At 49.6% G+C, this 61,280-nt stretch overlaps 1 long non-coding RNA gene across 1 annotated transcript; it reads left to right on the top strand.

Moving 5' to 3' along the window:
- The first annotated feature begins 7,585 nt into the window (after window positions 1–7,585).
- On the top strand, window positions 7,586–25,970 carry LOC142927055 (uncharacterized). Its single transcript, XR_012943983.1, has 2 exons — window positions 7,586–15,004; window positions 22,683–25,970. It is a non-coding gene; the product is annotated as an uncharacterized LOC142927055 (long non-coding RNA).
- Window positions 25,971–61,280: the final 35,310 nt, after the last annotated feature.

Here is a 61,280-nt window from a genome sequence, read left to right as displayed (position 1 = left end):
GCCTGCCGGCAGCCAAGCGGGGGCTGAGCAGAGCCTGGTCCGTACGTCGATCTGCGGCTGCCGGGCCCACCCGGGTGTCGTAGGCGTGGAGCTGCGGGGTGACAAGGAGGTGGTGGCGGTGCTGAGGATGGGTCCACCGTTGTTACCGCGTGGTGGGTTTTCGCTGGGTCTCCTCCGGTTTCCTCCCTCGTGGAGCCAAACGCTGATCGCATCGCCCGCCTCAAATATCACAACGCGGGACCCGCTTGAGGAACAGGCAGGACCTGAGAATCGGTGATGTCTTCTGGGCCCATAATGGCATCATTTTGGTTATTATTATTTCTGTTATCGAGTTGGTTTGCCGCTGATCATTGCAGTCGTTGAAGGTGGCCTTTTGTGATATCAAAGTTAGGGCCGAGTAGTGGAAATAAGGTAGGTATGTGTTAAAGGTATCGAATGTCATGAAATTCAAAACTAAATATGCGATCATGCACACAGGTACGCGCACACACGCACTCTTGCATGCACGTACGCACACAACAACAACCGCCATTAGCCACGAAGTGGCGGTGACGTCACCACAACGCTTGGGCCAGGCTATGTGCCCCTTGAGGCCACGTGAAGTATCGAACGCCCGCTGGCAGGAGGCCAAGGGGCAGAACCAGATGCCACAGGTCGACTGACTGAGACGACTGGCTGATGTACCACCTGTGCCCCCTACTGTGCCAACTTGCTCTGCTTTAGCCACCCTACGCTCTGCTCCTTGTTGTGAGCGTCGTTCCTCCGCCCTCCATTGTTGTTGAAGGGCGACTGCCTCCAACTTCCCAGTAGCATCCTTCACGAGCCTCCTCCACAGAGGCCGATGTTGACACCGCTGGTACCAGTCATCGGCAAGTCCACTCAGCTCCACATCCTCCTGTACCACGTCACTCCATCTCTTCTCTAGCCCGTGCCGCGCCCATTTAGCCCCCGCGATCCGGCCGAGCAAAAGCTGTTTAGGCATGCGGTGGCTGGGCACGCGGGCTATATGGCCCAGCCAATGCAGCCTTTCCTGCTGGAGGAGCTCACCGATGGGACTTTGTCCAGATCTTTCAAGGATCTGTGAGCTCCTCACACAATCCAGTCTGGTTAAATGCAGGATGGATCGTAGGCAGGCCAGCCTAAATGTTTCTAACCGGTGAAGATGTTCCATTAGGGGGGGTCCACGTTTCGCAAGTGTAGAGAAGGGAGGGAATGATTGTGGCTGAGAAGACCTGAAGCTTCGTGCGGAGCAACAGACCAGGTAGCTTCCACACAGCGTTATGCAACCGATGAAAAGATAATGTCGCTCGACTGATTCCGAGTGAGACCTCTGCTGTTAAACCAGAGTCGGTCATGAGCACACTACCCGGGTATGGGAAACTCTCCACTCTCTCCACAACAACAAAATATGGCATCCGTGCAGGACAGCCCTTTCCTGAAACTGCATTGGGGCTCCGCAAGCTTCACTTCAGCGTGTCTAGCAAGGCAATGTTGAATAATCCTTGCCATGACCTTTCCCGGCACTGAGAAGTGAGATGCCCCTGTAGTTGTTAGTCTGTGCGGTCCCCCTTCTTAAAGAGGGGGGCCACCAGGGCATCCTTCCAATCCTGCGGAACCTGTCCAGTGATCCAGACTGTTGTTATGATGTCATGTAGGGCAATCTGTGCACAAACGCCACCCTTCCTTCAGCATTTCGCCTGGGAGATCATCTCTGCCCGATGCCTTTCCTGGTCTCAGACTCTGGATCGCCTTCAATACTTCCTCAACAGGTTGCACCTCAGCCAGCCACTCACAGGGGGTGACTTCTTCTTCTTCCAATATTTGAGGCACCGCAGCCTCGGCAGCATCATCCCCACTTTGTCCCAAGTTGAGGGATTTCCCCTCCCCCAGGACCTCACAGAAATGCTCAGCAAATCTGCAAACCTGTTCCTGGGGATCGGAGATTGGATCACCGTTCTTTCCCCTAATGATGGTAATAGGTGTGGCGCTGCAGGTTACTTTTTTATGGAATTAAAGAGCGATTTGTGATCGCGGGCCATTGAGGCAGATTCAATCTCCTCAGCAACCCGCGACCACCACCCATCCTTGCAGCGCCTCACGACTCTCCGAACCTCCGAGCGAAGGTTGCGGTAAGCCTCCTCATTCTCTGACATGGGATGTTGTAGCCGATGAGGGTGGGCCTGTCTCTTTTTTTCAGCCAGCTTGAACACCTCCTCTGTCAGCCAGGGTCTCTGAGGAGGTCTGGACCGTGTACCCAAAGCAGACAATGCAGCTGCATGAGCCACAGTCCTAAATCTCGCCCATTTCCCCTCGACATCAGGAGGAGTGGGGGACGATGCCAACCCCAGCCACAAGCGATGATGAAATTCTCGCTTGCAACTTTCATCAGATAGCTGAGACCATGCCACTAAGGGTTTGAATGGGGTCCTGGGTGCACACACACGCTTGCGCGCACGCACACACACGCTTGCGTGCACAATGAGCCATGCATACAAGCCCCTGTAAATAAAAACAAGCAAGAAGGTTGAACCCTGATGAGGCCTTGATGAGGGATGTTGTTCACACCCGTTATCTCTGTATTATGCCTCTGCACGGACTCTTACCCTCATTCATCGTTGACAACACTGTGTGGGAAAGTTCTGATTAAGAGAGAAAGAAGACGGTCCCTTATCTTCGCCGCTGTTAGACAAAGCACGCTGAAGACAGCGTGTTGGCCGGCGTGCTGGGGGGGTGTCGAGCTTCGTGCTGGCGGTGGTGTTGATAAAATAAAAAATTTTAAATAAATACTTCCAACTGGATTCGAAGCTTTCGTGACTGCAGGAATTACTCTGTGGTTCTTTCGGTAAAGTCACGTAGAAAATCAAATAGTAGAATAGACGTCTCGGTTGCAACACAAGCAACCATCATCAGGTAAGAATGAATGATAAAAACACAGACACGGAAACAACACAGGCAGACCCACATGCAGAGAGAGACACATCTTGGTGTGTGTCACGCTCGGTGTGTCTTTGTGTGTGTGTCTCTTTCTGCACGTGTGTCTGCCTGTGTTGATTCCGTGTCTGTGTTTAAATAATTCATTCTTACCTGATGATGGTTGCTTGTGTCGCAACCGAAACGTCTATTCTATTATTATTTGATTTGATTTTCTACGTGACTTTACCGAAAGAACCAAAGAGTTAATACTTCCAGCCATTTTCAATCCTCCAATGTGGTTTGTTTGTCCATACTCATCGCTGGACACTGCTGGTTGTTAAATTATAAACGGAACTATTTTTATTTTTACCAGGTAAGGCCCACTGAGCCATGTATTTCATTTTCAGAAGCGACCTCGACACAAATGCTCGTGGCCCATCACGTGAAAATTTATAGCAGGCAAATACTCTCAACGCATGTTTCTTTATGTGGAGGGAAAAACCGGAGGATCCAGAGAAAAATACACGTGACCACTTGGAGAACATTCAAGCTCCCGAGTTTACAAGCGACAGGGTCGCGATCGAACTCGGGATTTCCTGCATACCAGGCGAAGGCGATAACATCTCGTCACCACGGTGCCCCACAGTGGAAGGGGAGTGCCCGGGGAAGGAGGGCCCGGTACTAATAACACTCGCCATCGACATTTAGCTTTGGCCGGGAATCGAACTTATGTGTCGCCGGCTTAACCACTTTGCAAGCTACTCCACCCATGTGGCAATGGTGGTGGTGCTGCCCTGACGTTGGAGTGCTCTGGGCACGAGAGTCACACGACGTTCATTTCCCAAATTCACAGACTTGGGCTTGACGACGTTTTGGGGGCAGGTTGACCTTTATTGTTGCAGTTGCCGCTCCTAATTTTGTGTGTGTGCGTGTGTCTTTCTGGCGTAACCCCCGGGGGGGAGGAGGATGTGTGACGATGCTCACACACACACACACACGTGTGTGTTTATGCGTCCGCTTGTAAGCGCTCGTGTTTGCGACCGCTTTATCCAAAGAAAGCCGACACAAATTATTGTGACTAACGCGACACTTCCAAGTGAACGGGCTGACGGGATGTGAAATTGGAGGGGAGGCCGTCTTCTCCTGCAAACCTGCGTCGGTTCGTTGAGAAGCAGACACGTATTAGAGCAGGCCACAGAGGGATGTGTAGGATAGGTCCTGAGGACCGACCCAAAACGCAAAGCGGCCAGCAACAGACGGCACTATTGAAGGTGTGATAGATAAATAGTTAATACGCTTGCTGAACTGAGCGAGGCTGTTGGAACTTAGGACTCCATGGCAGTGCGAGGAAAGAATCTGGAGAGAGAAGGGGTGGCTGAACACGTCCTGGATGAGATGCAACAACCCTTTGTCAATCCACAACTACGCTAATAACTTCCCCACTCTGTCAGTCATGCGATGGTGGGGGAGGGGAGGGGGTGGTTGATTGACCATACTTCACTACGCTGAACAGTGCGGGTCGATGAAGAGGAACGGATCCCAGGACCCGTTCACGTATCACTCGTCACTGATGTCGGCACTGGCCAGGAACGAACTCGGACTCACTCCTGGCCATCCCTTACTCACGAAGGTTCCTGCTTGTGATCAGCCGATCCCTTGCAGTACTGAAACACTCGGATGCTCGGATTGAGATGAGCATGTTGTTTTTGATGCACTGCGAATGATGGACAGAAACAATTAGGGCAATGAAGTGCCAAAATTGCTGACATTTATGCCTGGGCGTGACATTTAACAAAATTCGTTTATAGGTATGAGGGAAACAAAACGTTTTGAAAAGACGGAGCCATTCTCTTCTTCCACTCACCAGACACCCCGATAATTTTTTTTTGTCATGCGCGGGTCAAAAGGACGATCTTGCAAATTGGAAGTGAAGTTTTTCAGAATTCGGGCAGCGGAGGGGGTTCTGCGATATCCACTCCAAGCTTTCGAGCGGTCGTGTTTGAATGCGTGAATTGTTTCCATGCGTAGCTGTGGGTGGGCGGCAGGCCAGCCATCGCGTCTCGCTTGCGCGCACGCACACACACGCACGCACGCACGCGCGCGCGCGCTCTCGCACGCTCTCGCACGCTCACCAAGCAAAGCACGAGCGAACGCCGAGCGAAACCGAGTGACGTTACGCGTTGCACATTTTATGGGCGGCCGCAGGTTTTTTTTTTTCTTTTTCACGGCACGCCGGAGAGCGCCACCGGAGCGCCGTGCCGCGCCGTCGCGTCTTGCCGGGACGGCAAAGTGGCCGGCCGACAACGTAGTGGCGAGTAAGCGGAGACGAATGATCGGCGCGCGTAACGACGACGCGCAGCGACGACGCGCAGCGACGCGTCGGTTCCGATTTCTCACGCTCGCGACATGCGCGTCGAAATTGCTCGTGTGAGAGTCGATTGGTAAAGTCGCGTGCAAGTTGTGCGCTATCTGAGAGTGGAGCCAGCGGTGCTGCGAACCTGGAAACCTGAGTTTGATTTCTACCCATGGTTCACGTCAGTGGTAAGTGAAATCTGAACTATTTGACTATGTATTTGACGAGGTAAGGCCCACTGAGCCCGTACAGCTCTTTTTCAGAAGCGAGTTGGCCGCAAATAAGAGCTCAACGAAATGGCTTATCACGTGTAAATGTTTTGCAGCCGAACACTCTAAACACACGATGATTCTGTGTGTAGAGGAAAAAAAACGGAGGTCCCGGAGAAAAATCCACACAACAACGGGGAGAATATACAAGGCGTCAGGGTCGAGAGCGAACATATCATCTCTTGCATACCAGGCGAGGGAGTTAACATCTCTCCACCGTGGTGCCCGTCTAGGCCTGGGCCCGCTTCCCCTTGACAGTCTGGCCCTGGCCGGTGTGTTGAAGGAAGGGGGAGGCCTTCATCCTGCATTGTATCGACACAGTGCAGTATTTTCAATTCATATCAATATTCTAATGTTATATTTAGGCGAAAAGTGTAAAACAAATGTTAAATGATGCAGAAAAGGTAAAAAGATGACAATTATATGAAAAAAGACAATGTCAATTATTGTTCAATGTATAGGCAGTGAATCATAAGTTCAAGTGTGTTCTGTTTAACTAGGTGAAAACTCAAGAGACCAGGATAGTCTCGTTTGTAGAAATTTCCTTGGGTCACCAAAATAATGAAAGCAAAAAACTCAAATCATAACAAACGACAAAAATAAACTGCATCTATCACGTGATGACGAATTGAAAATATTGCAAACGTAATTCCCTGCTGCACAAATCGGCTCGGGCCAAATTACCTCCAGATTGAACACAGCACAAATAACAAAACCAAAGCTACATGAAACTTCAACTTGAAACAGATATAAGGTGTAGCATTCCTACGGAAACAACCAAGGATGTATGTCAAATGCCAGTTAAAGATGATCATGATTCGTGCTGAGTTGTCACTCAAAACACAGCCAAGATGTGGTCCATTGTCTGCTGTGAGATACCGTATCTGGTGGGGCATTCATTTATTTCACGATTACATCTTGCGAGCAAAGTATATGCTATGTGCCAGCACAGTGTTTTTCCCAATCTTATATCAATTGTGCTGTCATCATCATGTCATAACATTGCAAATATATATAACATTTGTAACCTTCGCAGCGCAGTTCATTACGTTAGTAAACGGCCCGCAGAAATAGACACGGCAGATCTATTTCTGACATCAATTCAAGTGACCTATTTTATCCGCACTTTCCCACACGCTCCACGAGAGAAAAAAAAATGTTCATTGCAAGGCGGTCAAGGCAATATATTTCAATTAATTCTCAGGGATGGAATTTTCCCAAATAGGTGAAATAAAAGAGCAACACGACGGTTATTTTCGTGCAATCATTTGTTGATTGCACCGAGACCATCGACTCATTTCCTTTTCCGCAATGTTCGCATCTAATTATTATTTTTTACAAATCGTTCCTGGGATGAACACAGAAGAAACATTATAACATGTTCATGAGGGATGCGAAGGTGAAACAGAGATGGCAGCAAAATAATGGATTCCTGAATCTAACTGTGCAGTGCTTTTCAGTATATTCGTATTATTCCCTTCATGTGGTTGTGTTTGCCCGGGGCACTCCGGTTTCCTCCCCCATGAAGCCAGACGCTCGTTACCGTGATTGGCCAAACATCCTCAATGTAGGAGGGCCTCGCGCTTCCGAGCGAGAAACACTCCCAAGCAATGCTTCCTTCCGAGGTAGATAAAGAGCAATTTTATTACTACTATCAAATTTTATAGGTTTACCCATATGAGCCTACGCTGCTTTTTTATCCAAATATAACGTTTCACAACCGCGATTATAACTTTGGAACAATTCGCCGTACACACGTATATATATTTTTAAAAGTGATAAATAATAATGCCACACGGCATTATCACATTTGTTACACCCACCACTAGGGCCACATGGCTCGCATATCTCTCCGTGGGCTCCATAGTCTCCTTGCCAGATGGCAGGTCTCGTTTGCAACTGGACGCACAAAGAATTTGGGTTTGGACGCGAGCCTCCGCGATAGGGAATGCGGCGCTCTCACTGCGGCCTTGAAGGCTCCGTTAGGGAATCGTTTTGATAGGTGGGTGGGCGGGGGGTGGTGGGGGTGGGCAGAGATTCACCTGTCGGGAGTGAGCGCCGACTTAAAGTTGTCATGTGTGTTGCACGCTAATGGGTTCTGAGCAGCGTGGAACCTTTTTTTCCCTTCTCTTTAATGTTGTGCCCATCTTAACACACTTCTACGAAATGCATCGAAGGGCAATTGGCGATTTTAACCGTGATGACCCTGTTTTGTGAGCCTCATGACCAGAGGTATACCACAGTCACGGATTTATTTGTAGTTTTGAGACTATACGACCGTATGCTGACGATTAGGCTCCGGGGCGATGCGATGGCGTACTGCTGAGTTACAAACCAGAATCGGATGAAGTTTGATATCAGAGTGAATCACCCATTGAGCTAGGCGGCTCTTTTTCAAGGGTGACTCGGCCAGCAGGCAGCAAGAGTTACAAATGAATAAATGAACACGATATAAAATATTAAAAAACATATAAATGAAGTGATTTAAACCAAATAATCTCGCGAAACAATTATGCACATTCGCGTTTGCATTGTTTCGACCTCAATGTCTGTACAGAGATGGCATAGCAGAGACCCCCGGAGGAGAGACACCAGTTGGTGGCTCCAAAACTTTGGAGCAGCTGTACGAACTTGGCCACCCGAATTGGATTTCAGGCCGCGTGTAACATCGGTGACGAGTGATATCTGAACCGATTCCAGGCCCCACCCCCAGCTTTTCCAACTCGTACTGACCAGTGTGGTGAAATATGGTCAAACGACCTCCGTGACCAACATGGCGTGGGTGAGCCCTTCATTCAGGAGTAATATGACAAAGCTGTACATTTTTATTAGTTTTGTGTTTGATAGATATTCAATATGTTATTAAGCGTGTTTGAAGTCCCGTATCTGAATTTCCCATAATTCTGATGATTATCTGAAGTGTGATGAATTGCAGTCCCTCCCTTATAATTTAATGAAATGTCCGAATTCTCAGGGTATTACATTTTCTTTTTGTACAGTGTGGTCAATGCAGTGACCTCTAGTGGCTGCGGGGATCATGCGAACCAATTACAAATGGTATACACAAATCGAAAAGGAAAAATCCTTGCATGCGCGATTCGCATGCATGATTACACCGCCAGCATTAATACAAACATTGTTACAAGCCTTTGCACCCTCCGTTGTTAATTAACGTATTTTCTTTGCTTTCATGGCATACTGTGTTGAGGCATATATAGCTTGGCAATGCATTGGGCGAGTTGGCTCGGGGTTTACTCCGTTACCAGATGCCCTCACCGAGGCCTTGTAGCGCTGGAATTGATATCCTTCTCCCAGTGTCTCAAACTCTGCCACGTGCTGATCTGTATGACTGCATGCAGGGTCGGGATCGCAGGAGGTCGTGGGTTCGATACCGAACCTGACGCCTGTATATTTGGAGTTTGCGTGTCTCTTTCTCCCCGTGGTAACGTGGATTTTTCTCCTGGTCCTTCGGTTTTTCCCTTCACATTTAGAAACGTGCGTTTAGAGTATTTGGCTGCTATATATGATGAGTCACTTTGTTAAACTATCATTTGTGGCCAGGTTAGCTTTTGAAAAAGAGCTTTGTAGCTCAGTGAGCCTTACCGGCTAAAATTACAAAAAAAAATTGTCTAGTATAGGGTGGTGGCGGTAGTGGTGGTTCGTTTACCCGGCTAAACCACACCGCGCGCGTGCATGAGCAGCGCAGAAGGTTCGAGGCTCGATAATTTGCGAGAGCGATGGCTGATTAATTACCCTAACGAGCTGCTCCCAACCTCACACTTCCAGTTGCCACTCTCAGCCTGCCGCTCAGCAAGCCTCGACGCTTCACTGCCCTTGGACTCACCCCCCCCCACTCCAGCAGTAAATATAAAACAAATACCGTGATAAATACTTGTTTTAACCTCTGACCTTTGACCACTGTTTAAACCTCGTGGGTGTCTGCGTGCGTGCGCTCGCGTGCGCTGTGCGCACATTCGTCCGCGTGTGTTTTGTGTGCCTTCTGTGTGTCCGTGTGATGGTGTGTTTTCTATTTATGTGATTGTGTTTGTGTGATTGTTTGCGTGTTTGTGTCTTTGTGTGATTGTGTGTGTGCGCGTGATTGTGTGTTTATAAATTTACGTGTTTGCCTGTGCCTATTTGTGCGTGCACGTTTTCGCGGTCATTCTCAGTGTTTTTGACACCGTCACCGCAGATTCTCCTGTGATCCCACCTTTTACACACACACACCCATTTGGCTTTAATCTAGTCGTATACGAGACCACGCAGGGAAAAGCATGGCGTCGGACACAGCTGCATTTACTGGGTGCAATCAACGCACAAACTAAATTGAAAAAAAAAGTTTCAAAAAATAAATGACATCTGAAAAGTGCGCGGAGAGATGCGCAGCTGCTAATTGCAATGGGGCACGGAAAGAGGGGCCACGTGGATTAGAGAACGTACGCGGGTTTTCTAACGTCGTATGGACTGCTTCTAAATGTCAGGTGGCCAAGTCTGGAAGGGTTGATTGCCATTGGTTCGGGAACAATGGCAGAGAAGCAGTCAAGTCAGGGAAAAGTGTCCGAGATGGAGCGGTGGAATCGGCTCGTATGGAGGTGCTCGGTGGATCATTACATCCCACAATCGTGAGAGATGATGATATCCAGCAGTGGATTGACAAGGCTGATGGTAATGATTAGTAAATCTATCAATTGGCATTTGATGTTATTGCCGGAGGGAGACTCATATGTTCAAACAATATATGAATCATACACATCAATCATATATACACAACATATATATTAAACTAGCTTTATTACCCGGCTTCGCCCGGGACTTGGATTCTTGTCTTGGATTAATACACGGCCTACGCGGAGGGTTGGGGGGGGGATGCGTGACGTCACCAGGCACACTGCGTGACGTCACCAGGCACACTGCGTGACGTCACCAGGCACACTGCGTGACGCTGCCGCATGCGGGTGACATCACTGATGTGACGTCACCGCTCACTTGCCGTGCAAAATATATCCATTATTGTGCCCCCCCCCCCCAAATACTTTTTGCATTGTGGACAGTCTGGAAACTACCCACATGCCAAATGTCAAGTTTGCTGCATGTTGGGAAGTATGCTATACATTTTGAACAGACACACATTCACAAATTTCCCTTTTATATATATAGATATATTTGATATCATTATATATGAATCATATATACAAATAATATATGAAACATGTATATATATGAACCATATATTAAAGTCATGTACAAATCATCTGCCTCTGCTATGAAGAAGGGCCATTCCCCGAAACGTCACTATCTATTTCCTTCAAGGCGGTGTTATTAACTAATATACTGGGTTATACATATCATGAATGATTGTGCCCAAATAACTGGGATTGACGAATGTACTTTAATGCCAGAGAAGGAGACTGGCACTATTTGGACACGTGTAGGATGGACAACGACAGGAATATGAAAAGTGCGTTGTTCTGGAAAAATGGAAAGAACCGGAAGGAGACGGGAAGACCTCGCAGAGAATGACGACGACACCGCAAGAGACCGGTGCCACAAACACGTGGCCACAAACACGTGGCCACAAACACGTGGCCAAAAATACGTGGCCACAAACACGAGGCCACAAACACGAGGCCACAAACACGTGGCCACAAACACGAGGCCACAAAACCACGAGGCCACAAAAACACGAGGCCACAAACACGAGGCCACAAACACGAGGCCACAAAAACACGAGGCCACAAAAACACGAGGCCACAAACACGAGGCCACAAACACGAGGCCACAAACACGAGGCCACAAACACGAGGCCACAAACACGAGGCCACAAACACGTGGCCACAAACACGAGGCCACAAACACGAGGCCACAAACACGAGGCCACAAAAACACGAGGCCACAAACACGAGGCCACAAACACGAGGCCACAAAAACACGAGGCCACAAACACGAGGCCACAAACACGAGGCCACAAACACGTGGCCACAAACACGTGGCCACAAACACGTGGCCACGACTCGAGCGCACTGGCACAAGACAGAGGAAAGTGTTGACAAATGACGAAATGTGCGGCGGACACCCAACGGGCCACCTGCGCGTGGATCGTGACGATGACCACTGACAATGCGGCAACGGCATCGCCAAATAAATTGTTCCATACATCATGCCTAGACCGCGTGCACTCGGTGACTTGTAGGCCACGATCATCCCGACCACTGTGTGCCGTGAACGCTGTGTGTACGTTGAACTTATTTCTCGCCGTACGTAACCAACTGTGCTAATTGGAGGTGCGGGGGAAGGACAACAAACTAAACGCAACAAGCAGTTGTAAAGAAATTAGTTTTAAGAAATTAGTTGTAAAGAAATTAGTTTGCAATCTAGATTTGAAAGTGCGTAGCCCCAGTGGCACCTGAAAGCGCCACGCGATGCGGTGACCGTCACTGTTCGACGGTCAGCTAAAAGCCGCTGCTGCGAGGATGACCGGAGTTTGCGTGATGGTTCATGCTCCTTGACTAGATCAGCGAGGTATTGTGGTTCATTTGTGGCAAGCACTTTGTGTGTGTAATGAGTACCGCTAATTAAATGTCACGATGTGGGTTAATTTTTCTATTTGACTCCATTGGGTTGGAATGCTTAAACAGATGAATTTACTGAAGTTTTTTTTTATGAACGTAAATAATGTTTGATGGACCTCAGTACCCGGGATCGCTTCTGTTTAGCGTTATCCCCGGAGCCGGACGAGCCTGGCTGTCCGCGATTTTGAACGTTGTGGTGAGATCTCAGAATTATTTTCCATTGAAAAACAAACAGAAACGATTTGTTTGTTGTTTCAGTGCTGCCGAGTGCTGATGAGAAATGTTGAAACGAAATCCACGGTTTCTCCTGTTGGAGGCTGCTTGTTAAAAAAAACTAAACTTTTACCAGGTAAGGCCCCCACTGAACTATATAACTATTTTTTTCAGAAGTGACCTGGCCACAAATGATAGCTCAATGAAGTGGCTTATCGCGGAAATGTCATTCTTTCTAAATGTGGAGGGAAAAACCGGAGGACCCGGAGAAAAATCCACGAGGAGAGAGACACCGCAAACTCCAAATATACAGCAGGCGTCAGGGTCGGGATCGAACCCACGACCTCCTGCATACCAGGTGAGGGAGATAACATCTCGCAGCCACCGTGGCGCCTCTCCCCTGCTGCCCCCCACAGTCTGGAGCTCCCCTCCCCCAGCCATTTGTGCTGTCGACTCCTGCCCCAGTTCAAGTCCAGGCTCAATATGTAAGATTCCTCCTCTGCCTATGACTGACTCTAGTTTACAAAATAAATATGTCCACTGTTGCTGTACTACATCTTGATATGGGTGCTATATTAATACAAATTGGAAAATTATATATATTAAAAAAATTGTGGTGCAATTGCATTAATAATGATGATAACAATATTTTTGAACCATTATACATCTTAATTTTGGGAAAGATTCTGCCAAATTCCCAATATATATTGTTTTGTTTTGAGATATTTGGCAAAGTTGGACCCTGATTATAAGGGCCATGGATCACCATGCACGGTAGGTGGTTAGTTACATCTTCGGCAGAGCACCAACGAGAAGAATCCCGGCAATCGTGCAGGCGGGCAACCTCTAAGTGCCTCCCGAGCGGTGGGTCACACACACACACACGTGTGCACGCACACGCGTAGCCAGCAAAGGTCATCGACGCGCACACGAACTTCCCAGCCTGCGCTTAACGTGCGGTGGAAATACGGTTAGAGTGGGAAACGCGGTGTCGTGCCCGAGTGGCGAGATTAAACCCTGATAAGGGGCAATAACCGCTGCTCCTCCTCCTCCCCCCCCCCCCGTGTGTGTGTGTGTGCGTGGGACCCATGCTGGCCGTGGGGTCCCAGCCAGGTGGTGACCCGCACAGAGACTGCGTCACAAGGGGTCATTGCTTCGTGCCCTGCACTACGAACCTAGCAAGCCAGTTTCGATTCCTGGCCGTGGCAAGTAATTTAAACAGGTCCCTGCAGGGTGGGCTGGTAGGAACATTGGAATTTTGCGCAATTTTATGACATTGTTACGTAAAATTGTGCAAATTGAGAGCGTCTTCCCACCTTTTTGCGCTCAAAATCGTTGAGGGTTCTTCGGACAAATTATACACCCAACAGCACGGGATTTCACTTTGTTAAAGTATTGAAAGTGGACGGACGGACGGACACATTAATCTATTGCAGGTTGGTACACTCAGTTTACAACTTCGTTCCTACCAGTATTATTTCAATATGAGTAGTCAATCCACTGATTCCAATTGTATGTGTTATCAAAGGTAATACCTACCTTGTTATATTCAGATTGTCCGTGCATGGAGATAGCTGCTGACTAAAAAAGTTACGTAATAATTTATACACAACTATAAATCTCAAATTATAATGGGTTGAAAGAACATATTGGTACTCATACATCCAACCACCTTTGTCTTCTTTGATGTTCACGCATGGTACCTGATCCTAATTTTAGGCTGGGTCAACCTACAAGAGACCCAGAGTGAGTTTAGATAACTATATTGCAAATAATTGCACGGCCAATAATTTAACTCGCATCACCTGGGATTGTGGTGGAAAACAGGTCCCTGCAGGGTGGGCTGGTAGGACAAGTCTCTGCGCTGTCTATTGCTGATTTTACACCCAACAGCACGAGATTTCACTTCGTTAAAGTATTGAAAGGGAACGGACGGACGGACACATAAATCTATTGCAGGCTGGTACACTCAGTTTACAACTTCGTTCCTACCAGTATAATTTTTTACTATATATATTTTTTATTTGATCACGTAAGGCCCACTGAGCTATATAATTTTCAGAAGCGACCTGGCTATCACAATAGCTCAACAAAGGGGCTTATCACGTCATAGCAGCCAAATTGGTATCAGCTATAAATCAGTACCTGGTGCAGTAATGGGGAAAGAAAGGTCGCCGGGCGTGGTGCTAACAAAACAACTCATGCATCGTGCCAGCCTTAATTGGGCCATATGAGGGCCCTTGGTTTCTCCGTCTTTCGCTACAGGCATGTGTGAGATGCGCTGCGTCTGCATGGAGTGCTGGTGATGATGGAGGAGGGAGGTGGTGGTGGTGTTGCTGTTTGGTGTGGGGAAGATGCAAGTGGAATACAATGTGGTGGTTGTGCAATCTGTTGTTGGTGCTGTTGTTGGTGGCTGCTGCTGCTGCCGCTGCATGGCGTTGGATGCGGTTGCGAAATCAGTTGCACGCGGCGGCGATCGTTGCGCAAACTGTTGTCTGCTGCCTGAGGCTGTCTGGTCGTGGTTGCACAGCGGCGGCGAAGACGGGAGCGCGGTGGCACGATCGTCGTGCGGCACGGTCGGCGACTTGCGAGCGGCCTGACGGCGATGGCACTGGGCCCCCCCCCCTCTCTCCCTCACCCGAGCCCCCGCCCACCGGGCCACTCGTCGCCCCATCACCTCCAGCACGGTAGTCTTCGCGTGCCTTCCCCTTGCTGCGATCTATTAAAACGTGGGCGGCGGCCAGGCCCGTAACCCAACCACGGGCCGTGTAATTAAAACAACACTGGAAAATTTGCTGCAGCGCCGCTGCCTCCGCCTGTTTGGAATGAGCGGCGAGCACAAGCCAACCGCGAACACAACACACACACACACCGCCGGGCTGCGCACAATTCAGAAAAGGATGGTTCGGTGGGAGGTTGACTTTAGTTTGATGAGAGAATGGAGTTTGGTGGGAGAGTTGAGATTGGTGGGAGACTTGAGTTTGGTGGGAGACTTGAGATTGGTGGGGAACTTGAGATTGCTGGGAGGCTTGAGGTTGATGGGAGACTTGAGATTAATGCCAGACTTGAATTTGGTGAGAGACTTGATTTTGGAAGGAGATTTCATATTGGTGGGAGACTTCAAAGTGGAGGTGGTGGGGCTGGGGGATGGAAAGCAGTGGCAAGGGGAGCCACATGCAGAGCAGCAATGACCCTGGACATACAACATACAGGCATACAAACGCGCGCACGCAAAAACACCCACAAATTCGCGCACGCGCGTGCATGTACGCGTACGTGTGCGTGCATTCTCGGCATGTTTTAATTTTAACAGTGTAATTTCAGCTGCAGAAAAACTGCACAAATAAGACAGGCCGGCACGTGCGCTCTGCGGATGATGCCTCCAGGGTCTGATTTGTGCTCGGTGAGAATGAATCTGCGGGGGACCCCATGTATTTCTTTCATCCGGACTGCCAGGACTATTGTTGGAACAACAACAACAACACGCACGAATTAAAACCCCAAAAAGATGACATGTTTTTTCGGTGCGAGTAGTTGTTACGTGCAAACACTTGTGGTATTTTCGGTTATTCTTCTCGCTATTGTAATTACCGCCACCGAGCAAGCCAGCCGCTGCATGCTTGCGTTCAGTGAATTGAGTTTTATTTGCGTAAATTGTTTTATTTTTATTATTTCGCTCCACATGCTCTTTGCTTTCAAAGATCACTGCTAAAAAAAGGTGGCCTCTCGCCCGAGCGCATCCCCTACCTGATCAAGCGTAAAGTTCGCCACCGAATGATTCCTTTGTATGTTTGCCTGCAGCCGTGATCCGTCCACTGCTGGGTGAAGGCCTCCCCGAACGTTGCCGTTTCTCGCGGAAACGCCCAGCGAACCCCTGCGCGTGAGATTATTTCATCGCTCCTCCTCTGTGGTCCGACGTCGCCCTGGCTTTGCTAACCTCACTTTGGCTGCCAATCCATTGTGAGTCTCGACCCACGGGGCCTCCTTTGGTTCCAGCGAGCTGTCTCTCCCAAGCCAGCTCTCCTCTCTTAACAGTTTTGAGTGACGTCAATAACCCGCGTACGTTCTCCGACCAAATGCCGTTCCTTCTTCTTCTTCCTCTCTCTCTCTCAACGTACTTCCGAGCGTCCATTTCTCCACGCTTCTTTTCTGCACGCGCTTTGCTTTTTTTATTTTATTTGTCCATTCCACTTTTGTTTGTTCGATCGTTGGCCGTGTTCACGAGCCGCCGCGAGGTCGCGGCAGGTCGCACGGAACCGTGTCGGCGCCTCTCACGAAAACCGTTTGCGTCCCACTCCATTTGTTTCTTTTTCCCTTCTCTGCTCCCCCCCCCCCCCGATCGACCCGGTGGTTTTTCGAGGAAGCGAATTGTGAAGGGGGCATATCGGCAGCAGCCTGTTCGTGGCAATTGTCTGCTGTCGGTCCCCCCCCCCCCCCTCACCCTCTTCTCTGAAGCGGGGCCAACAACGCCTGCAGCATTCGCCTATTGAAGGTTCTCCGATTCGTAGGGCACAGGGCCGGTCTTGGGGTCTCTTTGTCCCCAGGACACCAGAGCAGAAGAAACCCTCCCCTCCTTCCCCCCCCCCCTCCTTTCCCCCCCTCTTAAACACACACACAATTCACAACCCTCACGCTGCCAGGATGCTCTCCACTAAAGCTCCTGTTGGTTAGGTGATTCATACTATAACGGCTAACAGGATCAGACGTCTCAACGTTCACGTTGTGCGGTATCTGTTTTAAATGTGTCCTTTCTTCATGGGGATCCTCGGAAGCTTTGGGCCCTGGACATATGTTCTGCTTCCCCCCTCCCCTGTGAATGATGAGATAGGAGTTTATTATTTGTATATTTCTCATGGAAGGTGGCGGTCGGCTGGGCCGACCATTTATCTGTGATTAGTCGAGCCAATGGTGGTTTGTCCTATGGAACAGTTGTCCTGTGCCAGAGGCATCTTGTAAAGATGGAAACCCCTCACTGGCTCATTCCAGTTGTATTCAGGTATGAGCGATTATTTTCTATTTTACCAGGCAAGGCGTGCTATGCAGCTCATTTATATAAGCGACCTGACCACAAATTAAAGCTCAATGAAGTGGCTTATTACGTAGACATTTCTAGAAGCCAAATACTCTTAAACGCGCGTTGATTCTAAATGTAGAGGGACAAACCGTGAGGACCCGGATGAATATCCACGTGACCACGGAGAGAACATGCAAATATACGGGCGTCAGGGTCGGAATCGAACCCACAGCCTCCTGCGTACCGGGCGAAGCAGTTAACATCTTGCCATTATGGCACGCCTCTGTCTCGCCAAGTGGCAAAACACATCCCGTTACCTCACTTGAGACCCCGCCCCCCCTCCTCAAACGCGCCCACGTGCAATCCCATGGGCTCGGTGGAGAGCGACCTGGGACGGATGCCAGTGTCCCCTAACGAGCCACTCACTCGCGGTTCCCACAGAAGAACCGTCTCCTGGTTGAATGTCTTGCCCCCGCAGACAATGGTCCGTGTTGAACCGCATAAAAAAAACATCACAGCTATCGAGCCCCCACACAACGGACAATTGACAGCAAGCGACAGTGCGAGTGCTGTCACCAATCTCAAAACCGCGGACCACGCGGTTGTGCGACCGTGCGAGCATTTGCCGTGAGCATTTCAGACATTCACCAGGCCACTCCTGAAGCTGCCCGCTGGCTTACTCGCCAAGCTTCAACAGCAGCTAAGAAACATCGCCGATCAACTCCCCAACCGTTCGAAATGCTACGAGCCGGGACCCTGCGGTTAGGCTCGATTACAAGCTCGTAAACCCACGGGACAACAGTGGCTTTAAAAATAAATTGCAATATTAATAATCACGGCGTTGGCTTCGAATGCTCGAGATTTTCTCGCCCCCCCCCCCAGCTCCGTTCGCTTTTGTACGAAGCACGCGCGCGCACTCTCGCATTGCCTAATCGCCATTGTCTGCTTGGCGTAATCAAAGCGGTTATTGTTTTGATGAATCGTTTTACAACAGACCGCGCTGAGGAGCGCATTCGCCAAATTCTTTGGGTGCGCACGTAATCTGCTGTGACGACGTGACATGAAGGAGCTGCGTGTTTTGCTCGCGTTTTTTTTCGTTTGCTTAAAGCGATGCCACCACCACTTCCCACAAGGCCCTACGACAATGAGGCGAAATATGCCCCCTCAATAAATTGTTTTTTTAATCGCACTCGCCCTTCCAGCGCCCCTGCAGAAATTCCATTGAGATGCGCTAACCTCTTCAGTACGAGAGACTTCGGCATCTGTTGTTGAGCATTGAGTTATTTTTTTGTTTGGGTTTTTGTTGTTGTAATTGTTACGTGCCCAAATGTCGATTTGGCTATTGTAGGAAGCACGTTGTGGCCCACTCTCGTTAATTAAACACATTCACGATGCTATGTTGTGGAGCAATGTCTCTTCTTTTTATATCAGGTAAGGCCCACTGAGGTACATAGCTTTTTTTCAGAAGTGACCTGTCGATCACATATGATAGCCCTACGAAGTGGCTTATCACGTGGACATTTATAGCAGCCAAATACTCTAAAATCTATTCGGAGAATAATCCATGTGACCACGTGTGAGAGACAAGCAAACTCCAAATATACAGGCGTCAGGGTCAGGATCGAGCCCACGACCTGCATACTAGGCGAGATAGTTAACATCCCGCCGTGAGTAATAACACACCGCATTCTCTAGAGGCTTCGAGGCTGCGGACCGTATATGCACCCTGAACTTTGGGTAATTTTGAAAAAACGTATCTCCTATAATTTGGAGATAATGCTACTATGGCTAGTGGGTTCATCTGCCCTCTGGGTGGTTCCGTATTGCTATGGAGAACCATCTTCCGGAAGGTGATTCTCAACAACCAAACTTAAAACACATCTTCTTGGTTCTTTCGGTGAAGTCACGTAGATAGAAAATAAAAATAATAAAATAAAGATATAAGCAAAACCCCACGACGTTTCGATCACAACTGAAGCGGTCTTTTTTTTTCTCCACCTGATGAAGACCGCTTGTGTTGCGATCTAAACGTCGTGGGTTTTTTGCATTGATTTTTGTTTGATTTTTTCTAGCTACGTGACTTTACCGAAAGAACCAATAATATGAATTCCTGCAATCACGAAAGTTTTAAGTCAAATTTTAAAACGCATCTTCCAGAAGACACATGAATTCCAGACTTTCAGACCCACTCCCACCTTTTCAATTTAAAATGCAGGAGGAATTTAAGGTTACGTAATCCAGAGATTACGGTGTAATCAGACCTCCGTTTGTGGTTCCACGCATGTATATTTAATTATCCACAATGCTCCACAACGCCAAATGAGTTTGTATACAATATTTCTTTTCGTGTTGAACATGGCCCCAACGTTTAGATGGAGTGCTCCTAGCAGTAACAGCAGACAACCCAGTAGCATGGAGTAAACGAGCCAAACTCTTCTGATGAGACCCAGAAGGTTGAAACCGGCCCAGACTTTACTTTTCGAAAACAAATTCTGCTTGAAAATATTGGTCTTCAAAGTCAATAGTCCAATGACCAAGAAATATTTTATTCGTATGCAGAGGCACAGAACGGAGGTCTGTTTAACATGCGTTATTACTTCATATTTAAAGGCTTGCTTGTGCACGTATGCACCAACCACAGGGATCGAACCATTGCCTCTGTGCACACTCGCTCCATGGCAGGTGCATTGGCCGTTATGCGTCCCGGGCGCCTATATTTAATCATGGCAAGTCAGCCATGTAGTTGGCTTCTCTGCACAGTGTCTGTAATCACCAGAGCTCGGTTTTCATTTTTTCTTAGGGGGCCTTAAACACCGCTCTCCCTGCCCAGAAATTCAACGAATTAAGAGTTATCCTCGAAAGGAATCCTGATAACCCACGCACATGTTTTAAGACTACCCATGCTCGCTTCATTGGCACACTTTATAATCCACTTCTGATAGTTGCCATTCCATCATCTCCCCAGAGACGGTCGCACAATGAACTTCATAATTCACTTTAATTTACCCACTCGACAAGAGCCTACGACTTTTTTTCTGGCAAGTGAGATTTGTGGGATATCATGTTTTGATTCCTGGACACTCCTGAATTGCCACAGAGCGGCAGTTGGCCGATTGATTGAGGAATCGACTCCCTTGTCTTGAACGTGTTGGCCAATTGAATGTGGAGGCCGCCACATGCTCGCAGGGGTGGACGTGAACCCGTGACGAGCGACACACGTGCGAGTTGACGAACGTCGACCCCCCCTTTGTGCGCAAGCGCAGGAGACCGACGTCACCCGACGAGGTCATGCGTCGTTACGCCTCCCCCCCCCCCCCCCCCCCGTGTTTCGCACAGCGCGGTAGAATCTTCAGCCGCGATGGTATCGAGCAAACGGGCGCACTTTCCGACGCATTGCCAAAAGCTCGCACGTGTCATTTATCAACGTTATCAAATGCCCCGTCAGGTTCTATTATTTCGGCGTCCGTTATTAAGGTGGGAGTTTTCAGTGCCTGTTACTGCGCGATTCATCACGATTTGCTTGCGCTCGAGAGCGCGATCCATCCTCGCGGCTGACATTTCCATATCTTAGCCACGACGAGTGACTGCTTGAGGTTCAGAGGTTGCAGTCGTAAATCACCGGCGTCTGTTGAGCTTTGCAAAAGAAAAAAAAATTGCAGTAAAATTGTGAAATCCATCATCGTTGCTAAGAGTCTTGAGTTGTCCAGTGATTTGCATTCCATTTTCTTTAATATCTTGTGGATGTGTAATGTTTAAAAAAAAAAACAAGTTTAATTATAACGCGAATTCGGAAATGTTAAAGAATGTGACGTGACATAAAGAATGTGATGTATCTGCACCGACATCAGATGTAAACTTGTGCCGAGGGAAACCCGTCTCGTGCGTGCTCGCGCGTGTCCTGTGCCCTGTTGTGTGACACGATTGCTCCGAATCTGGCTCGGACACGAGCACAAGTGCCGCAAAGCGTGCCCTGGGTTCACATCCACGTGGGTGTTGGAAACGGGCGTGCCTGCAGAGTGTGCGCGCGCGCCCAAGTTGCGTGTTCGTGTTTGCGAGTGGTTCTGAGCACGCTAACCGCGTGCGCGTGTGTGCGTGGGTAGCGCTTGCTCGTGCGTGTGGGCGCGTGTATGTGTTTACGCGTGCGAGGGTAGGCTGTCAGCTTATGGAAAGTTTTGTTTGTTGCAGATGTGTGTGAGAATCGGTATGATGGTGATGCTTCGAGTGTGTGCACGCACGCGCGCGCGCGTGTGTGGGTGTGGAAGGATAATAGCCTCGATTGGGGATGATGTGATTATGAAGTACCGGGCCTTGCTGCCAGGACATGCAGTGCTGTAATTAGTCACAGCAAAACAGGATGGTTGGCAGGGTGGTGAATTGTATGGGTTTGCAACGGGGTGAGGAGAAGGGGCGGGGGGGGTGATGGAGAAAGTGGGGGGGCTGAGGAGTGGAGAAGACTTTGCGAGAAATAGATGTACAGAGAACGCAGCAAGGGCACAATATACAGTTAAATCTTTTGACTTAAAGCTTTCGGGACTGCAGCAATTCATATTCTTGGGTCTTACGGTAAAGTCTCCTATCTACGTGAGTTTACCGAAAGACACAAGAACGCAATATAAGCGTCCGTTTAGTCCAATCTCCCAGGATTCTGGAGGCTCCGCATTTTTTTCTTCTTCTAGCGGCGCTTTCTAAATCCACTGCTGGATGAAGGGCTTAATGGAGATTGTTTGAGCACGTTGGTCAGTCATGAGACCGGTTCGGACATTACTCGCTCACCAATGTTATCGCCGTCGCCATGAATAGAACTCCGGTTCGAAAAATGTGTTACAATGTAAGGATTGTGTGTTTTCTAATGCAAATTCCTGTCTGTTAACAACAAAGACAAAGATCCCCCGTATAGCCTTAACAGACTGTAGGGGCAAGTGCTGTTAGCGAGCATCTATGAAGGCCTGCAACGGCACACGAGGGGGTGGCTGGCCAGCACCACGCCCGACCGCCATTGTCTCCCCAGTGGCGATGTTTACACACCGCACCAAGTACTCATTTGAGGCTGAGTCGACTTAGGGGAGGCCCATGACCGGTTCAGATAATCGTCACTTGGTGTTGGCCGTGAGCGGGAATCGAACCCGGGTCGCCGGGTTCATAGCTTAGCGCTAACCGTTACACCACCGCTCCCCGCTAACAACACACACGTAAAGCGTACAGAACACCGTTCGTTGAGTTGTTGGTTCCTGACGCCGCCTCGTTCTAATGTCGGGTGCACGGAGCGGTTGCCCCGGGCCCCCCCCGGCCCCCCTGCGCCCGAAGTTTGTTATTAATTAATTAATTACACTCACGCGCGATGTGTTTTGAAGGCTCGTGACGATGCGGACAGCGTCTGGACGTCCAGCCGTTGCCAAAGACAACACGGAGAAATGAAAATTGCTCGGCTCGGAAACACCGAAAACACGCCCGCGTGAGAAACAGAAGAAGAATACATTTATTAAAAAACAACCGATGTTTGGAAATCAAGTGGCTTGGTAGTCGCGAAAGCTTTAAGTCAAGATTTAAGTGGGTTTTTTAAATTTGTTTATTATTGATCGTAAATAACAATCAGAATAACAAAAATAACAACAACAATAATAACAATAACATACTCTTGGTTCTTTCGGTAAAGTCACGTAGAAGGGAAACAATAAATAATAAAAATATAAAAATAAAATTCTACGTGACTTTACCGAAAGAACCAAGAATATGAATCCCTGCAGTCACGAAAGCTTTAAATTAAAACAATAATAACAATTATAATAACAATTATAATAACAATAATAAGTCACGACACTTGTCAGTCCACTGCCGGATGAAGGACTCCCCCATCCTGTGTTAGTCGCAGGGTTGTTTCTTTCTTTTCCATACTTCACCACGCTGGTCAGTGCACGTTGGCGAAAAGGAGTGGGAGACCCCGGGACCGGTTCGGATATCCTTCGACACACAAAGATCCCCCGCCCCCCATATAGCCTCAACAGGCTGTTGGGGCAAGTGCTGGTCGCGAGCGCCTATGAAAGCCGGCACGGTACACGAGGGGGTGGGTGGTCGACCGCCTTTGTCTCCCCATCGCTGCGTGCGATACCGATGTGAGGAGGGACGAGTTCAGGTATCGCTCGCCACCAGCGTTGGCCCTGGCTGGCAACGGGATCGAGATCGCCGGGTTCATCGACAACTTTTAAGGCGGCGTCCTCGCTCGCTCGCCCGCAACGTCCACCAAGTAATGGAAGTGTAATTAAAGCTTGTTCTTTGGGTCTTTCGGTAAAGTCACGTAGATAGGTTCAAAACAAACAAAAAAAACTACGACGTTTCGACCGCAACACAAGCGGTCGTCATCAGGAAAAGGGTTTTTCTGGTGACGACCGCTTGTGTTGCGATCGAAACGTCGTAGTTTATTTTTTATTTTTTTAAATTATTTTCTTTGAACCTACCTACGTGACTTTACCGAAAGACCCAAAGAATATGAATTCCTGCAGTCACGAAAGCTTCGAGTCAAGATGTAATTAAGCTGTTGTTGTACAAGCGCGGCGAGAGATAGTTTTGTCCACCTGCGTGGTTGGCCAAAATAAAAAAATAAAATAAAAACAGAGCGCTCGGGTGCGTTATTGGAAAACCGCCCACAGGCAGCGCGATTAGTCGTGAATCGGACACGGGAGGAGTTTAACACGTAGGCTTTCGCGACCAATAGTATTCATAATAAAGGTTTTTGGGTTAGATCGCGTTATTTCTAAATGTGTCGTAACCCTCCACCACCCGACACGGCCAAACAGTAAAAAATGTGTCACGTTTACAAAGGACAAATAGTTCACTACTTTAGCCCACCGGTGTGTTGAAGAGTGAATCAACATCATTTAAAATTTGAGTACGACGTTTCGCTGGTAATTACATCCAGCATCATCGGGCAATTCGCCAGAATGGTAAAGCCCTCACTTGCTCCCGGTCTTAAATAGAGCAGCAGCAGGGTGACGTCATCATTTAACTCATTCAGGTGCAGTGATTTGAGGCGGAGGGGGTATTGTAATTATATAATCGATTGGTAATCAGTCAATGGTTATGATTAGTTTCGAGTTGTAGATTAGTAATTAGTTGTAATGTGTGTTATTGTGATTATATGCCGTGAGAAGCGGCGGACGGTGAACAACGCCGAGCGAGCGCGAGAGGAGAGAGACGCCTCTGCGGATGAACAAACAGGCGGTGCTATCCGTCACCCGCGCCAACAGCACAGTAGTGGCGTAGTCGCGTTCGGAGCGATTTTGAGCGCTTTTGACTCGCAAACCTTGGCCACTGGGTCGTTGCGATGGGCACTCGGTACACAACAGCTGTGCGTGTTTTTATTCAAAAATAAATTAAAACCACCAGCCAGCGGAGTCACGCTGGTGCGCTCGGTGGTTGTCAATGCCTGGAAGCTGGTGGCTGGCCCAGTGAACCCCCCTCCGCAGCTGCCCCCTCCCACCCCCCCCCCCCCCCCCCGTGTTGGCTCCGGCACGGCGGTGTTGCACTGCCCATTATCTTGCGACGGGACATTAAGCCGGCTTGCTCCCGTCTGCTTATTGACATTGTCGACTCCGTGAGATGCTCGCCGAGAATGTGCCGCTGTAAACAAGACTTGCTCGACAAGGAGGGAAGCGAGTGGAGGGGGGGAGGTCTCAGGCGGGCGGGCGGGCGGGCAGAAAAGGTGAGCCCTCCGAACATTGTTCGGAAAATGGACAAATGAACTTAAACTGCAGTTGGATTGACGGGCCAGACAATGCACATTCAAACGCCAGTTAACCTTCGTCCACCGATGGGGGGGGGGGGGGGTGGGCAGCGATCAGCTGGTGCCGTGAGAGTCGCAGACAGGGCGATTATCTCTCGCGATGTTTATGTTATTTTAGATGCCCGCTATGGTTGAGCGTGCCTTGAAATTGTTCTCGGTATTTGTCACCAATCGCAACCCTGGTTGTGCTATCAGTGGCTTGCCGTGAGCCCGCATCCACTCGAATCGTCCGTGGAGCAGCACAGCCGTGCACATTAAGAGAAGTGGCCCACGGAAGCGGACATCGCGAAGCCACCTCTCAGATTCCTTCACGTGACCTCCAAAACCACAGCAATTGCGCGCCCGCTCTGCATGTGTGAGCATTTTAATTGTCAAGAGATGGAATTTCGCCAAAATAAGCGCAAAACCAAATTTTCACCTCTCGGTATTCTTCTGCAGTCGTTGCTAACCGGGCTGAGACCATCAACTCACTCGACTTGAGAACCCCCCCCGCCCCCCCCCCCCCTTGCTTAATCACAGGCAGCCTCCTGCATTCGAATCTAGGATCGCAGCGGTGCCGGCTCGGAAAACTAACCTGTGATCCACCCGGCAAACGATCGGCAATCTCAATGTCCAGCGGATACGTCTCGGAGTGATGCATATTTAAGGAGAGTTTGGAAACGGTAGGATTGTTAACTTTTGCATTTTGCTGTCTGCAGAGAGAGAGGGAGAAGTGATGCCTGTCCCTATTAGCTTCAGGTTTGACGCCGGGCTGTGACCCTCCTTCGCTCGCTCCTGACGCCCGTCTGGCACACGAATCCGCCAAACAGTCTTGTCCGTGCACCGGCGTTTTCGTGGAAATAAATAAATGTTTTGTGCTTCATTGAAACGCGTGGGCTTCTTTCACTCAACATTTTTTGTTCCCTTCCCGTGTTTTTTTGTTGCTGAAAGAGCAATCCTCATTTTTAGCATGGGAGTCGAGTCAAGGTGTGTTTTACTTCGCTGTGGTGGTGTGTGCTGCCTGCTTGTGGTGATGCATGGTGGTCCCTGGCGGTGGTGGTGGTGGTGCAATAAATGTCAACCCGCTGTTGAGAAACACTACGCTATTTTAATTAAAGTGCAAAAATGAAACCACGTCTGAAGATGCCGAAAAAAAAAAAGAATCTGCATTTTGAGAAAATCTGTGGGAGGGGGAAGGTTTATTTGTGACGGAGTAGAGTTAGGGAGGAGTAGGCCTCCTGCACAGAGCATAACATTCGTTCGCATGAACGCAAGACAGCGATCAGCAGAGGGGATTGAGGAAAGTCTTTAACCGGTTTCGACATCCAGAGTCTCATCAGCAGCGTCGGGGACCATTCGAGTGCCCCCCCACGCCGACTTCGTAGGACTGTGCCGCGCACCACCCCGTGACCTCACGGCCCACGTGTTCATCACGAAGGTCTCTCTGCCTGCACAAAAAGTCGCTGGGCCCCACAGCGGTGGCCGCTTTCCCAGCGACATCACCAATCACCGTGCCCCGGTTAATGTCTTACCGATCTTGGCACGACCCAAGCCCCGGCCTCTTCTCTCGTTCGTTCGCGCATTATTAAACGCACGCCCGGCAGTAAATCAGGCGTGATTCATTCTTCCTGGCAATTTGTGCGAGAGCGTTTTTCTCCTTTTTCTGCTGCTGCTGTTTGCTTTTCCCGACTCGCGCAAGCTTCACGGGCAACTTGTGCAGCATCCGTTATGATTTACAAAACGCTCCTCGACCCCCGCTTCCCATCTCTCTCCCCCCCCCCCTTCCTCCTCCTCTGCAATAATGGGGGTGAGAGAGAGAGGGGGGGGGGTATAAGATACATTCAGCTGTTAAAAAATACCCCGACGGCAATACACCCGTCATGCCGTATCCTTGTGATCTCGTGTACGCCAACACGGAATTTACGTTTGTGTATCTTGCACGGGAGACCGTGTTTGGCGCTACAATTCTCCACAACGTAAATTGGGGGCGGTGGTGGGGGATGGGTGGGGGGGGGGGTTCTTTGTGGGAAAAAGGCCTCGAGACGACGGGAATAGTAAAAACAAATCTGAGCGGTTTAAAAAAAAATATTTCGAATCGAAAACGTTTCTGGATTTGTTTTGTTTACAGCGGATTCGAGCTGTCAGATGCGGCGAAAAATCTGTAAGCACCGGCAGCCAGGAGGCCGCTTCCGTCGAGATGGGGCCCTATGCCACATTTGTGCACCGTTTGCAATTGTATAGTGTCTCCAATAAAGGCATTGGAAGTGGGTGGGTTGTGGATCCATTTCCTCTCTGGTTCTATTGGGTAAAGTCACGTAGGTAAAAAAAAATAAAACCAAGGTCCTTTGCAAACCGACAGGTTATCATCAGAGATTTGTCCACGAGGCAATTCAGATTTACAAACACAGACGCAATTTCAACCGAGAAGATGGTTTCAAATTAAGCAACCATTGGAAAGATGTTCTAAGTCGAACCAAACATTAAACTAATTTTCAATGGTACAGTATATTTATTCTAGTAGTGGCACTCCAAACTTCCAAGGCGGTGTATTATCATCTTATGCTAATTCCAAGCTCTGTCAGTAGTACGTTTTATGCTAATTTCCTTTGTCAAGGCGTTTACTGTTTACCCCCTCACAGCTTAAAAGGAGGCGACCAGCGCTTGGCTTTCTTCACTCCAACGCTGTCCGCTGGACAGTTTGGTCCCTTCACCTGATGAAGGCCGCTTGTGTTGTGGCCGAAACGTCGTGATTTTTGTTGTTTTATTTTTTACCTACGTGACTTTACCGAATAGAACCAAAGAGTATGGGTGGGTTGTGATTGATCAATCACTGGCAACAAAAGTCATTGATTTGTTTCTCTCCCATCTCGTCTACGTGGGGAGCCACAGCGTTTTTGGGGGCCAGGCCAGGGCAGCTTCATCGTTTTCCTCCCCCCCCCCCCCCCCCACTTTGCTTCTCACTCTCTTTTCAATGTCTTTTTTTTGTAACATTTTTTTAAATATATATTTCGGGGCACGAGGCGGCCGATGCGAGCACGATAACACCGTTACGCAGAACGCGCTAAATTCTTGCAGATGTGGCGGTCAGGTCTGACCCCTCAAAACGATCGCTCTATATGTGCTGCACTTGCAAGTTTACCAATATTTATTTATTTTTATTATGCTCGCGATCCATCATCAACAGCGGCGGCAGATTGACGACAGCTCCCAGCGCAAGGCTCGGCTCGGCTCCCCTAATGGCATAAACACGGGCTTGAGATCAGCTCCTTTGTGCGCATCGCCATCCTTTCCACTCCCGCCGTGCGAAACGAACAACAACACAAATCCTGTAAAAAACCCACACTTGGAATTAAAGAAGAGATAGGGAGTAGAAACAAGTTCCTCTAAGGAGACCATACCCGGCGCTGAGCGAGTAACCCCGGGGCCTCGTGTGGTTTCCAATCCGGCAGCCCTCAAACCTGCAGCACGTGTTACGCGCGGACCAGAGAGAGAGAGAAAGCGAGCGAGCGGCGGGTTCCTTTGTTTTCACATGCGATGCCCCCACCTCCTCCCCCGCTAGCCGAATGTAAGCTAAGTGTCCCGACTCGTATTATTGTGCTGTGATGTGAAACAGCTGGTAGGTACGTGGAGGCTAATACGCGCGCGCTCACGTGTGCGTGTGTGTGCGCGCGCGCTGTCTGTCTCTCCCTCCCTCTGTCTGCCTCTCTACTCGTGCGCGCGTGTGTATGTGTGTGGGTTGAGAGTGGGTATTCTTTGATTGGAGCGGCGGAGTGGGTAGCCAGCCAGCCAGTAGGCGAGGCTGAAAGCGGAGCCCTTTGAAGGTGGTGCTGGATGAGACGGCAAGATGAGAGAGTGCGCCTAGGTCCGTGTTGGATATTGAGTACGAAACAATACCATTTAAAATGGGTCTCCATGGCGTCTGGATGCGGCTGCATCTCAACACGCTACCCAGAAACATTGGCTATATTTAGTTTGTACAGAGAGGAAGGTTTCGATTTAAAGCTTTCGTGACTGCAAGGATTCATCTTCTTTGGTTCTTTCGGTGAAGTCACGTAGAATGAGAATAAAATAATAAAATAAATAAGACAATAAAATTCTCACGACGTTTCGGCCACAACACAAGTAGCCTTCTTCAGGTGAAAGAACAGAACTGTCCGGACGATAGAGCTTCAATTGAGAACAGAACTGTCGGGACGACAGAGCTTCAATTGAGCTTCAATTGAAGCTCTGTCGTCCCGACAGTTCTGTTCTTTCACCTGAAGAAGGCTACTTGTGTTGTGGCCGAAACGTCGTGAGAATTGTATTGTCTTATTTTATTATTTTATTCTCATTCTACGTGACTTTACCGAAAGAACCAAAGAAGAAGAGAGGAAGGTGTTGAGCCTGGACTTGAACAGAGGGGAGAGGGGGGGGGGAGCCGATAGCATGGACGGCTTGTGGCAGCTGAAGAGAACGGGCGGTCTCCCACTGAGCCCACTGAGCGAACGTTGCCCTGGGGGATTTTTTTAGCAGAGACCCCTCGGTTGCCGGAGCGGAGAGTGCTTGGAGGGGAGTCGAGGGAGCTGAGATGGGAGAGGTGGGAGAGTGCTTGGAGGGGAGTCGATTGAGATGAGAGGGGAGAGGTAGGAGAGTGCGTGGAGGGGAGTAGAGTGAGATGAGAGGGGAGAGGTAGGAGAGTGCGTGGAGGGGAGTAGAGTGAGATGAGACGGGAGAGATAGGACAGTGCGTGGAGGGGAGTAGAGTGAGATAAGAGGGAGAGACAGGAGAGTGCGTGGAGGGGAGTCGATTGAGATGAGAGGTAGGAGAGTGCGTGGAGGGGGGGAGGAGGGTGATATGAGGTGTGAAAGGGAGGCAGGGTCACGTCCATACAGAATCTTGAAGACGGTGAGTGCGATTTTGAAATCTACGTGGGAATGGATTGTCACCCAGCGGAGGGATTGATGGGACGTGTGTGGGTGTTCACTTCTGTGGTTTTTCTGTCGTGGTGTCCTCCCTGCAGGAACCTCATGCCAAGAAGCATTTTAAATGTAAAACACTTGTCAAGGGGATTGGCCAACCATCCCTTATGCAAGAACCTTTTGATAGAGAGTCTTAAGTCTCTGTGACGCTTTCCAGTGTAAATACAAGGCATTATTCAAATACAATTTTGTATAGCCCTGTTTATTTCCGCTGCTGGATGAAGGCCTCTCCCAGTCAACACCATCCCTCATGGTCAGGCGATGCAACGAACCACAAAGCACTTTAATTTTGTTTTCATCGTTAAATTTATCACCGGTTTTCTATTATTGGGGGGTCTTTTCAAACTCCACGTTCATGTAATTACGCAACATGTGGCAATCTATAAATAGGTGAGATTATGAGGTAATTATCTTGAACCTGTTACGCTTAAATCATGCAGTTGACTTGCATCCCACTGGTTGACTTGCATCTCACTGGTTGACTTGCATCCCACTGGTTGACTTGCATCCCATTGGTTGACTTGCATCCCACTGCAGTTTGCATGAGTTTTGAGTACCCTTCACGCTTCATTATTCGCGTGGACCGGAAGACGCAGAATCTCTCGCCACGCCAAGAGCCCCCTTCAGATCCACATCTCTCTCGCAAGGGAGAATGGAGAGAAGAGAAGTTAATCCATATTGAATGGAGGGGGAAAAAAAACACCCTTTCAATATGAAAACAACAATGACCCACGTGTTCCTCTTCCTCCATGTCGGTGTAATACTGGACATACATCTGTGAAAAAGAGCTTTATAGCTCATCAGATTCTTCCAGTGTATATACATATTCTGATTCGGTAAGGACCAGCGTGCACCTCTCCACGCTTCTCCGCAAACTCTTCAGCTCCTGTTCTAGATTCTTCGTCGATGTCCGTGTGTTTTTTTTTTTATCCACGGCACGGTTTAGCCAAAAGTTGCCTGAAGGGTGCCCTCGGTGTTTTGACACTGAACTGAACTGAAATCAATAATGAAGGTGGAAAAGAAAAAAAAACAATCTAAAGGTTACCATGTAGGCTCGCGAATAGGACTATTAATTACGTCTGGTGGTGGAGGGAAGTGGGGGGCATGATGATGATGACAGCGCTTACAAAAAAAAGAAAAAACCTCCAGGATGTCTGACAAGCGATACCTAAAACAAATGTTATGCTTTCTCCGCTGCTGGAGAGAGAGAGGGCGGCGCGGGCTTTCCCAGAAACTCGCGGCTGCCGCGTTTTTAAGTGCAAAGTGGTGCGTCAGCACAACGCCGGACTGTGTCGAGTCCGCCGCTAACTCCCCTCCCCCCTTAAGGGGGGTGTCTGGGGGGGGGGGGGGGTGGTGATGGTGATGGTGATGGGAGGGGGGCCATGCGTGCCGCCCCACTGACGCGTTTTCCACTTAATTCTGAGCGAGGGAAAAACGATGGCCAACAAAAAAAAATGCTTCACAAGCAACACAATGCCACGTTCGCACGGAATGCCGGCAAGTTCGTCTCGGTGGGCGATGGCTCGGGCCAGCGGCCGTCCCCAGCCTCGCGTCTTGCAACTCTCTCCTGGCTTGTTTTGTGCAGTTTTTAGATCATTTATTTGTGAAGACAATTCTGTATTAATTCCCGCGTCTCTCTCTCTCTCTATCCCCCCCCACTACCACCACCCTCTCTCTCCTTCACTCTCCGTCTCGTTCTGTTTGCCCGTCTCTCGTCAGCTTCATGGCAAGTTCGAACATTTTGAGAATACGTGTTCATGATACCTCCTTCTTCGTCCGCTTTATTTTTAAAAAGCATTCGAAATTAAATCGCTCGCGGTCTCCGTGCATCACTGACATTGGGCCGGGGCTCTCGCAACAGAAATCGGCCCAAACGTCCCCCCCCCCCCCCACCTCCTCCTCTGCCCCCCGTGCCCTCTCGGGAAATAATCTTGGAGCAGCTCGCTGAGACATCAATTTAGTAGACAAATAATTAAAATCTCGACCATTGTTATTACGATCTCGATTTAACAAAACACTTTTTTTTGCCAGTTAAGACCCACTGAGCTATATAGCTATTTTTTCAGAAGCGATCTGGTTATCACAAATGATAGCTCGACGAAGTGGTTTATCACGTGGAAATGTATAGCAGCCAAATACTCTCAACGCGTGATGTTGATTCTAAATATATTGAGGGAAAACCGGAGGACCCGGAGAAAAATCCACGCTACCACGGGGAGAACATACAGACTCAAAATATACTGGGGTCAGGGTGGAGATCGAACCCACGACCTCCTGCATACCAGGCGAAATAGTTAACATATCCTAGCCACCGTGGCCGCACTGAGCGAGCGGTGGGGTGGAGCAGCGGTTTAATCACACCACGTAACAAACCGGACGACCTACGTTCGATTCCTGACTGTGGTTTGATAAGAGCGGGTTTGATAGGAGCAGTGAGTGATATCTGAAAGGGGGGTCCTGTAGCCCCCCCCTTCCTCTTACCCTTCACCAACACCCGCAGTCAAACAGCCCCACGCTCCCCCACGACCCAACAAAGTCCGTCTTCCAGAATAGAATTGAATTGGCACGGGGAGCCATAGTGGAAATTCAATGTTTCCGGGACCTGAGCCAGTCCCTCCATAAGACGATTCCTGTCGAATACATCGTATCGATGTGGCGTTGGTTGAAAACAAATCCAATGGAATGGGATAATCGAGATAAAAATGATTGATTATCCACTCTGAATTGTGACGATTGATCGAATTTCTAGGAGAGTGAATCAGTCGTAGCATGCATAATCTCAAGTGCCCTCGGGAATCGGACTTAAAACACAAATTCCCTGGTGGCTGACATTTATTGGGCTCTGGTAATGAAGATGAATGGAAAGGTGTATTCTATGTTGGGGGTTTTATGAACTGGTGTGAACTTTCTGCTCACCACCAGCACCTGGACCCGTGATTGGCAAAGTAAAAACTCCGTGGACGAAAATCGTGCACTGCGTGTGGTCCGTTCCGCTGTGTTATGAAGTCCATCTGTAAACGTGTGACTCTGCCGTCTGAGTCCCGCATTTACCTTCCACCTGCCCTGTCTGCTTATCCACCGCTTATTTTGTGGTAATCAAATGTATCTGTTGTCAATCTATGCGCGACGTGTCTCTGTGTCTGCGGATATACGATAACGCAGCTAGATTATATCACTGCCTGTCTGTCTGCCGGTCTGCCTGGCCTGTCACATGACTCGTTAATTCATTGTCCATGAATGTCTCTGGGTCTTCCAATCTCTGTCTGTGTCTGTATTTGTTTATTCTCTGTCTGTCTACAACTATCTGTCTGCATGTATTGCCAAGATGAGAAGGTGCCCTGGGGACATCAGCGGGAGGGTTATCCGTGGAGGCATATCTTCTTGCCGCGCCAAGTTAAATTCTAACCCACTGGCTTCTGATTTATTGGCTTCGCTTAAATTTAGAAGTTCAGGCCGATGCCAAAGCGCTGTGGCTGGTGTGCCATGTAATTTCTGATTTCATGCAAGTTTCAAAACGCCAAGTTTTTCATTTCTGAATACTACATTTTCTGGACCGGTTATGCTTGTGTTTTTTCATTCTCTTTTCAAATAACAACCAATAAAAAAGCGAAGTCCCTATGGATTGATAAAGTATAGTTAGACAAACCCCTAGTACCAGTACTGCACGGGAGAAGCCTTCACCCAGCATCGGAGTGACACATAGCTGAACACTGAACTCCGATAAACCATCGGGCTACGTGAAAAGCCCCCTGTGCATTTAAAACCAGGCAGCTTTTCTGCTGGCCCCAATTATCCCTGACGGAGATGCCCAAGTTACGCTGTGTGCCCAGATGGCTCGAACCCACCCACTCGGCTGGATATGTACCCAGCGTGAAAAAAACCTGGCGGCGTGATTCAGACACCAAATTGATAGCAGATTGGGGTTTCATTGCTCTCCATCCCAGATGTGGGTGGCACACGGCGATTTGGGAACGAATTTTCGTTCCCATCTCCCCGCTTTAACAAATCCTCCCTGCAGCGTCTTCACTCCACCACCGCCAACACCACCACCACCGCCAACACCACCACCACCAACACCACTACCACCGCCAACACCACCACCGCCGCCAACACCACCACCACCACCGCCAACACCACCACCGCCAACACCACCACCACCGCCAACACCACCACCACCACCACCACTGCCAACACCACCACCACCACCGCCAACACCACCACCGCCAACACCACCGCCAACACCACTACCGCCAACACCACCACCACCACCGCCAACACCACCACCACCGCCAACACCGCCACCATCGCCAACACCACCACCACCGTCCCCACCAGCTACCATCACGACCACCACCGCCACCATGAAAAAAAATACAAACCCAAAGCTCCCCCGTATGGCCTTAACAGACTCTTGTGGCAAGTGCTGTTAGCCAGCTCCTGTGAAGGCCGCCACAGCGCATGCGGGAATGGGGTGGCCAGCATCACGCCCGGTCGCCTTTGTCTCCCTCGTGGCGATGTTTACACACTGCACAAGATACTAATTTGAGGCTGAGTCGACCTCGGGGAGGCCACGGGGGGACCGTTTCATACAATCCTCACTGCTTTTGGTCGTAGTGCAGCGCGCTTACCGCTACACTGCCGCTCCCCACACCGTTGACCATCACCACCACCACCACCATCACCCGCCACCACCACTCACTACCCAACGGCGCAAGCCACCACCATCACCTACCGCCAACGACCACCACCATCGCCACCACTCCTCCGCCTCCCAGCTGTTCACCAACCCTCGCTGGAGAAGCTGGCGCCGACTGCGTTGATTGACAACGCAGTCGGCCGTGCACCGCTCCCCACCCACACACTTCTGTTTGAGGCAGTGCCAGGGTGGAAATTGTTGTTGTTTTTATCTGACTCCAGATGCGATTGTTTGTCGCTAATATGCACCTTCTGCCGCACCTTCGTCACCCACCCCCCCACCCACCCCCTGCTCCCACCGTAGAAACCTCTTCTGCCCACCCCGACTGTTGTTTGTACTGCCTTGTTATTTGGTGTTGCATTCACATGTGTGTGTGTGTGTTTTTTTGTTTATTTCAAATCTGCACAGTTGCTCCTCTTTGCCACAGTTTGACACCTGTGCTGATTTGCCACGGCTCGAATCAGCTGCTTTGGGTGAAGAAGATCAATCAACTGATTGTCGGTGTCTGGCTCGGCCATCGGTGGATCTGTGGGTGGGTGCATCGGTGGGTGGGTTTGTGGGTGGGTGTGAGGGAGAGGTGTGGGTGGATTCCTGCCCATCGCCCTCATAGTTGGCTTATGAAGACGTACTGCGTGTGGAAGTTAAAGGTGGCAGAGTAGCAGGGATTAAGGTAAATACGCTCTATTTAAAGTAGCCAGTTTCGAGATCAATAAAGTATTGACTTAAAAAAAAAATGTAATATCAAGAGGTGAATTCGGCGTGCATTGTGAGGTTTGCACAATGCACTACGAACCATTCGAATCCTGTGGAGCTATAGCTGAATCTATTGCAGGTTTCCCATTTCACCAACTCGCATCTTACTCGCCACAGAGTGGGAAGACCTTCATCCAGAAGTGTATTAAAGGAAGGTAGAGTCTCATCCAAACTGCCACTGCGGTTTGTTCTCAAAGAATCCGGATCAGTTCACCTAATAAACAAAGACAGACACAAATGATCACCCGTACAGTCTGAACAGACTGTCGGGGCAAGTGCTGTTAGCGAGCACCTATGAAGGCCGCCACTGTACGCGAGGAGTTGGGTGGCCAATACCACGCCCGACCGCCTTTGTCTCCCCAGTAGCGATGTTTACACACCGCACCAGGTATTAATTTGAGGTTGAGTCAACCTGGGGGGGCCAGGAACGATTCAGATAATCACCGATGTTAGCCATAAGTGGGAATCGAACACTTGTCGCCGGGTTCGTAGCGCAGCGCGCTAACAACGACACTACCGCTACCCACAAGAATACTGATCAGTTCACCGAATAAAGCACAAATACACGTAATACCTTCATAAATTTGTCTCAATATAGACTCATTATTAATACCAGGCAAGTCAAAACATCTATCATAGCGGCGATTTTTCCAGCGCTGGTGTTGATAAAGAGCCGCAAAAAAGAAACCCATTGTTCTCGTGAATAAAACCGCAGGTTTCTTTTTGTCGACAAGAGAGAGGAGGGAGAAGGAGAGAGAGAGAAAGAAAGAGTACGCCAACGTAAAAACAACCGAGGCACGGCAATGGAACGTAAAGCGAGACGGAGTAGAACGCAGTGTGAGTGACGGCAAGCGGCGGAGCTTGCGGGGAGTCTCGCAGTGACGTGCGGCGAGGTCAATGGCTGGGGAGGCACTGGCTAGTGTCAGAGCCAGATTCACACACTGAGGGGGGCGTGGCTTCACGGAGGGGGACGGGGCCTCACTGAGGGGGCGTGTCCTCACATTGAGGCAGATGTGATAGCTGCCTCCCCTGGTGCTTTTTCATTGCAGTTTCATGACGAGACCAGCGAGCCCAAATATCTTTATACACATACGTGAAATAAGTTACCTGGCGTATAGAAGGCGAGGACATGAAATGAAGGGGTCTATAAACATTACATTGGTGACATACTGAGATAGTAACAGGCACGCGCTTATTGCCCGCACTCCATCCAGTTACTGAGGGGTTGCGCAATCAGAGGGGAGGCTGAGCTCGTCGCTGCCTCACCTCTCGTCTCTCCCTGTATTTGCAGCGGAGCTCCACAAATTTGGCGACTATAAAAATAATTGGAATCGTACAGAAATGACATTTATAACACAGATCAGTGGAAAAATCTTAACATTAATTTTATTTGATTATTCTTTTTTTTTTACTTTTCGTAACAGCTATTTTCATTGGAGTATGACAGGTGAGGCTCTGCCTCCCCTGCCTCCCCTGACCGCACGTCCCTGGAGTCCCGATATTCTCCCCGTCCCTCTCGCGCACCGCAAGAGGCCACGTGGCCTACACCGCTCATTGCCTCTCTTGTCCCCGTGAGCGCATCAAGGGGTGGGGGTGACACCGATGAGCGCCGCTTCAAATAAAACACAATTCGCTCTCACGTTTTTATTTTGTTTGGATGCTCGCTCGCACAATGCCTGGCAGTGTCCTAAAGCCTCCAAGATCCACTCGCCGTGGCCCCGAGCGATCCCCGGACAAAAAAAAATCGGGCGTCGATTTCTCCCGCTGGCGCTGACCGCCACAACGCCACCCCCTCCAGAACCTGACTGGACCGACTCCTGTAAAGAGACATCGGCGCCCAGGGGCGCTGTCACGATCTCGCCCACCCTCAAACTCGCGAGTTGGGCCCATCGCCCACCACTTGCTCGCGTTCAAAACCCACTGTTGCTGGCGCTGTTGCTCACGACACCGGTTGCGAGCGAGTTAGCCCGTCCGTTTTAATTTCAGCCGGGCCTGTCCAGGGTCTCGGCACCAAACAAAAAAAAACAGAAAACGTTTCCACCACCCCGGTACGCACACCACGTCCAGTCATCGGGCGAGAGCAGGTCCGAGTGCCTTTTTTTGGAAAGTAAGAGTAGCGGTGTGCTGAGGGAAGAGCGTTGCATGATCGAAGCGTAACAACCTGGTGATGATGCTGCTGCTGCTGCTGACGGTGACGCACAAGCACAATTAACAAACAACAACAACAAAACATCTCAACATGATTCTCAATAATAACTGTGTGGCCTTAAACAAATATATATCTGGCCACGTTTCGGGCAAGGCTGTTCTTTTTCGGCATATGTAGAACGGTAAGGTGGTGGCCCTTAACCAAAAACGTAGAACAATTCTCAACATGGAGAGATGCATGCTGGGAAAATACATTGAGTGACAGAGAGAGAGAGAGAAATCGAGATAGAGAGAGGCGCACGTGCATTGGAAAACCTCGCGCAGATCTACGGACCTCGTCGGCACTGCCAACGAAGGGGGGCGAGCGTGGACAGGACGCGTCGCTCGAGAGGACTACGGTGAACAATCGCGACGGAGCCGGCCAGCCAAAGAAATGGAACGCGTCTGAAATTCGGCGTCCTGCCAGAGGAGACGGAGCGATGAAAACGAGCTCGTGCGCAGGTGCTTGGTGGATTGTCCCATCAGAGGGTTCACGAGGGAGAGTGGGAGAGAGAGAAGGGCAACTTTTGGGAGGCCTTCATCCAGTGGTTGGATTGACCGTAGGTGATGACGATGGCTGTGGCTACCAAGTCGCTCGCCTTACATATTCTGTGCGAGATGAACCCGTGAGCGAGAGACACTTCTCAATGCAGGTATTGTTAATGACTCCGATGGAACTGAGCTTCTGTTTAGTCTTACGTGGACAAACCTTTCGCTCGATTCAAATCACCCCCCCCCCGCACGCTATTGCTACTGTTCAAAACTTAGCCGGTGGTGCCGTTGGCACACCTGGACTTGATTGTAAACGGATTATTGTGTTTAGTTTGTTGTCCTTCCCCCTGCACCTCCGATTAGCGCGGTTGGCGACGTACGGTGCGAAAGAAGATCAACCTACACAAGAGCAACAGGCCGTCTTCGGGAGAGGACAACGCATCTGTGCCCGTTCCTGCTAATCCCTGGCGCTGAACTCTCTCGCAGCAGCTATTACCTCTCCTCTCCCTCCCCTTCCCGCTGTCGACTCCTGGCAGACGTAGCCAAGCCGCGCTTGTGAGTTTGGCCGAATGCGAGTTCACGTTTTTCGTTTCGCTCGATAATAGCACTCGGTGTTCCCACACCAAGTGCACGGCTCTGCCAGGCCGACGTCAAGATCGTGTTTTGACACACGCCCCCCCCCCCGCCCGCCCCCCCCCCCCGGGTGCGGCGCACGTATGTGCGTCGAAACTTTTTTCGCACCGTACGCAGGGAGCCGACCGCGCGGATCGGAGGTTGCGGGGTAGCCGTGACGGCTCGGCCCTGCGTTTGGGGGCCCCTTGCGTGAGTGGAGGCCCGCTATAGGGTGTGGCGTGGGCGACACGACACGGTCGATGCCAGACTTTACCCCAAGCGATTGAACGCCGAACGGAGCGGGGAGCGATGCGACCCGTCCTGCGTGCGACCATCCGTGCCACCCTGCGCCCTTCGTCGCTTCATTTGTCAAAAGACGTTGCGGTTGATTCGCCGCTGCTCGGCATCGAGGCATTGGTGCTCGTTGGTGTTGGTGCTCATTGGTGTTGGTGGTGTTGGTGTTCATTGGTGTTGGTGTTGGTGGTGTTGGTGTTGGTGGTGTTGGTGTTGGTGCTCATTGGTGTTGGTGGTGTTGGTGGTGTTGGTGGTGTTGGTGTTGGTGGTGTTGGTGGTGTTGGTGTTGGTGGTGTTGGTGCTCATTGGTGTTGGTGCTCTTCTCCTGTTCACAGCCCTGAGGCAGCGGTGGAAATTCCTCACTCCTATGGCCGGGGAGGGGGGGGGCGGGCTGCTGAGTCTATTCATCGAACCGCCATAAACTAAACTTTTTTTATCTGACCAGGTGAAGCCACCGAGCTATGCAGATTTTTTTTCAGAAGCGTCCTGGCGATCACAAATCTTAGCTCAACGAAGTGGCCCATCACGTGGAAATGTGAAACAGCCCAAATACCGTAAAAGCACGCGACCACGGGGAGAGAGAACACACAGGGTCGGGATCGAACCCACGACCTCCTGCACACCAGGCGAGGTAGTTAACATCTCACCACCGTGGTGCTCGTTTTATCGACCCCAAAAGGATGATAGGCTGAGTCAACCACCAACCAGAATTTGAACTTGTAATCCTTCTCGCTCTACTGCTGCGCCAGCTGCTTTAACGGGGGCTGAGCTCACCCACGCCGCCCTCGGCCCCCGATACGAGGGGTCTGCTGTGACGGGATGCGTGGGCTCTGGTTGTTTGGTGCCGTGTGGCCAGGTTGCAGGTGCGAACTCAATCCACGGTGAGGAGGAGGTGGAGGTGTGGATAGTGACCTGGGGTGGACCGGTGGCGCGGTGGTTAACCCAGCGAGCCGAGTTCTGAGTTCAGTTCCCAGCCAAGGGGTGGAGCGTTGGTCGCGAGTTCAATTCCCGGTCATGGCTCACATCAGTGGCAAGTGATGTCTGAGCCGGCTCCACCTGGCAGGCTCGACGAAGCATGCTCAAACAATTCCCACGATTGGCGTAGGGAGTCATTCATCCAACAGTGAACTGGCAAAGAGCTGTGCATTACTATGGATATCTATTCGAACCCGCACCTACGATTAGCACGGTTGGCTACGTATAGTGCGAAAGAAGTTCAACATTAATATATTTACGACTGCCCTGTAGGTGTGCATCCTGTGCTGTGTTTTCCAGGTGGTTGCTCGAACATATATCTTCGGTTTGGTGTAAAATCGTTATAATGTGACTTTTGATTTTGCTCAGTCTTGTTATTATTTATTAGGTTCGAGCAATAGTTTGCCGTAGCTTACATCGCTTGTTATAATGTAATAATAAAAAAGATCACAACGTCGGTGAATATATTGTCTCCGTTTATATTTACGCCTTTGTTTATCCCAATCGCGTTGTTGGAAAACATGTTTTCTTCTTCGAACGTCGCTGTGAGTAACTTTAGCGAAAGCGCGTCACCTTTAATGACTCCCGTCTTCGCGTGTATTCCAGTTTCTCGTGGCTGCTGTAAAAGTAGATCTTTATTACTTCCAAACATTTTTTATTATTGTTATTATTTGTGGCAACGGTTTGTGAGAGCTTGGACGACCGCATCATTTTCCACCGACTGTGGCTCTGCCCATTTCATCGTTGGAGTTTTTAACTCGAGCTGAGCTTTACAGTCCGTACCGTGAGCTTGAATCAGCAATTTTAATCCATTTATTTTAATCCATTTATTGCCATCTTCGGGCTCCTCCTTGACGACATCGAGTGCGGAGAATGTTGACGATGCGTGCGATCATTGCGTGTCGTCAATGCACGTATGTATTGGCAAAATCACTTGAAGTCAAAATCATTTGAAGTCAAATCATTGATTTCCCTCTCCATCCGGGACCTTCTCTCACCGCGGGTTTTACGGCGGGGCCTGGCAGGGCGCATCTCGAGTGGAGTTCACTTACCTGTGTCAAGTCCACTGTAGCTGTGTGTACTGTATGTATGTTGAACTTCGTTCGCACCGCATGCAGCCAACCGTGTTTTCAATCTAGATTTAAAAGTGCATAGTTCCAGCGGCTTCCTAATATCGGTAGGAAGGGAGTTCCAGACGGCAGCAGAAGCGCGTCTGAAGGCGCCGCGCGATGCGGTGTCGCGTGATGGTTCATGCTCCTTGAAATCAAGGTATTGTGGTTAATTTGTGGCCAACACTTTGTGTGTAATGAGCGCGACCTTAATAATGCAGAAAAAAATGTCAATGCCTCTACTATGTTCCAGGCTGCACCGACGTGGCGATTCATCGATTCATATTCGATATGGGGTGGTGAACACGGCCCAGCGGTAGAGCATTCACCTGCGCGTTGCAGAGGATCGCGGTTCGAATCTGGCAGGCCGCCCTGGTTATTACCGCGGGTAGATTAACCACAACACACTGCGCGCCATCTGTTCTGCAGTGGGCATTAAACATCCACTGACATCATTCAGAACGAGTAGGCAATTATGTGCCGGTGTCACGGGTCTGGGGTTTCAGGTAGAATGGATACGCATGCGTGCGTGTGCGTGCGGTGAGCTGTGCGTGGTACGTGTAGTGGCCTGCCAAGGCAACTCGTCTCCAATGCTAGCATTCTGTTTTTTTTTCCTGTCCATGTCGTTCGTGTCCACGTTTGGCAACCAAAGAGCGCGAAAAGGAGTAAAGTCGCGAGTTGAAATGTACCGATCGGTAACCCCTGTGGCTCGTCGTGGCACTGGTATGGTCAGTCTCGAGTATCGACCCCCCCCCCCTCCCCGGCCTCAGCCCCCCTCACCTCCTCCCCCACCTACATGGGAGCAGCGCGGTGCGGTGCGGGCCGGCGTGATGCAGTGCGGTTCCGTCTGTGGGCTAAAAAGGGAGATCCTTGCGTCCTTGACGGCCGGCCTGGCAAGACACGTGAGACACTGCACGAATGGGGGGGACCACGGCACTCCGGGCCTCGTACCCGCGTGCGTCTCCGCCCTTCCCTTCCCTCCCTCTCTCCCTACCGACTCGTTCAAGGCGGATTTGGGCCAAGCGGCGCAGCCAATCGCCACCTGCGCCGTGGGCTACTGTGCAGGCGGTGCAACTGCAACCGGGCCCCAAACCTACACAACCTATTCACCCAAGGGGCCGTCCATCATTGACGTCACGGAACTGGGGGGTGGGGGGGGGGTCAGACATATTTTGACGATGTGTAACGAGGGGGGGGGGGGTTTGAGAAATGTGACGTCACATCAAAATGCGCAACTTTGAATATAGACAACACGTTCTACTTAATTTAATTGACTTTTTAATACATGTTTTCTACTACAACATCAGAGTGAAGCGCCACATTAAATACGCACTACAATGACAATAGTTTATGGAATGGAAATATATTTGAGGGGGGGGGTATGACTTTTTGTGACGCTGTGTGACGAGGGGGGGGGGGTCAAAAATCGTCCAAAATCGCGTGACGTCATTTATGGACGGCCCCCAACTCGCCCGCTCACTTTCTTACTCGCACACCACCGACTCACCCGCTCTGCTAATTTAGCAACACTCGCTTACCCACCGCAATAGCTCCACAGGAAGTTTGGAGGCGCGCACGAAATTGGTTTTAAATTAACTTTGAAATGAATGGGACGAAATGGTTAATGGGGGAGGGGGGATGTTGGTACCATGGCCAGTTCACTGCGCTACGAAATCGTTGACCTGATCGGCTCCCTTCATTTGTACTACACTCATCCCCAAACCTTTATAAACAGCTTGCCTGACTCCTTTCCCTGATGACGACCTCTTGTGTTGCGATCGAAACGTCGTGATATTTTTATTGACTTTATTTTTTTCTTCTTCTATCTAGGTGACTTTACCGAAGGAACCATAGAATGTGAATTTCTTGCAGTCACGAAAGTTTCAAGTCAAAATGTAATCCCTTCAGTTTGCCACGTGCAGTGACCAGGGTTGGTGATGGGCCAAAGCCGAACGCGAGAGACCCTCATTGTCGCCCTGAGCCCCCGGATACGATCGCGCCGTCGATCAGCAAGCGAGGAAAGCATTCGGCTCAGCAGTGTTTGCCCCGTCATTGTGTTCGCGACGCAGAATAACACGGAGATGGAGCGACGGGTCGTTACATCGCGTGACCGTGATCGATGACGGCGGTATGGGGAGGCGTTCATCCAGCAGTGGATTGATCACGGCCGACAACGTTAATGATGATGATAACTCAGCCTTTGTACCGGGGGGCAGAATCAATGTTAAACAAACTTTAAACAAGCGTTCGACTGCCACGGTACGCTCTGCTTTTGTCTCTCGTGCGTTTCGCTCCGGCTGTACCAGAATTGTTGGACTTGACCGCACAAATATAGCAGGATGGGGGGGGGGGCTGAGCTTATATCAGGAGGAGGGGGGGATCTCACCCCTCTCCAGAACCCCCGACGCTACAGGGCTCTAATTTAGCTTCTTTATGTATTCATCTAGGGGAGCGACGCTGAGTCGTTTCGGGTTTTAATGTTCAGATCTTTACAGCCAAATAACGATTATGAGTGTTTGGTATACACGTGTGGGAGCAAATCGGAGCACCCGGAGAAAACCCACAACCTTGCGCGAGGGGGCAACGTTCTATCCCCGTACAGATGGAAACAGATGGCGATTAGCCCACTTGCTGTACCGCCTTCTCATGGAGAGCCAGGGTATGGCTCCTCCTCGACGCCCAGTGTGCGGTGATCCACGAACACTCGCTGCTGCCTTCACAGTGCTGGGTTAGCGGCCAAGTGCAGCATAGCTACCACTGTTGATGTGAGGTTATTCGATTGCCTGTGTATTCACGTACATCTCGTAAACTACTAAAACTATTAACCTAACTATTTTGATTTTACCAGGTAGGGCCCACTGAGCTATACGGCTTTATTTCAGAAGCCCAACAAAGTGGCTTATCATGTGTAAATGTATAGCAGCCAAGGTAAAAAATCCAGAGGACCCGGAGAAAAATCTTCCCAACCACGGGGAGAGCATTCAAACTCCAAATATACAGGCGGTCGTGGGGTCGTTTCCGACCCTGATGCCTGCTGTACATTTGGAGTTTGCGCGTCTCTCTCCCCGTGGTCGCTTGGATTTTTTTCTCCGGGTCCTCCGGTTCTTTCCCTCCGCATTTAGAATCAACGTCACGCGTTTAGAGGATTTGGCTGCTATGAATGTCCACGTGATGAGCCACTGCGAGCTGTCCGGTGGAAATCTAAACAGCACCGTGCCTATGAAACTGCTGCAATTCGGCGATTGCCAAGGCTCAAGGCTTCTAAATCCGAACGTGACTTGAGATATTATAGACGTCAACACAGGAGGCGGCGTGATCCTCGGCGCATTAGAATTGAAAGGGGCGGGCTCTGGGTGGGCACGGGGTGGGGAGAGAGGGAGGCTGCTGGTGGTTGAATCGGGGAGTGCAGTGGTGGAATGGTTTGGTGTTTTAGCCGGCGTGGTCACTGCTCGGGGTGTTGAACGACGCCCGCTAAACCGGTAACCGATGTGAAAGTCGTGAACCGGAAACCGCTTTCGGTGGCATTGCCCCGTGTACTCGCCGACAACACATGCGTACGCGCTCACACCGCGTGTACACTTCCACACACGAACGCGTGTACTTTCACACACGGGCACTTTCACACACACACAGACATTCACACACACAAAGCAGACTGTTGGGGCAAGTGCTGTTAGCAAGCACCATGAAGAAGTGGGTGTCCAAAACCACGTCCGGCCGTCTTTATCTCCCCAGTATAGGCTATGTTTACACACTGCACTGGGTAGTCAGTTGAGGCTGAGTCGACCTAGGGAGAGGATCATGATCGGGAATCGAACTCGTGTCACCGGGGTTCTCAGCGCAACGCGCTAACCGCTACACCACCGCTCCCCACTAACACACACACTCACAAACAGATCCACACACAAAACAAAGACACACGGACACAGACCATCGCACACACACAGACGCTCACACACGCACAGATACAGACACTTTCACACACACACACATACAGACACACACGGACACGCACAAAAGAGTCCGTGGCCCAAAAAAAAGTTTCCTAAAGTGAGCAGCAGCAGCTACTGGCAGAGCCAAACAATGCGGGATCCCTGCCTCCCGTCAGCCCATCAGATGTATTATGGGATTATAGGGATTAGGGGAGATAAAATCCCCTCATTTCTATTGCATTGACGGCATCAGGATATCCGGCATTACGACCCAAAATCTTTCCTGAGCGGTTGGTGGTGGGGGAGGATGGAGGTGGTGGTAGGGGTGAGGGTGGAAGGGTGGTATTGGGGTGGTGGTGGTGATGGAAGTAGTTAAGATTTGGAGGATGCTATTGGGGCGATAGAGGTGGTGGTGGTGATCGTCTCTTTGCTGGATTATCCTCGAAGCAAAAGTAGCTACATATGTGGATACGGGCCCCGCATGTTTCAAGGGCCCCGCGCTAAATGCTTTCAAGCTATCAATTCCGGTTCAGTGATTCTGCACTTGCTCTATTACTATAGTACTATACTGCCTTAAACTTTTATGAACGACTGGGTGTTTAAGGTCAGCGATTTGTCGTATTATCTGGCTGTATAGCAAATTCAAAAATACAATTACTTTGCAATGCAAGTAAAAAAAATGTGGGTTTTAATATATATTTTATCTAGGGCCCCTTTAAAACATATGCTACACGCCCCGCACTAGCTTGATCCGGCACTGGATGATGGTGTGATGGAGGTGATAGGGGCAGGGGATGGTCTTGGAGTGCTGGATGTGTTTGGGACATTATGGGAGGGGGGGGGCGAATTAACGAGGGCATTTTAGCTCGAGAAGAGTTGGGCGTGGCGCAACTGTGGGGGGCAAAGCGTTTGAGAGAAATGGGGGGGGGGGGGTGCGGTGGTCGGGTGGGGTGGGGTGATGATGGGATGGGATGGGGAGGGTTTGCTCGCTGGATTTATCAGTGGGGGGCGTGGGGGGCGGGGGGGGGCGCGAAAGAGCCAGGTATTGTCGCGCGAGCCGTAATCCCGTTACGGCTCAGAGGCCCGCCAGCTCGCTCTGGAGTCACAAAGGCGCGATGAGGAGGGAGGAGAGCGAGGAGAGGAGGGACTGTTGCCGTACATTAGCGTCAAAGTGCGACGCCAGCGAAGGGCTTCCTCCCTCCTCGCCGCTGTCAACCTCTCCTCTAAATGCAGCCCCCCAGGCTTTTCCAGAGTCGGTGGTTTCATTATTGGAGCCAGTCGAGCCGCTTTTGTGCACTTAAACACCTTCAGATCCCCCTCACCACCCCCCGCCCCCAATCGGCAATAGATCTCCCTCCTTGGTAACAGAGTCAATCCTGAGAACGCGCGCGTGTGTGCGCGTGTGTGTGTGCGACAGAGAGAGAGAGAGAGTGTGTGCGCGTGTGTGTGTGCCTTAACGGTCTGTTCTTCATGCTATACGGGGGGGATATTTGTCTTTGTTTGTGTGTGAGTATCCTGGTGGGTGCGTGTGTGAGTGCGTGTGAGTATTCTGGTTTACGTGTGAGAGTGAGTGTGTGTGTGTGATTTTGTGTAGGGAGCGGTAGTGTGGCGGTTAGCGCTACGCTGCGCCACGAACCCGGCGACAAGAGTTCGATTCCCGCTCACGGCCAACATCGATGAAAATTATCTGAACCGATCCTGGGCCTCCCCCTAGGTCGACTCAACCTCAAATGAGTACCGGGTGCAGTGTGTAAACATCGCCACTGGATAGACAAGGGCGGCCTGGCCTGGCCCTGTCCATCCACCCCCTCGTGTGCAGTGCCGGGCCCGGCCTTCATGGGTGCTCCTTACCAGCACTTGCCCCAACAGCATGTGAATGCTATACGGGGGATCTTTGTATTTTCTGATTTAGTGTGCCTACACTGGTTTGCCTACTGGTGTTGTGTCCCTATGTACGAATGTGCGAAATAGCACTGGCGTCTGTGAGAGACTGCACTGTTGTGCGTGTCAGTGTACCTGAGCGTGTGAAAATGCAATGGTGTGTCTGTGTGTCTGTGTGCGTGTGGGGAGCGATAGTGTATCGGTTAGCGCGCTGCGCCATGAACCTGGCGACCCGGGTTCGATTCCCGCTCACGGCCAACACCAGTGACGATTATCTGAACCGGTCCCGGGCCTCCCCTAGGTCGATTCAGCCTCAAAACATTGCCACTAGGGAGACAAGGTCGGGCGTGGTGCTGGCCACCCACCCCCTCGTGTACCGTTCCGGCCTTCATAGGTGCTCGCTAACAGCACTTGCCCCTACAGTCTGTTAAGGCTATATGGGGGATCTTTGTCTTTGTACTATTGTGTTCATATTGGTATGTTGGTGCATGCGTGTGTATATCTGTGCGAGTGCATGAGTGTGCTATGCCAGCCCTACTAGCACTTGCCCCCAACAACTTGTTGAAGGCTATACGGAGAGCTTTGCTTTTGGACGCATGCGTGCGCGTGCGCGTGATTGTGGGAGAGCGTTTTGTTTGACTGTCACTGCAGATAAACGAAGAAAGAATATCTAACCGCAACAAAAAAACTAAATGTTTATTGATGCCCCCTTGTATCAGGTGTCTCGATTTAGCCACAATGGGGACCATGAACCACAGCACCGAGCCACGTAGATAACAATTCCGTGCGAGTGCCTTGCGCAAAACACTTTTACAGGGGTTAATTTTAGCCGGGTCCGTCTGAGTCGGAGACCCGCAATGTGGCTGTGGCTACGAGTCACGTGCCTATCGCCACGTCTACAAGCGATCTGGACAATATTCAGTCATAATTTAAACCCAGCACACCACTTCCAGTATACCTCTCGCAACGCGGACGTGGCTACTAGTCACATGCCTAGGCCAGTCTAGCAGCGACTCAGAAAAAAAACTTGGCGTGAAATTAAGCTGCTCTTTAATCGGAAAAAAAACGCGTTGATGAAAAAACTAAATTCTTTAAAGATAATGCATATTATTTGGCCAGGTCTCTACTTTAATAACATATGGTGCATGATTGGTCTGAAAGTAATTATGCTCTTTGCAATTAGTGGTTAGGTCAGTGGCTTGAGCGATTATCAGGGGTAGAATTTTTTTTTTCAGATCCGAATTTGAAGTTTAAGGTTCAAACCTTAATAAACCTTAATAAACCTCATGGTTGTATTTGCAATACTCCCAGATCAGTACTAGTCCTCCTCCCACGAGTCCATGTCGTCGCCCTCGGACATATAACTACTTTCGGCGAACGCCGCAAGTTGCTCTTGAGGTAGACCAACTTCTCCACCGAACTGGATGCCATGCTGTTCCTGAGCTCGCTGTGTATGAAGCCCAGAGTTGAGAAGTTGCGCTCCGAGGCTGCAGAGGACGTCGCCATCGTGAACAGCTTGACGCCGATCTTCTGAAGATCGGGCCAGGCCACGCCGTCAGACTGCCAATACTGCAGAGGTGTCTGCAGTATTACGTCCCTTGAGCAGCATAATGAATCTAAACCCGCCGGCATCCTTCTCCTGCTGCGCCGAAATGACGTAGTCGGTGAGCTGCATAAAGAGCGCCCCTCGCCTCTCGTCATCAACCGCCGTCTCATCGTCGGCCGGTGTCTTCAGGAAGATGTTCTCCAGCTCTTTTCGATTAGCCAGGCTAAAGTCCTCTCCAATGAAGCGAGGATCTAACAGATACTCCAGTCCATGGGCCTTTCCGCACATGAACTGAAAGCGACTTGCTGCCAACTTGATCAGGTAGTTGATCTCTTCAGTGCTCGTATGACCGTCTTCGTGCAGCTTGGCAAATTCAGCAAGGAGGGCGTGAAAATCCGGCAAGACTTCAGAGACTGATACGGAATCGGATTGATATTTGAAAAGCAATGCGTCGATGGGCGTGATAATGGCAAGGGACTTCTGCAACGGAGAGATGAAGTCGTCGCTCGTAATGACGGTCTTAATTCGCATGCGCTCGGATTTCTGAGCTGCCGTCCCCTTCATGAAGTCGCGAGCTGTGACAATGGAATCCAGCATCCTCTCCGACTACAACAGCGTCTCGCAACAGCCTTTGATCGTTCCCCAACGTGTAGGAGCCGGCCGGACCAACGCTCGAACGCCAGCGATCTTCTGTTCAGCCTGCAACTGTGCCTTGAGAACGTGACTGTTGTGAAACAATTTGACCGTGTCCTTGCGCCCCACGATGAACTCAAGCTGGCACTCGAACGGATAGTCGATCGGGTATGTGTGTTCTGATTGGCCGGCTTTCTTCGTCTTCGTGGCAGAGAATATGTCCTTGACATGCAAATGCAGACCATGCGACGTACAGCCTTGGAAATAGGAGGATGGGTGAGCCTTCGAGAGCTGTTCCCACACATTCTTGTTGGTGGATGTGTTGTCAGTGACCGCGCCAGCGAATGTAGTCTTCGGGTGGGACGCCATCACAAGTTGAAGATCCGAGGCGATCCAGTCAGCGTCGTGGCCCTGCTCTCCAGTGGACACCGCCTCGAGGAACAACGTTGTGGACGGCGATGTGAACATGTAGTTCACAATCAGATCATTCTTGATGTTTGATCACGCATCAGATGTCAGGCAAGCAGTCTTATTGTCCAGAACGATGTCAACCTTCTTCTTCATGTCGATGTACGCCTCTTCCTGTTCGGCAGCACTGCATCTGGGCGAAGGGCCTTCACAGCGATTACCAGGTTCTCCTCCTCGACGCCGCTGGAACGACGTGCCCGAGACAAAGAAATGCATTGCTTGGGCCTGCTCGGACTTCTCCTTCGTTCGCTCATCGAGTTTGGTTATTATTAGGTGATCTTTGATCGATCCTCGCTTCATCGACGAAGCATTCGATGTAGACGGAGTTGAGCTGCCGCGCGCCTTCGATAGCTTCGCCCGCTTCTTGTTCGATGCGTGCCACTTGGGACGATCGTCTATCTCGGTGCCATTCATTGCCCTCCGAAAAGTGGCGCATGCATTCAGGTGCCTCATCGCCTGCTCACTCTTCTTGCGATGGTTGAATCTGGTGCGACAATGTTTGCAGACGGTACTCTTTAACTTGCGCGGTTCCGGATCATCAGTGAAGTAGTGCCAAAACTGGCCCATCAAGCATCCTCTGGCCTTCCCTGCGTTCGCCGATGCCTCGTTGGCCACTCCATTCTTCTCCATCACAATTACGACATCACTATCACATTCTTTGGAATCGAGTAAATCCTCATCCAGGTCATGATCCATAATCCTGTTCGCGGTGGAAATTGGGTTCGTTTGATGACACTAGTAGCTCAGGTAATGCCAAGATTTCTGATTTCTAGGCTCCGGCCTTCCGCAGTTCGTTACTTCAGTCAAACTTCCTGCAAAAACTAAAATGGCGTCTTTTCATAATAAACCACAAAACCTCACCATAACTGTCCCTGCAGGATATTTAGGTTATTAATTTAAACCTTATCAAACCAAATTGTAGTAAACCTCGCCTTACCACCCATGGCTATTATGAGCTTCGCCTATCCGCACCAGAAAATCCGTTTCCATTTTCTAAATTATAAATAAGTAAATCTATTTTAAGTTTGCAAAGTTATAGATTTTCACAAACTTCCATTGAAAGTTGATGCATTGTTTTAAAAAGAAAAAATATATACATTTACATTCCACAGAGCAACTGACTTTAAAAAAAATGATTTCACTTCAAAGGTCTTCCGGCTTATCGCACTTTCATAGTACAATGTGTTTCCAAAACATTACATAAATTACGATTAGACTTTCCGTGTTTTTGAGCCAGCGAGCAATAGCCATGATTTTTAAGACACGGTAAACATATTAAGCGAGGTGGATAGATACATTTTCATCCAAGATTGCATTTTATACAGATACAAAACATGCTTTCCAAACTGGTAAGCATAATGGTGTCCGAATTGATATGTGAGCATGACGGAAATCTGTGCCAATTTTTAGTGGGAAACCAAGGTATACATTTGTATAAGCTTTTCATTATTATTTCAACACGTATTTTGGGGAACGCTGCTCCGCCAACGCCGTGCGTCAGACGCCCGTCCCATCGCGCCGCTCCGTAGCTTTGCAGAAATCCTCGCTGGGCGAAAATCAAAGTGACACTTCGAGTGAGCGAGCGAGCGAGCAAGCGTTCTGTCGGTTCAGTTTTATTCTCAGAAATTAATTGAGGAAGAGAAGGTGGGTAGGTAGGCTGTTCTCCACTGCTAGCTTGTCCGCCTGCTCGCCCTGCCCACCCGCTTGCTCGCCCACTCGCTCCGCGTCTGGAGCCATGCCCCCCATTGCTCGCGCGTCCGGCCGTCACCGCACGTGGCTCTCGTTTGGTGGTTTGCTCTCGCCCAGCACCGCTCAGCTCACCTGCTCAGCGAATCAAAGGCCCCCTCTCTCCCCCCCCCCTCCCCACCCGTCCTTCACATCACGACTGTCTTTAATCTGTCGGAGATGATTTATTGATAAATCAACTTTGGCGAGGGCTGGAGCGAGTTCCAGCGAGCACAAAGGGGCACCTGTTTCGTACTGGCCGCTGCTCTGTTTGCGGTCGCGGCGAGCGCGACAACAGCTTTATTAAAGCCGCTCTCCAGATGCAGCCGTCACTGCCCCGCCAAGCGCTCGGCATCCGTCGGCGTGTGCGTACCCGCGCATGCTGCACCATTGCCATGGCCGTTCACATTCTTTTTGTTAATTTTTACCAAGTAAGGCCCAACATGCTGACGCCAGAAGGCGGGTATGAACGCGCCTCGCACAAGCACCGTTCTCCGGTACAAGCACACGACTTCGGATATAAGAGCACACGTGCCCTTTGCTCCCATGGGGTGTGCCTATATCCAGATTCTACTGTAATGTATAGGGGGGGGGGGGCAAAGTGAATAGAGTTTTGCAAATATAAATATCGTTTGTGTATTAAACGCCTCTGTTCGCCGTTCCCTATGCAACTGATATCGTGGCTCGATAATATCCACGTACCATCGATTGACTGCCATGATGTATCCACTGCTATAGGAAGGCCTCCCCCACGCAGTACTACTCTCTCGGTCCTGCGATGCAAAGATCCGTCTAGCGCCCGCACACGGCGATGATTTTATTGCTCCATCTCCGCGGGCGACGTATCCTCGGCCGCATTGTCTTCTTTGGCTGTCACTGCTACACGCGTTCTGAAATTATAAATAAAGTGAGGGAAAAAAGTATTTGATCCCCTGCTGATTTTGTACGTTTGCCCACTGACAAAGAAATGATCAGTCTATAATTTTAATGGTAGGTTTATTTGAACAGTAAGAGACAGAATAACAACAACAAAATCCAGAAAAACGCATGTCAAAAATGTTACAAATTGATTTGCATTTTAATGAGGGAAATAAGTATTTGACCCCTCTGCAAAACATGACTTAGTACTTGGTGGCAAAACCCTTGTTGGCAATCACAGAGGTCAGACGTTTCTTGTAGTTGGCCACCAGGTTTGCACACATCTCAGGAGGGATTTTGTCCCACTCCTCTTTGCAGATCTTCTCCAAATCATTAAGGTTTCGAGGCTGACGTTTGGCAACTCGAACCTTCAGCTCCCTCCACATTTTCTATGGGATTAAGGTCTGGAGACTGGCTAGGCTACTCCAGGACCTTAATGTGCTTCTTCTTGAGCCACTCCTTTGTTGCCTTGGCCGTGTGTTTTGGGTCATTGTCATGCTGGAATACCCTTCCACGACCCATTTTCAATGCCCTGGCTGAGGGAAGGAGGTTCTCACCCAATATTAGACGGTACATGGCCCCGTCCATCGTCCCTTTGATGAGGTGAAGTTGTCCTGTCCCCTTAGCAGAAAAACACCTCCAAAGCATAATGTTTCCACCTCCATGTTTGACGGTGGGGATGGTGTTTTTAGGGTCATAGGCAGCATTCCTCCTCCTCCAAACACGGCGAGTTGAGTTGATGCCAAAGAGCTCCATTTTGGTCTCATCTGACCACAACACTTTCACCCAGTTGTCCTCTGACTCATTCAGATGTTCATTGGCAAACTTCAGACGGGCATGTATATGTGCTTTCTTGAGCAGGGGGAACTTGTGGGTGCTGCAGGATTTCAGTCCTTCACGGCGTAGTGTGTTACCAATTGTTTTCTTGGTGACTGTGGTCCCAGCTGCCTTGAGATCATTGACAAGATCCTCCCGTGTAGTTCTGGGCTGATTCCTCACCGTTCTCATGATCATTGCAACTCCACGTGGTGAGATCTTGCATGGAGCCCCAGGCCGAGGGAGATTGACAGTTCTTTTGTGTTTCTTCCATTTGCGAATAATCGCACCAACTGTTGTCACCTTCTCACCAAGCTGCTTGGCAATGGTCTTGTAGCCCATTCCAGCCTTGTGTAGGTCTACAATCTTGTCCCTGACATCCTTGGAGAGCTTTTTGGTCTTGGCCATGGTGGAGAGTTTGGAATCTGATTGATTGATTGCTTCTGTGGACAGGTGTCTTTTATACATTTAACAAGCTGAGATTAGGAGCACTCCCTTTAAGAGTGTGCTCCTAATCTCAGCTCGTTACCTGTATAAAAGACACCTGGGAGCCAGAAATATTTCTGATTGAGAGGGGGTCAAATATTTATTTCCCTCATTAAAATGCAAATGAATTTATAAATTTTTTGACATGCGTTTTTCTGGATTTTGTTGTTGTTATTCTGTCTCTCACTGTTCAAATAAACATACCATTACAATTATTGACTGATCATTTCTTTGTCAGTGGGCAAACGTACAAAATCAGCAGGGGATCAAATACTTATTTCCCTCACTGTATGTATGTGCATGGAACATCAGCTTACGTGCAATATAGTATGGCTTGTTCCGCAAAAACCTGTCAAACCACAGCATTAATCCACTGCTGGATGAAGGCCTCCCCACGCCACGTGGGTGATGATGTGGGGTTGTTCGTCCGCGCGTTCTACACGATGGTGCAATGCAGGCGAGCGAGCGATGAAGGAGCTGGGATTGGAGGAATGCAGGAATTGGTGCAGATGTCACTCGCCACTGGTCTCAGTCATGGCTGAGAATCGAACCGAGGTCACGGGGTACATAACCGCTGGGCGATAACCACTGCGCCGCGTTCGCTTCCCTGCAATCGTTCTACCGAAATGGGTGAATCCAGGCACGCCGAGACGAAACGCCTCTGTAGTCTCAAAGGGAGACTTGGGGCTACAAACGCCAACAGATGCAAAAACGGGTGCAGAAGAAACCAGAGCAACGTACAGCAAACGCGAGCATGGCAATGCCACAACTGAAACCTTGAACGAGATTCAACAAAAATTACCACCTATATCTCACCTGGAACACAACTGCCTTCGTCAAGTCTGGCAGGCTATGCAGGTTTGGGCCTGGATAGTGCTTGGATGGGTGACGTCCACGCTCGCAGGTTTGTCGCAGGGTTGTGGGGACGATGCCGACCCGACATCCCTCTCCCCCCCCCCCCCCCGATACTTTACGCTTCCAAATCTATGCTCCTTGAAGTCACCAACCCGCACTGAGCGGAGTGGTCACTTATGGTCCAAAAACTCCCATTGCCTGCAGGGCATTCGGGCAGGGGTGGGGAGGGGGGGACTTTTCCAGCAGTGGATTGAGGAAAAGGCGATGCAGGTTACCCTCGCTCTATGCGCTAGCAGTGGACGACTTCCAATAAATGAAACCACGTGAGACGGCAGAGTACACACAGACAGCAGACAGTACACACACAGTACGCACACAGCAGAGACAGTACGTACACACACGGTACACACACAGCAGACAGAGTACAAACCGTTTGGAAATCTCATTGAGCAGTGTAGCTCCATGTGTCCGAGAACTGAACTTCTTCCGCAAAACCTTTCAATGGAACTTTGTAAAGTATGAGTTTTATCGCCGTGAGATTGACGCATGACAAACAATCGACTTTTAAAATTGTCAGAGCCGAAATTTTCCGCATATTTAAGAGAACATCTTTAAGTTCAATATGCTGCGGTTTTGTTTCGTGCCGTCGTTGGTGAACGATTTGAAACTATCAACTCGTCGCTACCATTGAGAGCCCGCTTTAAATCACAGGCAGCGGCTGACGCCTGGATTCGAACTCAGGGTCCTAAGCTGTCCTGGCTTGGCGCTCTGACCTCTGAGCTACCTGGCCACCTGTCAGTGGTGCCGTGAAGATAATTCACAACACCCCGGGCCATTGCCGAAGAGTTAAGTCTCTAAAACCCGCGTCTGTCTGCCTCTCCGCATCTCTATTTGCTATCTAGTCATCAGTATGTTTGCTGTTCTTTTGAAAATCCTTTATAAAAACACGCTCACGCCAACTTAGTCTGGATTCCTCATCAAATTATGTCTCCTCTATCGTACGATTATGTAAGGCGAGGGCTGCATTCTGAGTAGGAATGTGGAAGTGAGGGGGGGGGGGGACACACAGCCATCATTATTTCATAAGTCGGCATCTATCTACTGCTGGATACAAGCCTCTGCACGCTCAATCCATCCGTACGCGGTTCCACGCGACGCAACGATCCGTCGAACAGCCCCGCACGGGAGCAGATGTCGTCGCTGCGTCTCGCTCAGTGGCGGTCCTCTCGGCCGGGCCTTGTCCTTTCCTCTGCCACGGTGTGGCAATATCTAATACGCAACAATTACGCGACGGTGCAAACGGATTTTCTGTTAATTTTCTTTGGTAACGTTGTCTTGTATATATATATTTTTTTAAATAAAAGTAGCGTCGATGATTTGGGCTCTTTTGACCAATTACTCGCCTTAACTTTTCACTACCATCGCGTGGAACTCCACTCTGAGAGACACCGACTGTACACGCATTTCACTCGTAACACATCCGATGAGCACGGTTGGCTATGTACGGTGCGAAAGAAGTTCAACATACATACAACACAAATAATTGAGGTGTATCCTGAGAAAAGCTGATAAAGCACACACACACGCACACACACGTAAAAATGCACGAGAATAGTTGTTTTAAATTATTATTTTTAAAAGGAATTAAAGCCTTGGGACATCGATGACAGTGATGATGAACCCAAGTGCCTTGCAATTCAAGACGACCACGCAGCGCACATCACCAAAACATCTCAAACACTCAGCAGCCTCCATCCCCGCAGTGATGGCCGACCGTCGTTCATTCGCTGCGGTCGGTCGACAACGCGTGCGACAAATAGGCGAAAGGCTGAACGTTTGCTCGTGGCGAGCAAACGTTCAAAGCATCGCTCCTCGCCACGCTCGCAGATCTAAAACAAAGAAAAAGAGAATACCAGTTTAGGCAATGTTGTGTTTCCCGAGCGCCACAGAGCCTCTCTAAAACATCGCATCTGTAACGCTCTACTCGCTGCGTATTATTCCCCACGTCTCAATGCGACGACGTCCCCCCTCCTCCTCCTCCCGACCTCTGTTTATTTTTCTGCCGCGCTCGACTCTTTTATCTTTCGGCATTTCCCACGGCGCCGCGTGCCGGGTGACCGTCCGCGGCTGTCACCTGCGACGCGTTAGAGCCGTGCCCGGGCCGCTTATCTCGCTCCATCGCCAGTGCTGAGCGCACCCGGGGGCTAGCGGCGGATCTGCGCTGGCGCGGACCGGCCCAGCGGCTCGCGCTTTGACGAAAGAAAACTAAAACTACATATGTATTTTATTTTAGCGGGTAAGACCCCCACTGAGCTGTACTGTAAAGCTCCTATTTTTTTTTTTCAGAAGCGACCTGGCCACCGCGAATGATGAGCTCAACAAAGTGGCTTATCGTCATGTGGAAATTTACAGCAGCCAAATTCTCCGAACGCGTGATGTGGATTCTAAATCTGGAGGGGGGGGGGGACAAAAACCGGAGGACCCTATGAGAAAAATCCACACGACCACGGGGAGAGAAAGAGACATGCATTACACTCCAAATACACAGCAGGCGTCAGGGTACGGAATCGAACCCACGACCTCCTGTACACCAGGCGAGGTAGTTAACATCTCATAGCCACCGTGGACCGTGCGAAGACCGACGGAGAGTAAAGGATGAGGTTAGTCGGTGACAAGATGCAGGGTCATGACAAGCGTCACAAAAATAATGTCCGCGTAGAGAATTTTTTTTTTTATCAATCTCTTTGGGTGGCTGTCTGGCCATAGTTCATCAAGCTGGTCAGTGTGGTTTGGTTGCAGGCAGGGAGCCTAGAAGTGCAGTGCAATAATGTACTTTGATGTGCTGCCCTCATCTGCCCATCACGAAGCCTCACAGCCCGATCCCATCCTGTTGGTACATGGTGGTCGCCCATCCAAACACTATCCAGGTGCCATCCTGCTGAGCCTCTGAGTTGTGACGAGATGAGACGCATTGCAGGTGATTTTGTCAGCGACCACGATACTAATATTGATTTGTCAAGTGTCTAAATGCAAGCGCGGGGTGGAGTGGATGCACAATGGTTATCCCATTACGTTCTGAACCCTGCGAGCTAAGACTGATTCCCGCCCAAGTATAACATCAGTGGCACATGATATCAGAAACCAGTCCGTGGCACGTCTTTCACGAACCCACACTGACAGCATGGTGAAGAATTGTCAAACTAAACTATTAACTAAACTTTTTATTTTACCAGGTAAGACCCACTGAGCTATGTAGCTCCTTTTCAAAAGCAACTTGGCCACAAATGATAGCTCAACTAAGTGGCTTATCACGTGGACATTTATAGCAACCAAATACTCTAAACGCGTGTTTCTAAGTCTGGAGGAAAAAAACCGGAGGGCCCAGAAAAAAAATCCACGCGACCACGGGGAGAGAGACACGCAAACATGCAGGCGTCAGGGTCGGGATCGAACCCACGGCCTCCTGTATACCAGGCAATGTAGTTAACATCTCACTACCGCGGGGTCCAAACAACCCCCACGACCAACAAAATGTGGAAATGGTTTCTTCGAACAGTTTATTGACAATGGGTTGATCTCAAAACATTGGGAAAAAGGCTACCATGTAAACATACCTACATCTAAAATAATAATAAGCAACATAATATGTTTTAAGTGTTAAAAGCATTGTAACTCAACACAAGAGTAATCCCCTATTGATTTCACAATAGGGAGATGTTCAAAGCGCAAAGATTCCCAAATTATATTTGCGAGCATCTATGAAGGCAAATAAAGCACACTAGGGGGTGGGTGGCCAACACCACGCCCGACCGCCTTTGTATCCCCAGTGGCGATGATTTTACACATCGCACCAGGACCGGCTCAGATAATCGTCAATGGTGTTTGGCCGTGAGCGGGAATCGAACTCGTGTCGCAGGGTTGGTAGTGCAGTGCACTAACCACTGCACTACCGCTCTCAATGCAAACACACACACATGCCATACGTACCCTCCCAGTAGTTGCCTCCCTGTCACTGAAAAATATCAGTTCAGGGGCACATTAACCTTGTGTAAGGTCAAGAGTAGTTGTCCTATGGAGGAACTGGCACCTGCCATAGGATTATGGAATGTCCATGACTGGCTCAAGGCTGCAGTCAAGATCACCACAGCCTCCTGCACATTCAAGCAATGATACACTTCGGGCTTGTTTTGATCCAGTGTGCAATCTGTTTATCGTTTGTCGGTCCGTTAAATACAGAGCCGGTCATTAGTGACTCATACTACTGGGCATCTGTGAAACCTACTGGACATCTGTGAAAATGTACTTCATAGTTCATCGGATTCCAACAGTATAAATAAATAATCTGATTCTGATATAAAGTTTCATTATGTTCTGGAAGCGCTCGAAAGCTGAAAATGGCACTAATAAGTTGAATGCATCGTCAGTCATTGAGGTTGTTTGGCCATGCTTCACCACGCTGGTCATCGTGGTTTAGGTGCATGGGGAGGCCGAGGAACAATTCAGATAACACTCTCCACTGACATCAGCCCTGGCTGGGAATCGAACTCCGGTCTCGGGCCCATAGTGCGGGACAGTGCGCGAACCACTGCGCCACCGCTCAAACCCCCAAACACAGCGCATGCAGGACGGGTGGTCACAATTCCTAACCTGACGAGCCGCATACCGAAGTTTTCGTTATAGCCGAGAGCCACAAGACAAACGAGTTCAAGTGTACTCGTTTAACCGAGTGGGTGAGAACTTCTAAGAGACCGGGATGAGTCCTTATTTGTAAAAGTGACCTTGGTCACCCAAACAAAAAAGGAAAAAGAATCATATACAGCAATGAAGCAAATATAAATCATACCGCAATAACAACTGGCATCACAACGTACACGGCAGCGCGGTGCGGTCACGTGGGGCGGTCGAGCTGGTTGGCTGTGGAGTTTTTAACGAGGACATCTTTGGGCTACAAGAAGAGGTTTTCCCCTTTTTTTTCTGGCACCAAAACAGCTGTTAAGATGTTAAAACACCAAACTGAAACCTTTTACAAGGAATCATGTCTGCATTAACTACAATACTTGTGGTCAGAATGCAAACAAAAAACGTACTCTGATAATATATGCATTGTCTTTGAAACTGATTGGTACACACCAGAGACAGCTTTATTTTGAGCCTAGTCTCAAAACGGTGTTAGACCAGAGGACGCCAAAAGGCTACTTCTGCAGATTTGTTTTCCACATTTCAAACAAAATATTCAGTTGGAGAGCAAATCACAAGCCGCGACACACTTGAACTGCCCGGTAGCCGCATTGTGTCTCCTCAGGAGTCACGCAGTGCCGGATTATCCTCGTGGCAAAAGTAGCTACATCATTCTAAGGGCCCGGCACGCACTTTCAAGGGCCCCGCGTTAAATGCTTTCAAGCTATCAATTACCGTTCAGTGATTCTGCGCTTGCTCTATTACTATAGTACTATACTGCCTTCAACTTTTATGAACAACTGGGTGTTTAAGGTTAGCGATTTGTCGTATTATCTGGCTGTATAGCAAATAAAACACAATTACTTTACTTTGCAAGTAAAAAAAATATGTTTTAATATTTAAGTGTTTTTTTTTATTTAGGGCCCCTTTATAACATATGCTACAGGCCCCGCACTAGCTTAATCTGGCACAAGTCACTGGAATATATCATAAATGCGAGTTCAGACCCGATGCAGCTTGGAGAGTTGAATGGAGTTCAAAAGAACTCACAAACAAACATCTTGTAAAAGACCCAACGCAAAAGATCCTAGGGTTTGATCATCCACGAAGCTCATGGTCCACCCTAAACCTCATCTACATACACCATGGCAGATGTGGATACCGAATAGACAAATGGAAAATTGAAAACTCTCCACTGTGTAACTGTGGTCATCCAGAACAGACTATGCAACATATAACGACCCAATGCTCGATCCACAAATACGAAGGAGACATCAGAGCGATGATACACTACTCCTGACGCGGTTATCTGGCTTTACCACCTCAATGTTAAAGGGTAGTTGTTGCTCTTTCATCTACATCAGCCATACGGAAGAATATCGTTAACAAAAAGCAGTCAATATATATTTTTTGGGTCTTTCGGTAAAGTCAGACCCAAAGAATATGAATTCCTGCAGTCACAAAAGCGGTACGTCAAGATTTAGTCAATATAGTTTTCTTTGCCAATTTTTCAGCCCCGTACAGAAACTTAAAACAAAATAAATGGCATATATATGTGTGTGTGTGCCCTATATATGGCCATATATATGGCACGCATATATATGTGTGTGTGTGCCATATAGGGGAGGTGTTTTCAATCGCACTATAACGGCCATGAACCACGAGGCTTTCCACGGGCGGCACCTGTACGCCAACTTGAGAGCCCTCGCGTCTTCGCCACACATGTGCGGAATTATATTGAGGCCATTTCACTTCTGTTTAGGTTATTTACATCTGGAAACCCTCTTCGGATTCGTCTGGAGCTCGAGATGAGGCTTGGGGGAGTGCGGAATAGAGAGGGAAAGGGAGCAGAAGAAGGATCAGATAATACTGTGCGTGCGCGTGTACGTGTTTTTGTCTGTGTTTCGTCGATTCAGTTTTAAATGAGTGCATGGTGCGGTGTGTAAACATTAGCGCTGGGGAGACAAAGGCGGCCGGTGATGGTGCTGGCCACACCACCCCCTCGAGCGTCGTTCCGACCTACAAAGATGCCTGCTAACAACACTTTGCCCCAAAAGTCCGCTAAGGCTATACGGGACATCGTTGTTACGTGTATAGAGGTACGTGCTTGCGTGTGTGAGAAATGGGGTGTGCTGGTGTAGTGGCTCACGCGCGGTGCCAACATCCCAATGACCCGAGTT

Source organism: Petromyzon marinus, chromosome 2 (assembly GCF_048934315.1).
Source record: "Petromyzon marinus isolate PM22_M1 ecotype Great Lakes invasive population chromosome 2, UKy_Petmar_22M1.pri1.0, whole genome shotgun sequence".
NCBI lineage: Eukaryota > Metazoa > Chordata > Hyperoartia > Petromyzontiformes > Petromyzontidae > Petromyzon > Petromyzon marinus.
This window is presented reverse-complemented; position numbering and strand designations above follow the sequence as displayed.